Here is a 69,276-nt window from a genome sequence, read left to right as displayed (position 1 = left end):
AACTATGTAGCAACCTTTAAAGATGCTACCTCTCTTTATCTTCTTCGCCTTTTTTTTTTCGAATTTTTTTTTTTTCGAATTTTCTTTTCTTTTCTTTTCTTTTCCTTTCTTTTCTTTTCTTTTCTTTTCTTTTCCTTTCCTTTCTTTTCTTTTTTTCTAATTCAATCACAAACAGAAATACTCAATTGTAAAAATCAAGCAATTGAATTGAAGCATACAAGAATTGACAACGAAATGGAAGAGAATCAATGGAACGGCATTCCAAGCAATTGAAAAACTCAGATATGCATTAAACCCTAAAATTTTGAAACCCTAGGTGATGCAAATTTCAGCCAAACCCAAAACCCTTAGAATTTTGGCAGCCTACTTTTCGTTTCTGTAATTTTTTTTTCTTTTTTTTGGCAACTCTAGAACAATGTAGCCCTAGAATTAAATTTAAGGATGCAAGAAATTAAAAGATAGAATCAGACCTGATTGGAAACCTTGCTCTGAATACCAAATGATATGAACCCGCGGGAATGAAATCCCTTGAACCCACAATCAATTTAAAAACTCCCCAAGAAAGCCAAAAATCAAGTCAAGGATGGAGAATCTAGACCCGATGAGAACCCGTTTCAAGAACCTAGATTATATTAAAATCTAGACCCGTTGAAGAACCCGTCTCAAGAACCCAGATTACAAAGGAGGAACGCCACAAAGGTTGTGATTTACCTTTGATAAGTTCAAGAGTTCAATCAAGAATAAGAGGAGAAAACTCAACTCACAAATAAAATTCAATATTGTCTAATCTCTCAAATGAGGCTACAAAGAGTTTTTAAACCCAAACCTAATCAAAACCCTCGCCAAAATAAAGCCCCTTTTACCCAAAATTACCCTTGATGAACAGTACCGGCTACAATACCCGAGACTACAGTAACCCCTACAATAAATTGATGAAACCCTAGTTCCTAAAATGTAACTTTCCAAATAAGCCCTTGGCCAAAATACAAGGCCTTCCCAAAAACATAGTTCATAAGAAATAAGACATGTGAGCTAAGCATCTTCAAGCCCACTTATTTTAAACTAATAAAATAAATCATTTAACCAAATTAGAAACCTCCAATAACAATAGGCCGTATCTCTAAGTCATGTCTTGCACAGCTTGAATAAAGTGGATCAAAGCTGGTTCTCCTTCTTCAAGCCCATCTTGAGTGTTGGGCTCTTGCTAGCTTCATCCCAAGTGGATTGCACCAATCCGTGCATTGATTTCTTGATCTTCTTGGCCCTTGATCTTGTAATTGGCCCATCTGGAATTTGCAAATGATCTTTAAGACTAGGCCCACCTTGGTTCCCATCATCTTATGATAAGAACACTAACAAATGAGACTTCCACCACTCTTTCCAAAAGCTTACTTAGGATCAGAACGGTCAACACAAAAGGTTGCAACGTGGCTTAGGTTTGGGGCTATATGAAAAAAATGATAAAAATGATTTAAAAACTTCCAAGTATATGTAAAGGGAATCTTATTAAACATCTCAATAAACCACATTTCTCACTTGATGTACTCTTCAACCTTTCAAATCATCGAATAATACTTTTTTTTTTTTTTATAATTTGGTGAACAATTATGCCACCTTGGTATTTTGCTATTTCTACCCAGTCTTGATATTTTTACCTATGAAGCTCACTCACTTGAACACCTTGTAACTCATGTTCTTCCATTTTTTTCTCTTTTTATTTTTTATTTTTTTATTCCTTGCAAAAAAAAAAAAAAAAAGAATTCCACATCTAGTACACACTTGGAAGTAACATGGATAGGAAAAATCAGTGTATAGATTATACTCCAATGTGGAGAGTTATGGATAATGTAGGCATATGAAAAGAAAAAACTACATATGTTTATTGGCTCAGAGTTGGCTACTAGGGGTCTATGATGGAAATGGTTAGCTTGAAAGGCTCAAACATTGATCCTAAGTTGACATTCGTCATATCTCAAGTATATCCATCATCTTACCACAAACCATGTAATGGTATTCTCAAAAGAAGTACCCAACCATGTAATGATATCAATGAACACTTAAAACAATTTACTGCATTTGTAGGCTCTCAATTTTCTCCAAACTGCACATGAATACTTAAGCAAAAGAGTTCTCTAGTTACATGTGTCAAACCATCATCTTACCACAAAGCTTGGATGAGTGTATTAAGGGTTCTGTGAATGCTTTAACAAAAAAAAAAAAAAAAAGATTATGGTGGGTTTGGTGAATTCACGAAGATGGCTATGAATGAGAATGAGTACACATGTGAAAATGATGCACGTGTGATGCAAATAAAAAAAAATTGACACATGAAAATATGTCACAAAATTCCAACAAGCATTTTTAAATATTGAATTTGCACCACCACCCCCCAACTTAAATGAAACATTGTCCTAAATATTTAAGAATCAAATTTGAATGAGAAGTAACTAAAAAAGGTAGGATACACCTGATGATTGACGTGGGTAGCCTGCTAAGCACTAGAGATGGTAACCTAAAATGACAAAATGAAACTAAACTATAAACAAAAACAAAGAAAACAACAACAAACAAAAACGAAAAGAAAGAAAATAAGAGAAAACAAAAATAAAACAAAACAAATAAAGAAAAACATACATGCGTGGTGTGGTCAAGGTTGATAGACCGGATCCACAAGTGGAATGTCTTCCACTTCCAAAACTTGCTTATCCATTAATACTTTAAGGTGCTAATAATTTATTTTAAAGATTCGACTATCCTTAGGATCTTCTATTTCTACTACCCCATTTGTAAAAACTTTCTTTATTACAAGAGGGCTGGTCCACCTAAGCCGAAGTTTTCCTGGGTACTTATGGAGTCTAGAATCATATAAGAACACTTGATCATTAGACTTAAACATTTTTCTCAAAATATTTTTATCATAAAACATTTTCATTTTAGCCTTATAGATTCTAAAGTTTTCATAAGCATCATTTCTCAACTCCTCTAACTCGGTCAACTGAAATTTTCTAAGTTTACCAGCATTCAATTTTGAAGAAATACTAACAGAAAAAATGTCACATCGGCATAGAAATGCATGCTTAAGACCTAAGGGCAGTGGCTGCAATTCCAATTTGGGACTATCCACGCTTAAAGGAATCTACTTTTCACTTTTCTTAGACAGTTCCTCAAATTTCGATTGCCAAATATGTGGGCCATAATCCGGAGGTTTATAAAAAATAGCACAAACATCAATAACATCAGATGAATCATCCATAGTATCAAACTTAGAATTAACAAGAAAATATTCAAGGGAATCAGAACCATGAGTTGTTTGAACTCCCTTGTCTATGAGCCTGTCAATCATGTACGTTTGGTGGCACTCGTCATCCTGTATTGGCTGTTTTTCAATATGGAAAATATTTATTTCAAGAGTCATATTCCCAAAAGAGAGCTTTATTAGACCTGCAATTAATAAGAGCATTAAGTAGTAGTGAGAAAAGGTCAACCTAAAATTAAAAGGGATTTTAGAATTAGAGTCAACAACAAAACTAGTATCAAGGATTATGAAATCAACAGGGTAGTAAAACTTGTAAATTTAGATCAAAGCATCTTGAACTATTCTTCTCGATTTCTTAACTGAACGGTCAGCTAATTGAAACACAACAGAAGTGGGCTTAATTTCACTCAAACCAAGTTGCAAATAAATAGAATACGGCATCAAATTTACTCTAGCTCTTAAATCTAGCAACGCTTGCCCAAACTCATGATTCTCAATATTACATGCAATGGTTGGACAACCAGGATCCTTATACTTAGGAGGAATTCGCTACTCAATTAGAGCACTAACTTGCTCTGTCAAGAATGTTGTCTTCTTAACATGGTGCTTCCTCTTAACTGTACACAAATCTTTGAGAACTTTTGCATAAGTAGGAACTTGTTTAATAACATGCAAAAGAGGAAGATTGATCTTTATCTGCCTGAGGTTCTCTAGGATTTCATTGCTAGGATCTAGAGTTTGCTTGCTTAATTTTAAAGATTGAGGAAATGATACCTTAACATAACTCTTTGTCACCTTAGATTCCTTGGGCAGCTCGGCATTACTACTATCTTGATCCTTTTCACATCCTCTGATTTGTTCGTAGTTGGGATATGTAATGACTTACCACTTCTCGTCACAATGGCATTCACATCCTTCAAATTCTCTTATGCCATATGTTAACCATGGGGTGCGGACTGAGTTTGAGAAGGGAACTTACCTTTCTCATTCAAACTCAAAGAACTCATCAATTTGGACACTTGGCTCTTTATCTCCTTATTTTCTTCAACAACCTGCGTAATCAAATATTCAAAATTTTAGTTAGTCTTACCCCGTGCCTCAATAAAAGCATGTAAAGTGTCTTCTAAAGGACTCCTAGCAAATGAAGGTGCATGATATGGTGCAAGATATGATTTCGAGGATTGTGCAGACGACTGGTTTTTAGACTTCCAGCTAAAATTGGGGTGATTGTGCCACCTCGGATTATAGATATCAGAGTAAGGTGTAAAAAGCTTCTTGTATATACCTAAGGCATTACATTGTTCCTCATACATCCCCCTCATCTCAGCAAGTTTTGAACATTCTTGGGCAAGGTGATCTATCCAGCCACATACAAAACATGGTCCAAAAGACTCTGCATGATTAACCACGTGTGATGGTTTTAAGTCCTTAGTCTTTAACACATCTAGCTCTCTAGTGAGCATCTCAACCTTAGCCTTTAGGCTATCCTCTTCCTTGAGATGGTAAATTCCACCACTATTTGGGTTTCCTGCAGGTCGTGACCCATTTGTGCTCTCAATAGCACTAGGTCCAGTCCAAGTGTGAGCTTTTTCAGCAAGCTCATTGATGTATTCTATGGCCTCATCATGATCTTTTTGTAAGAACTCACCATTACACATCATCTCCACAAATTGTCGCTCTCTAAGTGTAAGTCTCTCATAAAAATAGCTCACTAAGCATCGATTCTCATACCCATGGTGAGGAAACATACTCAACAACTCATTAAATCTCTCCCAAGACTAATTCAAAGTCTCACTGTCCTTTTGTGCAAAGGTGGAGATTTGCCATTTTAAAACGTTGGTTTTATATTGGAGAAAATATTTATTAAAGAAGACCTAAGTTATCTCATTCAATGATCCAATAGATCGTGGTCTCAGCGAGTATAGCCAACTCTTAGCTCTATCCTTCAAAAAGAAAGGAAATAACTTAAGTCTCACAACATTATCTGTAGCATTATGACTATGGAAAGTTGCAACTACTTCCTTAAACTCCCTAATGTGCACATATGGATTTTCATTTTTTAATCCATGAAAAGTATGGAGTAACTGTATTATCCCTGTTTTAAAATCCAATTGGCGAGTATTAGCTGGAAACATGATGCATGATGGTGTGGCTGTGCGTGTAGGGCAGAGGTAATCCTGAAGAGTTCTAGTGGGTTGATCGTGTCTACTCATCTTTTCGGGATTAGATGGATTGCCAAATAAAAGATTTAAAAAATTTGATTCTGACTCTACCACAAGCCTACAAGCAAATCTACCTAAGGCGTCTCTATAACTGTGCATGCAAGGTAACAAAATATTATAAAATAAAAATAAAAATACTATAAAAAGAAAGAAGAAAAAAAATAATGTAATAAGCTAAAAGAAGGAACGAAGTTACCACCCTTTACAAATTGTTGAAAAGAAAAACTATCTAACAATTCTTCTACCATCTCCTCGGCAACTGTGCCAAAATTTGATTACGCCTAAAGAATAACGTGGTAATTGTAGCATAGCTTTGGGGTGTCGATTCCACAGAGAAACAAATTAAAAGAATATTAGAAGGAACAAAGAAATTAAAGAAAAATATTAAATGATTAATATAGGACAAAAATTAATTTTAAATACAAATTAAAGTAAAGCAAAGTGACTAACGGAAAAAGTATTCAAATTAAATTTGATGAACAGTAAAGCGTCGGGAATCCCAACACAAATATGGTATTTTAATTATTCTTAATTCATTGAATAACTCAATTGGGAACTCAATTCCCAAAATTTCCAATCGGAAGGTATAGATTTATAAACTAAGATTAAACCAAATGTAACCCTTTGAAAAATCATTTACCACTTTTAAAATAAGTAAATTATTATCATTATTGAGAAAATCTAATCACGATAATATATTCAAGAAGCTATATTGCAGTAAAAAATTAAATCATTATAGATAAATAATTGATCTAAACATAATCAAAGAGATAATAATCCATTTAATAGAAAAAGTATGACTAAATCTATAAACAGAATAAATTTTATGATTATTCGAAGAAGAAAACATCAAGAATGAATTGAGAATGATAAAATAAAAGAGTTTTAGTAATTAAAAATTAAATACATAAATTAAGAGTAACTAAAAATATCATTTACTGAGTAAGTTTATCCTTAACTCTATTTAAAAATTTAGTTACCTATAAATATAATATCCAATAAAAACCTCAAAAGAAAAATGAAACAAAAGTAACAATGGAAGAAATTCTGCTCTTTTTTTTTTTTTTTTCCTGTCCCCTCGCTGCCCACAAAAAAAAAAAAAAAAAAAAAAGCTTTCTTTCCCACGTCTAACAACCAAAACCCCACCCCCCCCCCCCCCCAAAAAAAAAAAAAAAAACCCAAACTCCCCCACGTGTTGCGTCTAAATTCAAATGTCACAGAGAGTCCGTGTTAATATAAATCTCTTTCCGTCTTGCTAGCCGCTCCTAAAGAATCCTCGCTGCTGCATGCCTTACGTCCAAGAGCCAAAGACTTGCTTCTCTTTTTTTTCTTTTTTTTTTTAATTGAAATTGGGTCCCACATGTGATGTGTGTCTCTCTTGGCCAAGCAAAAGACTTGCTTTTTGAATTGAAATTGGTTCCACGTGCATATGTGATTTTTTCTCTTGTTTTTATGCTTTTCATTTCTTGACCCTAAAATCAACAGCAAATGATGAAATTGGTTTGAGCATAAATTGAAAACTTTCAAAAATGTTAAGTGTAAAACCCAATTTCAAATTATCTCTCACCAACCAATAATGCAATATTTGAGATTTAAAATATCATAAAATTATGCTCAAATATATCTCAATGTGAATATATATTAAATTCAATAATATAAATTGTATCTAATTATTTCTACTCATAATTTAGTATTTTAATCTAATAGGGTATTTAGAATGTACTTTCTCGCACTCATCAATGTTGTACAATTACCGCGTTATTATTTGGGCATAATCATCGACCCTCAAAATGAGTTTTTCTTATTGGACATCAAAACTGTTCTCCCCATTGCTAGGAAAGGTCGGCCCAAGTATCAAATGGATCTCCTCATCCTCCTCCATATCAAATAAACGAAGTCGGCCGAGAAGATGAACTTATAAACTTTCACCAGTATGTCCTCAATGAGTCATCTCGGGTATTTAGTAGATTTGTCTGCCAATTGTAGAGAGATGGTGGTCGGCTTTACTTCTCCAAGACCTAATTTCCTAAAAACAAATATATGCATTAGATTAATACTTACCCCTAAGTCGCATAAAACTTTATCAAAATAGAAATTTCCTATAGTGCAAGGGATCGTGAAACTCCCTGGATCTTTCAACTTAGGCGGCATTTTTTTTTTTTTGTAAAATTGCACTGCTCTCCTCAATCAGCATCACAGTCTCATGCTCCTCTAACTTCATCTTGTTTGATAACATATCCTTAAACAATTTTGCATATTTAGGCATTTGCTCTAAAGCTTCAATGAGAGGAATATTAATATGCAGTTGCTTAAATATACTTAGAAATTTAGAGAACTGATTATCAATCTTATTTTCTTTAATCTTTGAGGAAAAGTGATTGGTGGATAATAAATTGAAGGAGAATAAGTTCAAAAGTAAACTCCTTTGATTTTTTGGATTTTGCAGCCCTTTTATTCTCTCTAGTTTTCTCAACTTGCTGGTCGGTTGCCTCCGATCGGTTTCTTTTACATCGTACTTGGTTTCCTTCTTTTCAGACTCCATATTTTCAGCAGTTTCTTCATCTCACTCGGTATTTACCAACTGTGACTGGTCATATGCTCGCCCACTTCTCAATGTTGGTTTTGACATGTTCCTTATAATTGGTCACAATGTTGCTCGGTAAAGTCTCTGCTATCCTCTCAGTAAGCATGTTTGAGAGCTGACCGATTTGTGCCTCAAGATTGAGATTGAAGCCAAGGTGTTTTGGTTCACCATATCATTCTTTTGCATGTATTACATAAACATATTCTCAGGTGTCGGTTTCTTCTCTTGTTGTGAAAACGGTTGAGGTGATCTAACCAGCAATTAGTTATTGCTCCATGAAAAGTTAAGGTGATTTCTTCATCCGAAATTGAACATGTTTGAATAAGGATTATTTTGACGTTGGGAATTGGACACGTAATAAGCTTGTTCATGACCCAGTTGGAAAAGAGGATTCACCACTTGGCAATCTATACGTGAATGATTTCTCGTGCAATAATCACAAACAACATTAGTTTGAATAACATTAACATTCATGTTACCTATTTGTTTGGATAGATTTGCCAATTGAGCCACAATTACGAACATAGAGTCATGCTCAACGATGCTGGCCGCCTTCTTTGGTATTGCTCTTTTTGCGGCTCACTGATAGTTGTTAGATGCCAACTCTTCCAGAAGTTCATATGCGACTTCAGGGGTCTTACTCATTAACGGTCCTCTTGCGGCTGCATCAACCATAGATCGATTTGTGGATCCCAAACCATTGTAAAACGTCTGTACTTGGAGCCAGGCTGGGAGGTCTTGATGTGAACATTTGTGCAATACATCCTTGTATCTCTCCTATGCCTTATATAATGATTCACCCTCAAATTGGGTGAAGGTAGTGATATTATTCCTTAACTTCATTGTCTTGGCCAGAGGAAAATATTTTGCTAAAAACTTTTGTGCCAACTGTTCCTAGGTGGTGATGATGCCAGGCGGCAAAGAATTCAGCCAAACTTTTGCTTTTTCCTAAGTGAAAAAGGAAAAAGTCTCGATCGAATTGCATCATCTGTCATTCTGTTGTGTTTAAAAGTATCACAAATTTTTAGAAAATTTGTAATATGGACGCTAGGATCCTCTTGCGACAGCCCCCAAACTGGATGGTTTGTTGGATCATTTGAATGATGGCTGGCTTGATCTTGAAGTTATTGGCTTGTATAGTTGGCTGCCTTTTACTAGACGTCACCCCATTGAACGATGGCATTGTATAGTCTCTTAACGCCTTGTGCTCCTGGTCGGCCATGTTAACTACTGAGGTGACGACCTCTTTCTTTTTCTCTTTATTGATTTGACGTAAGGTTCTTTTAATCTCAGGATCGAAAAGTGTATGTTCTAAGGATTTAGATCGGCGCATGCACTTCTAATTCTTAAAAAGAAAAAAAAATCAAACTGAGATCTAATTTTAAAAAATAAAATAAAATCTAAAGTAGTAAAAATCTAGCTAGTATCAATATCAATAACAAATAATTATTCTCCGGCGACGGCGCCAAAAACTTGTTTGCATAAAAATATATCTGCAAGTGTACAGAATCGTAACAAGTAGTAAAATGTTTTAAAGAAAATGATTATCGAACCCACATGAAATAATTATGCTATTGAATACTGAAATTAACTAAATTAATTACTATTTGAAAAACTAAAATTTGAAGAATAGTTTATCTAAATTAAACTGAAGAAAAGAAAATATAAAATTAAGATTTTGAAAATAATAAGAATAGATCTAGAGCGTTTGACTTCACCTAGCAAATCCCACATAATTTATTCTTCCTTATTATAGAATCCTAATTATCTCAAGTTGATGATAAAAATCCATTGACTATTCAATATTTTCTCTCGAACAATACCAAAAATATCTTCAACTAATAATTTCATATCTCTATGTGAATTTAACAAATTGGATACTCATTAAGTTTTTTGGATTTTTCTTAAAAATCACACTAGTCGTGGTAAAGCATCTATACTTTTGCTCAACTAATAGTGTTTAATCCTAGAACTTTAATCACAAATCACCTCTCCGTCTCAATCCAAAAGATTGAACGATAGTTAGCTAGAAAATTGTAAGCATTGAGAATAATGAATAAACACTTAATCATGAAAATATTGAAAATAAAATAACATGGAATATAAATTGTATGTTCAATGTTAGGCTACATCAAAACTCTAGGAAATGTAATTAGTTCATAATGAAATTAAAAAGAAAAAGAATAAAACTGGTGTTCTTCGTTGAAGTCAGTTGATGAAGCATGCGGCTCTCGCCTCTGCCCTCCAGTTCCGTCTTCTTGAAAGAACACTTAAAGAATAAATTTTGGAACTCTAAACTCAGACTCAGACTAAAACTAAAACTAAGACTAAGAACCAAGACTCCCTATTCATGCCACAAGACGGGATTAAATAGATGTCAAAACTCAAATCTGGAAACAAAATAAATGCGGCCACAATCTAGCCTAAAAATCTAAAAAATAGTTTCTAAAGATAGATGTTAACATAAAATGACATTATCCCAAGAATATCAAAATTATCTAAAATGGAAGATTAAGTGATATGCGGCTTGAATTGCTGAGTTTGGGAGGATTTGGTCGTCAATAGATTTATTGTAGAATTAGGAAGGGTCCCACCAGGTAGATGTCGTGTATGCTGAATATAACTGGCGGGAAAGTCACAAATGAATGGGCGTGAAGGTCACAAAGACCACACGGCCCTCTCCGATTAGAAAGACTCCTGACTAGGATGAAAGACTCCTCTCACCTTTTCTAGTTGTTGCCCACGATGTCATTTAGGTTGGTCGTTTAGACTAGTCGCCCAATCTAACTACCTAGAGTCTTGTCACTAAATCTTCACAGCTTCTGGTCACGTCTTCTAGTCACAAGTTTCCTCGCCTACCAAGAGGCAAGCCTTCTCGCCTTTGGGCGATAGAAATCTCTTTGTTGCCCATGAGACAAGGCTCCTCTCCGAAATCTCATCGGCTCTCTTTATATCTCATTGCCTCTCATTGGTCTGATTATGTAGTCTCTTCTTTTGTATCAAAATACTCTCCTTTTGCACTAAATCTTCTTATTTTTTCAAGTCCAAGAAAATAAATAAAAATATGTAAAAATAAAAAGAAAATCAATAGTATTAAAGGGGAAATGACACTTTTCATGAATGAAAGAGTGAATAAAAGTCACATAAAAATAATAGTTATCACCTGACTCTACAAACTTTGAGGCCCCGACGAACTGCCAAGAGGCTGTGGACTAGGAAGGGTTTGCCACAAGAGTGGCCTATACCCTTTGATGTACACCACCGGGTTGTGACTTCCCTTCTACCATCCAATCCGAGAGGTTTAAGACATCATTCTTCTTGCTCCAGTGCAACTTCTTCCCACCATGTTGAGGATTTTGATGTACTGCTACATCGTTTGGCCTACAATCTTGGAACCCCTCGGTGAGGTCTACCTAGACTGACCGCCACAGTGTGCTACATCTAGATGGCAACCTGTGCAGTTTTCTTTCCCGATCAAGGTATCAGGTTGCTCGCTTGGAGACCTGTTACTCTCGCATCAAGGATTGGTCCAAACGGTTTTGCTTCATGACAGGAAAAGGTTGGGAGTTTCCCATTGAGGAGGTTCGCTGCAAGTTCCCTGTCCGGGTCGTTTGGGGGCATTATACAGGATGACAAAGAGATCAACCTGGAGATGTCCGGGCATGAGGGGCCATGCCGAGGCCATAAGTCGGGAGGTTGGCAAGCTAAAGGTCTTCTCCTCCTCAGTAAGAAACTTACTTCATTGTCAATCTGTCACTTCTTATTTCTTATTCTTCACTTTATCCATGCTCTTTTGTCCTACTAGTGAGTTGATCAGCAGGTCGTGCTCATCGTGAACCTAAGGGGAGGTCTAGAGGCGAAGGTATGGGCATTTCAATCCCTTGTCAGGTTGGCTAGTTTCAAGCTTTGACAGGTGATTAGGGAGCGAGATGAAGCAGAGGTGGCCTTTGCCCAAGTGTATGCCAGCAGAGAGAAGAAGAAGAAGAAGAAGAAGAAGAAGAAGATCATTGAGCTGCGTCAGGAGATGGCCACCCTTCAGGGCGAGCTGGCCCAGTCCTGTGAAGAGTTTGGCCAATGTCGCCTCCAGGCCAAACTCGTGGAAGAGGAGCGGGACAGCTTGCACGAGTCGCTGGACCTCCGGGTGGTGGAGCTGAAGGAAATCTAGGACTCGTGTCGCCGCCTCGAGGTCGAGAGGGATAGGCTGTCCAGGCAACACAACTCGAACATGAGGTCATACAAATGGTTCAAATCTCAGAGGACTGTTTCCACGAGCTAGGGTACATTGAGAGGGATTCCGCGGGGGGTTCTCTCTCTACCTGCCTTCTTTGGGGACTCTCACTTTTTCAAGGTTGTTGGCTCCCCGGTTGTCTATCCTACCTTCTTCCTGCATGCTCAAGCTGGGTCGTGCATGTCGAGGGGCCTATCCCCTTGAGGTATAGGCTTTGTATCACCTCCTCTCTTGTTGACCTCCTTTGACTTTTTTTTAGGCTTTCATTCACTTTGTCACATTGCGCTTCCTACCTGCCTACTCCATTTCAATTTTTCTCGAGTCAGTCAACACCCGGAGAGTGTCCTTGACATTAATAAAGTCGTATGATTTGTCCATCATGAATGGGTTTCTCGCCAACTCCATTATGAACGGGTTTTGAGGCCACAGGCCACGGAGCAGTGCCGCCAGAGTTATATTTTCATCCTGGTCGTCTGTTATCATGTGTTCCTTGTTGAACCTGGCCAAGTAGGCCTTCAGGCTCTCGTCCTCCCATTGTTTGACGGTTAGGAGGTAGGCTGCCCAACATCTCCTCCATCTACTTTCCATGAACTATGTTAGGAACAGCCTAGCCAACTCGCCGAAGTTGTTGATCGAGCTGAGCTGTAGTAACTCGAACCAGCCTTTTGCAGCTCCCTTCAAGGTCAGGGGAAAAGCTCTAAAAGCTATCTCTCCGAGAAACCTGTGCAGGGTCATATGGGTCTTGATGGTCTCCAAGTGCAAGGTCATTTGTAATTTACCTCATCTTCTTATTTCCCCTTCACCCATTTCTTTTCTGAATTCTCCTTCCCTTTTCGAACTCAAGTCTCAGAAGGAAAAAAAAAAAAGATTTTGTGATGATTCGTATGAAATATAGAAATCTCAAAATAAGAAATGCAATTCTATATATCTTTAAGGCAATAGTGTCTGAGAAGTAGGTTTGAGAAACAACATCATTATATCTTGCTGCACTTGCTGGAAGCCTTTCATGATGTTGAGTTCCTCGGCTAATAAAGGCTAATAGGTGAATGATTTTCTCTCTCAGCTGCAAATCCATTTCTTTCATGGATTTAACCCATGAATTGCAATGTTTCGCTGCCACACACATTGGCATGATGGTGTGCTCTGTCTCCTGAAGAGCAGCAAAAAAAGCTTTTGTCATTTGAGCCCGAGGTCTTTTCTTGTTAGAATCATTAGATGGAAAGTTTGGTGCATTGAGATGATAAAATATCATATAAGCTTTCTCCGAGAAGAAGTAAGGTATCATCTTGTCCATAATATCAACACAAAAAAATTCATACGAATCTAAATAAATGTGATCAGTTGAATCTGGTTCATCATCAACATTATGAAGGAACCCTACTATATATATATATATATATATATATATTCAAGGTCAAAGTAATTATTAGCTATAAGCTGGATATATATATATATATATATATATACACAGTAGATATATAGCTAATATATATGTATATATGCATGTGATATGATAAATATTATCTATAAGCTAGAATCCATGCTCTATCTTTTAGTATATTATATATATATATATATAATATAATATATTATTTTGAAATATAGTTATATATAAATATATATACATATAGAATTTATTCATATAATGTCTAAATCGAAACGGTACACCGAAATGTACTAGTATGGAAATATTCCATTCTAGTGCCTTAACCGGAATAGAATTCAAAACTTTGGTCTCGACCGCGCTAAAGGGGTGAGGAGGGAAACACTCATTTGAGTTGTTTCCTCCTTTGTTTGCCAGGTGCGAGTGGAGACACTTGAATTTGTGTTAGGCGGGAGATGGTCTCAACTGTACTAAATGGGCGAGGAGGGAAACAAGCCTTTGAGTTGTTTCCTTCTTTGTTTGCCAAATGCGAGTGGAGACACTCGGCTCTGTATTAGGCTGGATATGGTCTTGACCGCGCTAAAGGGCGAGGAGGGAAACATCCTTTGAGTTGTTTCTTCCTTTGCTCACCAGGTTTAAGTGGAGACAGTCGACTTTGTGTCAGGCATTTCTTCCTTTGTTCTCTAGATGCAAAGCTAAAATATGGGAGCTAACAACCTTTTATTTTGTTAACACGATTACATGGGGAGTTATACAAAGTACTTCTTTAAATGTTCGGCATTTCATGGGTGAGGTAGCTCATTTCCTCGAGCATCTTTGAAGAGGTATGATCATGGCTTTTGGCTTGCCACTACTACGTAAGGGATTCCCACCGTGGACCAAGTTTGCCTTCCTCTGTAGTGGTGACGCTAGCTTCTTTTAATAGGCTTGTTTGAGGAGTGAGATGAGATGAGAATTTTGTGAATAGTAGTAAGATAGTTTGTGAATAGTAATGAGATAGTTTGAGTTGAGTATTTTTTAGGTTTTGAGAAATGAGAGAGAAAATTTTGAATAAAAATATTATAAAGTTAAAATATTGTAATAATATAGTTTTATAATATTATTTTTGTTTGGAGATTTGAAAAAGTTGGAATTATTTTTTATTTTTTATTTGAAAGTTTGAAAAATTTGTAATGATTAGTTTTAAAATTTTGTATTTGAATTATATTTGGGAATAAGATGAGATTAGATGAAATGACATTAGATGAGAATTTTTTGTCTTATCTAAGGCCCCAAACCTACCTAGTTTCTCCTGTTTTGAAGGACCTCGCTTTGACCCTTCTGTTGAAATATTGTTCTATCTTCCTTTTGTTGGTTGTTGCCCTGATCTCTGCCTCAACTCTTTTCTCTTCCAGCAAATTGAGATTTTCTTCTAGTACCTCGATGTTATGCCCTTCAATGAAGTGTTGGGTTCTGTGGCTTGGCATCCTCCCCACTTCTACAGGTATTAGTGCCTCGTTGCCATAGGTCAAGGTGAAAGAGGTTTTTCAGGTCGGGGGTTTGGCAGTTGTCCTATATGCCCAAAGTATTCTTGGGAGTTCTTCGGTCCAGACACCTTTTTTTCTCCTCCAGCCTCTTGTTTAGTATGCTCATTATCATTTTGTTTGTTGCTTCAACTTGCCCGTTGGCTTGGAGATGTCCAGGGAGCAGCCACTACTAACACAAATGCTAACATTTCCACTTTAGAGTATCGGGTCTCGGCTCCCCTTAAGGCCCATTTTATGTAGCACACTGGTCTTTGTATCTTTCTTTCGTCACGTATTAGGGCGGGGTATATAGCCTCTGGCGTGACCGACAAATATAGGAGCAAGGTCTCTCTTTACTTAGTTTGGCTTAAGAGTGGGGGGTGCGACAGGTATTCCTTGAGTTGTGTCAATGCGCTTTCGCACTCAGTGTCCCAATTTTGTACCTTCCACAAGACTCAAAAGAACGGTAGGCACTTGTTTGTTGACCTTGACACAAACCTGTTGAGCGTTGTTATTTTCTCTACCATCCTTTTTACCTCATTCAGGTTCCTTGGCAGCCCCATTTAGATAATTGCTTGGACCTTCTCCCAATTAGCTTCAACCCCTCTTTCTGACACCATGAAGCCCAGGAACTTGCCTAACTACACCTTGAATGCGCATTTTGTCAGGTTTAGTTTCATTTTGTATTGCTGTAACACAGTAAAAGCTTCCCTCAGGTCTTCAACGTGTCGTTCCGGCTCTTTACTATTGACTAGCAAATTATCAACATATACTTCCATATTCCACTCAATCTGTTCTTTAAACATTATGTTCACCAATTTTTGGTACATTGCTCCAACATTCTTTAAGCCAAAAGCCACTTTGTAGCAATATGGCCCCCAATTAGTTATGAATGTTGTTTTTTCCTGATCGACTTGGCTCATCCAGATTTGGTTATACCCAAAATAGATGTCTATAAAACTTAACATTCGATGTTTGCGGTGGACTGTACATTTAGGCCGATTTGGGATAATGAGAAGCTGTCCTTCGGGTAGGGGTGAAAAACAAAACTGGTGAACCGGTGAGTTCGGTCCGGTTTTAAATCAGATTGGTTCGGTACCGTTTCCATTTTTTTCAAAACCGGTAGAAATCAGTCTGGTTCCGGTTTTCCTTTTTCTAACACTGAACTGGACCGGTTCATATAAATATATATTTTTAATTTTTTATATTATATAAAATATTTTTTATATGATCATTTATATTATATATAATTTTGATATCTAATATATTTAATTATATATAAAATAATCTTGCATTATATGCTAAATTACAAATTAAAATAACATTAAAATTTAAAATCCTATATAAATAACTATATATTATCACTATAGTTTTTAGTATTAGTAGTTATACTAATACAATATCACTACACATTATAATATATCACTCTATTATATATTATAATATATCACTATAGTCTATAATACAATTATAATATATATTATAATATACTTCAATATATTATCACTATATTATTATATACTATAACATATATAACATATTATATATATATATATAATATACCAAAAAACTAGATCGAACCGGTTTAGAGGTGTAACCGTTACGGTATCGGTTCTTCAAATCTCAAAACTTCTGTATACTGGTTTGGTTCTAAAACATGTCCAAAATAGGACCAAACCGGACCGGTTACACCTCTATCCTTGGGCATGCCTTATTAAGATCGGTGAAATCAATGCACATTTGCCCTTTGCCATTGAATTTCCTCATGAGAACTACATTTGAAAGCCATTTTGGGTATTGGGTTTCTTTGAAAAATCCAGTTGCCAGAAGGTGATCAACTTCCTCTACGATGGCTTCATATTTCTCGTTACTAAAACTCAATTTTCTTTGTTTGACTGGCCGCACATCTAGATTAACACTCAATCGATGTTCTATAACTTTCTCAACAATCTTTGTAATGTCCTTGTGGCTCCAAGCGAAGACGTCCCGGTGTTCGATTAGGAGTTGTTGCAGTTCTCACCTTTCTTCGCCTTCTATTTTGGTCTCGATCCTTACCGTGGCCTCAAGGTGATTTAGGTTCAAGGTGATTAGCTCGAGAGGATCGTCGGGCTTGCCTTGATTCAAGGTCTCTTCATCTCAAGTTTCCGCTTCATGTACCATGATCTCGGGAGGAGGGGTGGAAATTGTTCGCCTACCACTGAGGATTTGACTATTCTAACATTTTTTTCTCTATCTCTGAGCTGTTGTACATATCATTCTCGTGCAAGTACTTGCTTGCCACAAACTTCCCAATGCCTGCTTCCATGGAAATTTGACTCTGAGAGCGTTCAAGGTTGGTTGGCCAATAATGGCATTGTAAGATGATTGGGTCTTCACTATAAGAAGTTTGTCATTATGGTGGCTGTATGGGGACAAGATCCTGCTAAAATTGGTAGGGCGATTGAGCCAACAAGCTGCACCGCTTATCCTGAGAACCCTTTCAATGGGGTAGGTGTTGGGCGTAGTCTGCTTTGGTTGATTTCCATCTTCATGAAAGCATCCCAAAATAGAATGTGAACCAAACTGCCATTGTCAATGAGTATCCTTCGTGTGGTGTAGCTGGCCACCAACATAGTCACTACCAATGCATCATTATAGATATATTACTCCCTTGCAATCGTCATCACTGAAGGATATTATAGCTATAGGCTACTTTTCCGATCCTCTAATACTGAAAACTTCTTCGTACTTGGATTTATGTGCATAAGATTTTTGTTTGGAGGAGGTGGGGCCGCCTCCAGCGAATCCTCTGACAATGGTGCGAATCTCCCCAATGGGAGGATCATTTTGGTCTTGACCTTGGCCAGGGGGTCAATCGTGGTGTTCCCTAGTGGTTTTTCTTCTTCTTGGGCTTTCACTTCTTTGGCGCCTTTGCTCTCGGTCTTTCCTCTTCTCGCCTGGTTGCCTAGGGGCGAAGAGTTTCGGGCGACTACACACTCGAGTTTTTCACTGTCTTGCATCTCTTTGATTTTTCTTTTCAAGGTGTGGTAGTCTTCTGTATGATGCCCCTACATTATGATAGGTGCAAAATCGTTGGGTTCTTTGAATATGGTTGTTGTCATGAATCGGCTCCCCGATCTTGTCTTGGACATTTATGTTGGAATATTGTACCCTATAATTCATCATTCGCGCCGGAATGCTTGTTTCCCGCCTTCTTTCATGTGGGTTCTTTTTGGTTCTTGGATCCTTTTCTTGGTCTCTTCCTGGGGTGCTCTTCTTTGTTTGGTCCTCCGATTGCTCCATCTCCAACTTTCTTGGTGCAGTCAGGGCCAAAGAGTATTTTTGGCGTAGACAAAGTCGTCTACTCTTTCAATGAATTCATGTAGAGTGGTTGGAGTTTCCTTGCCAATTCGGCCATAAATGAGTTTTTGGGCTAGATTCCTCCTAGCAGAGTTGTTAATGTGATCTTTTCATCTTGGTCGTCTGCCATCATGCACTCCTTGTTGAAACGGGAGAGTTAAGCCTTCAGATTTTCGTCCTCACTTTTGTTTCATGGTGAGAAGATATGCGACATGTCTCATTCTCCTTCTACTCTCCATAAACTGGGTTAAGTACTGCTTACCTAACTCCTCAAAGTTGTCTATAGAGTCGAGCTGTAGTTCTCCGAACCATCCATGGGCAGCTTCTTTCAAGGTTAAAGGAAATGCTCAACACTTGATCTCCCCGGGAAAACCATGGGGGTGTCAATTAGGCTTTGAATATTTCTAAATGTTCAATGGGATCTTTGGACTCGTCGTACATTTCGACCAGCAAGACCTTTAACTTTGGCGAGAGAGGTACAGACGAAAGAGCGCCTACAGATGAAGATGCGCCTATAGACGAAGGAGCTAATCTTTTCTCATCGTCATTGCTGAGGGTTTTTCTTGTACTTTACGACTCCGCCTCTTCCCTATCAATATAGCTTGGTGCAGCGACCTCTCCTAAGGCGATGTTCTTGCGATTCAGGGCCTCATTTTTGCACTGGAGAGACTCAATTTCCGTTGTTGCTCTTCTCAATTTCTCCTCCATTTCAACCAATCTTCCTTCCACATATCCATAAAAATAACTTCCTAGTGTCAGGTTGCTTGAGAGCTTATTGTTGCAGGCATGCGAAAAGCATGTTAGGATGCAATTTACCTATTACACAGACGACACCAACTTTTATGGACGTGTTTCTCACCACTGTGAACACCTTTAATGACCCTGCACCAGTTCACTCAGAGAAGGCTTGAAGGGTATGAAACGTCTCCGATGCCTAAGTCAGATAACCTGTGTAACATCTTTAGGAATCCCAGATTAGAAAGTCACTTACCTCGATTGTGGATCCCCTCTAATATATATAAGAAAGGGGAGATGGCTCATTTGGCTCATGTAACAATCTAATCCTTTTATTCAAATTGGGTCAGGGTTTGTTTTTATTTAAATCTTGCCTTTATCCAGGAGAGGATTTGAATTCCCTTTAATTGTTGGTAGTGTTGAAATGTTTAGGGCTTACACTGCATGGTTCGGGTTGGCTATCGGAGGCTAATTTTCATGGGCTCGCTCCATTGGGCCCACATACCTTTGTAGTGTGTAGGTAGGCGATCCCTCTAAGGGCTATAGCTAAAAAAACATATATACCTCAATCAAAGTATGCAATAGCTATTGATGCATTTTTCGATCTCGGCTGGAACCCAATGATACCATTGTACAACCCACGATAGTGGCTTGGGCTTTGATACTGTGTTCTTGAGTTCATCCATGAAAGTAGACAATAAATAAGATGTAAATGAAAGAAAGACACACAGATTTACGTGGTTCAGCTTAAAGTCTACATCCATAAGGGATTTTGAGGCAAATGCACTATGCTTGGTGATTTGTATAGTCTCTCATAGCCTCACGTATCTTTCAGTACAATAGAGGTAGCACAATGGAAGTTGAAGTTCCTCTTGCCTAGAGGAAGAAGATGATGTCTTTAAAGCCCCCAAGAGGAAGGTAGAAGAAGGCCTCGAGAAGTCTCTAGTGTCTTGTAGGGAAATACCCTTTTTATTGGGCCTCCTGAGAATAGTTGATCTCTTGTCAGCTTTATATCATTGTCGCATTTTCCCCTTTGCGTGTCTCACTTGACTTTCTTTACTTTCACTTCTTTCAACTTGTCTTTTCTTTCTCTTCCTTTTGCCTTTAATGATGGTCATACAGTGAGCTAAGCCTAATTTATTTTGTATCTAACACTATAGCATAGAGGGTGTTTGGTCAAAATTTTATTTTCTTTATTTAATTAAATTTGCGGGCCACTTTATGGAAAAATATATTATGTGTAAAAAGAAGAGAATTTTAAAGGAATAGAACAATTAAAAAAAAAAAAAACCTTGAAGGTTCGTTGGGGGCTTGAAAACCCTTCTCCTGCCAAATATTTCATTAGGTAGCTCTGCCCTAGGGTATCCAAACACTGTGAGATGGCAAAGTGGGGATGACGAGCCCCTCTGCCTTGTGTTGGTTCAAGTAGGGAGAACTTGACCATCCGCAGGCGAAAAAAGTGTTAGTTGGTGATCTATCCATCGAGACTGGATCACGTTTCAATTAAATAACGTCAAATAATTCATTATTATTAAAAGGTGTATAAAGAAATTTGGGTATAATATGATTCATCAATTGCCTATTGCACTATAACAAATAGTGGATTTATATTTCTTAGAGATTCCTTCAGAACCCAAGATCTAAAATGAGAGATAGAGAGATCTAAAATGAGAGATAGAGATACGATGTGAATCTTATAACATTTATTGAATATTTAATACCATTCAAGAAATTCACTTAGAGAACTATAAATGTTGTAAAATTCATTTATGGTTTGAATTGAGAAATACTCTCAACCCATCTTATCTCATCATTACAATTTTCATAAATCTTCTCATAAAATACAATAAACAATTCAACTTTTTCAAATCACAAAACAATAATAATATTAAAAAATAATATTCTAATAATATTTTATTCAACTTTTAACTTTCATTTCAACTCAACTCATCTCATCTCATTTCAACTTAACTCAACTCACTATCCAAACCTAACAGTGTAACTATTCGAACTTTGGGAGATCTAAATCTCCAAATAGTTTAGTATCTTTTCAGGGTTCTATTTCTATTTTACTATAAAACTAAAATGAATAACTTCTTCCATTTCCAGTGATGGCTATTCAGAGACTATAGAAACACTAATGAAGATTTGAAAGGTGAAAACTGCAATTATTTGACCCAACTGCAATTGCCTTGTTTCAGACCTGTCCAGAGAAACCTTCGGTTCCATCGCCTATTTCTTTTTATAAATAAATAAATACTCAAAAATGTGCCATAGTTTCTATCTTAACCATGAAAACCGTAGAACCAGGAATTCAATCCATAAAGACAAGCTGCCACCGTGATCTTCAAACCACCACCAAACTGCGCATTCTAATCAATCTGCAAAACGTTCCAGCTTGAGGAGTCTTGAGCATCCAACTCTTCGGATCTACAATTGCATGTTTAAACAGATTTCAAACAACTAATGAACTTAGACCCACAAAATGAATTCATAATAGTAAAAACCCCACTTCACTGATATGTACGCACCATGAAGACGACATAACCCCCGAGTTTTACAAAGAATAACTTGGTCAATCATAATGTTAAAGTTCCCATTGCTAAAGAGATCAAGCTAATAAGATCATGTTGAACCAATATGCAACTAATATGGACTCCATTCTTTCCTTATTTTATCAACACGGTACATTTATCAACATGGCATTTTTGCTGCAGCATATAATTTATAAATCAGTTGGTCATAAATTTGCATAAAGCCAAACTCTAATGGTGGGAAGCACATCGTTGGCAGCAATCGGCGGCCTTGTTAAGAAATCCCAAAGCAGCTGCCCAGGAACCACGGCATATTAGTCCCAACAATACGAAACTGCAAACCTTCAGCTCTGACATCATGTCAAAAAGAGGCTGAACTTGTTCTTCGGAGCTGGTATTTTGTTTCAGGTGATGATTCACGAGGCAACATGTTATCAAATTCCTATAGGACCAATAGGAAAAAAAATCTATATTGGATTAAACATTAAAAAGAGGTAGAATGACAAGTTTGAAAAAAAAAAAATTGTATAGAAACATCTACCAAGGACAGCTTATATGTAATAATATATATCTAAGGGTCGCTTCTGTCATATCATGGTAAGTAACTAGTGTATCTCAGGAAGCCATTGGAATAATAGAATGAAAACATTAAATCTTAAGTCCGAGAGCATTTGGCAACTAAATATCATATGGGTAAGTACAGGAAATTGTATAGCAGAATATCTATTCAATATGTTTGGGGGGATTGCATCAAATAACTAAATACTACCCACTACAGAATTTTTATAGTGCGACATGCCAAGATTGTATCATGGAAAAATGAGTTTCTACCATCTCCAAAAACAGTAGTAATTTTAAGTCTTCTTCCTACGTGAAGATTGGAAAGGGGATGGAGGTCATAACAATTTTATGAAAACAAAAAAGCTGGTGGCATGATCCAATCTGTTACTCTGGTTTAACATCACCCAAATTGTAAAAATGCATGACTAACTAAAAATTCCAAATTGCGACAGTGATTGGTCCAGCCAATCATCATTTTTTTTTTTATATTTATCCATAAAGGGTATTAGCAAATCATCAATTATTAATTACTAGTCCATGTAAGCAGAATTTATTTCTAAATGATGAGACAAAAAGAAACATATTGCTTGGCAGTAATAATGGTCAGGCTCTGAATAAGGTTTTGGAGCCATACGAAAGGGAAAACCATGTGCAATGAACGATGGAAGCACAAGGTTGACCCCCCAAAATTTAAAAGGACTAGAAGGACTAGTATTACAATACAATCTCCCTAATTACCATCTCTTGAAGGGGAGAATGGTATGAGCTACTTTATAGGAAAGACCTCCCACCATTCTCAGGCCATTTCACAAGGACCATCCAACAATCATCATCAAGGCCTAGTTCCGGGTGAGGCCAGGGTTAGGTTCTAGTTGGACCCGACTAAAGGGAGCACTTGCAAATCTACTGCATTCTTGGCACCGTCCAAACACCTGTTAGGTGCCCCAGAGGGTAGGCTGCTACTAAGCTTATGCACAAGTAGGGAGTAACAATCTCCAGTCACTCTCTTCAATCCTATTTTACAGAGGGGAAAACGAGGCCTACTTTCCTAATCAAAGCAAGTCCCCCACAAGTATATCATCCTCCAAACCAAATCAGGTATGTCCTAGACTTCATGTATCATTTAATTCATGTTTAGTCCTTTGCCTTTTACTCCTTTGCGAGGTTGCTAGAGCCTTGAGGAATGGATTATTTAGATGAGTTGGGTTGGCTTGGGCTATGCCCAGATGGTTTCAATAATTCCTTGCAAACCTGGAGAGGATTATATGGCAGCACACAAATTGCAGCAGTGTGGAAGATGATCCCTCTCTTGTCTAGTATGATGCATTTGGAGGGAAAGAAATAATGGAAACTTTTAAAGACCAAGAGCAGACGATGGAATGATTTAAAACTTAATTTTTCAATACTTTGTTTATATGGACAGCCACAGTAGACTTTAACGAGCTGATCTTTCATGATTTCCTTGCAAGTTGTATCTCTCTCTCTCTCTCTCTCTCTCTCTCTCTCTCTTTCCTTAATTTTAAGGGTTTCTCCAGTACTCATCTTGCGTACTTGGGCAATTCCTTTCAAGCTTTTCAATAAAACTCTTGATTACTTATGGAAAAATAATAATTTTATTCATGCTGAGGATGAAGTTAGTTGCTGCATGCGTTACTAACTTACTATTGTGTATTTGGTCCCTGATTTAAGACTATACTCTTGATTAGTGTGGTTCTTCCCCCTTTTGACAAGTACAACCTTTTCCTTCCTGCCAATCTTATCTCCATCTTCTCCACTACCCCATCCCAAATAGCCTTAACCTTGGAAGAGGCCCCAAGAGGAAGACCTAGATATTTCATAGGCAATGAAGCTACCTTAGGACCGAAAATACTTGCTAAACTTCTAATGTTCCTGAGTTTGCCCATCGGCACCATCTCGGACTTCCCTAAGTTCACCTTTAGGCCAGAGACAGCTACAAAACAAATCAAAAAAGTCTTCATCGCCAAAAATGACTCGGATCTGTATCACAAAAAAGTAGTGTGTCATCTACAAAAAGATGAGAAACATTAATAAAACCATTGTTAGTACTCCAAAGAGAAATCCCGCATCAACCACAACCTCCAACATCCTAACTAAACGCATCAATAATAATCACATAAATAGGGGCACCAAGTCCCCCCTTGTCTCAAACCACATGAGCAATTAAAAGAAACCAAAGGGTACCGTTTACCAAGACAGAGAGCTGAAAAGTGGCAAACACAATGCTTAATCCAATACACCGCCTCTCTCCAAAACCACACCTCTCAAGCAAGTAAAAGAGAAAAGCCTAGTTCACATGGTCATAAGCCTTTTCCATACCTAGCTCACATAGAATGGCCGGCACTCCACTTCTCAATCCACTCTCCAAACATTCATTTGCTATAAGCACTGAGTCAAGAATTTGTCTCCCTTAACAAAGACTTTTGAGATTTTTGAAATTATCTTCTCCATATCCGTGCTTATATGATTAGCTAGTACCTTGGATATTATCTTATACACCCCATTCACAAGACTAATGGGACGAAAGTCCTTCACAACCAAAGTCCCGCCCTCTTTGGAAATAGTGCAATGAATGTCGTATCAAGGCGTTTCTCGAACTTCCTAAAAGAAAAGAATTCATGGAAAACACTCATAACATCCTCCTTCACGATGTTCCAACACTCCTAAAAAGATTCCATGGAGAAGTCATCTGGACCAGGGACTTTTATCTTTGGCCATCCTTCTCACCACACAATGCACCTCACCCTTGTCAAACAGTCTTTCTAATTGATTAGCACTCAGAATATCAATAGTCTCAAAAGCCAAAATATCAAGTTTTGGCCTCCACGTAGGGGTGTAACCGGTTCGGTCCCGAACCAATATACACCAGTTTTGAGTTTTGAAGAACCGATACCGCAACTATTACACCTCTAAACCAGTACTTCCGATTTTACTGGTTCGGGTCCAGTTTTTCGGTTTTAATCATCTACCACTAAAAAAAAATCTGCCATAAATCAGAAGTTCATTAAAGTTTTTACAATATGAAATTATGCACATATTGATACCCATTGACAAAAATTACACACAAAAAGAAGGAAGGAAGGATCAACCTAAACTAACTTTTTTTTATAAGTGTTCAATAGACACCAGATAAATTGATATAAGGAATCTCAAGTACAGGAATTGTAACCACAAGCCAAAAGGGCAAAGTACCCTGTTTCTCGTTACACAGCACAAGAGAAAAAGCTTTTGGGTTCCTTATATCAATACACACAAAATAAAGATTAATAGAGAATACACAGAATTTGCAATAGAGAATACATAGAATACAAAAATACACAGAATAATGAATATCATAAAAAAAAAGATTTAAAATTAAAGAAATGAAATCCATAAAGCAGTAGAGAAATCAAAGGACTATATTCATGACTTCTGCAAAGATTACAAATTTACAAGTAAATTGAGATGTAACACATGCTAAATTTGTAACCCTAAATCAAGTAAATTGAGATGTAATCCATCCTAAATCTGCAAATTCAATAAATATTAAAAACCCTAAATGAAATGAAGCAAATTGCAATGAATTGTCGCAATGAAAGTGTTCACATACCGATTACCGAGAGGCAAGAGGGTGTTGACAACGAGTGGTTGTTGACGGCGTGAGAGAGGGGTGGTGTGAGAGAGTTCTGACTGAAAGTGAGAGTGAATGGGAGAGACTGAGAATAGTGAGAATTGAGAAGTGAGGGGGTCACGAGAGGGTAGGGTAACTGTAACCCCCTAAAAACGACGCCGTTTCATGGGTCCATATATATAAACGACGCCGTTGGGACTATATATGGTATCTATATATATTATATAGTATATATAAAATATATATAGCATATATATACTATATATAGTATATATTACATATATATATATATATATACTAATACTATATATTATACTATTTTTTTTTGTAAGTACTATACAATAGATAATATATAGTTATTTATATAGTTATAGTGATTTATATAGTTATTTATATATATATATATAATACTAATACTAATACTATAATATATTTATCTCCATTTATATGGTGGATTACTAATAGTGATATACTAATACTAATAGCTACTTAACTACACATACGTTAGTGTCTAACTTATTTATAATTTATGTATGTTAGTGATAAAATGCTAGTGATAATATATTAGTGTCAATTTATTTATATATTTGATTATATATGTTAGTGATAATAATTAATATGCTCGTGGTTACATATATGCTAGTAATATATTATATGATAGTTATATACACTTTTTATATAAGTGTATATGATCAAATGATTCAAATGTATAGAAATGTATTTATGAAAAAGAATATATATTATAATTTCTTATCCCATAAAATGTATTTATCCTTTATATATATATATAGTTTATATTTATATTAATAATATATATGATCAAACACATGTTCATGTTTAAGATTAAAATTTTATGTTATATTAATTTTATGTTATTTGATTATTATGAGTAATAAGATTTTAAAATTTAGTCTTATATTAATTAGCAATTTAGCATATAATATAAAATTATTTTATATATAAGTATATGTATTATATATAAAAATCATATATAATAAAAAAATCATATAAAAACTAAATAAATATATATATATATACAAACCGGTCCGGTCTGGTGCAAAAAAAAGGGAAACCGGAATTGGACCAATTCTGGCCGATTTTTCAAAAGATGAAACCGGTACCAGACCGAACCGGTTTGGAACCAAACTGAATCAACCGGCTTGGGCCGGTGCAACGGTTTACCGGTTTTTATTTTCACCCCTACCTCCACATATACCATTTCGTATGGAGTCTCTCATAAATTATAATGGTGAACAACATGGTCCTTGATCTCAGAATGGTCATTGAGAACATGACCTTGAGAATGGAGCATCTCAATGGCATTATTGTTCCTACGATGAAAATTGGCCACCTAGTGAAAAAACTTTGTACATCTATATCCTTTCAACCAAAGAGACCGAGATTTTTGCCTCCACGAGATCTCCCCCATCAAAATCAGCTTTTCAAGTTTGGTAGCCATGAAACTCCTCCTTGACTCCTCCAACAAAATCAGCTTTTCAAGTTTGGTAGCCATGAAACTTTTCCTCCTTGACTCCTCCAACAAAGCCCTTATTATGGGTGTAAGACTATCGGTCCAAACTGGAAAAACCAACCGAACCGAATGGTTTGGTCTGGACTGGACCGGACCGATAGTCTTATTGGTTGGTCTCGAGGTGTGGTTTTTATTGACCAGACTAAACCGAGACCGACCAAATGTATATATATATTTTTAAATATTATATATATATAATATATTATTTTATGTAGTATTTGTATAAATTAATTTTGTAATTTTCATCCAATGGATTACCATTAACTAAATATACAATGAAGTTATTTAATATTCATTGACCATATATAAAATGTTAAAAAGATCACTTAATTTTAATTTTATTAATTTAATTAGTTTTTTGTATTAATTTTTGTCAAAAAAAGAAAAAAGAGGAAAAAAATGTTCATGGACCAAATCAGACTGAATGGACCAACCGGACCAGTAGCTAACGGTCTGGTCCGACAAAAATGATGGATTGCCTTACCCTCCAAACTTTGCATTTCTTTGAAAAGGGACTTCCTTTGACTAGCAACATACCCAAAAACATCCACATTCCACTTCTTCAAATCATTCTTTGAGGCTTTAAGCTTGCATGCCAATATAAAAAACTCAGAGTACCAAAAACTGATAAGAGGACCACCATTGTCTCACCATATCCACAAAACCATCAACTTTTAACTACATTTTCAAACTTGAAGTACTTGTGCCCCCATGAATACCCCCCACAATTCAACATAATGGGAAAATGATCAGACCATACCCAAGGCAATCTCTTCTAACAATACTCTGCAAATGGGCCTCCCAAGGAGATACAGGAAATTTGTCCAACTTTGACCATGCCCGGTTGTTAGCCCGTGTGAAAGCACCCCCAACCATGTGATTTGCCACCAAGCCTTATCATCCTCCCACTCAATTGTCTAGTCCACCGTCACTACTCTCCACAGACTCTTCCGACAGGTTTGGTGCAAGGATTAGAGCTTGTAATATAATTGCTATTCCATTTGTTTGGAAACTCTATTATTTCTAAGGATAGCTATACATAATATCTATATTGAGTATAGAATCATGGTGAATGGGATTTCACACTACCTAGGAAGGAGAACTTTTTGCAATTTATCATGATTCCAAGAGATTCAAATTGTAATATTGATCAATCTTTCTAAATACAAACCTAGATGTGGCTTAGCTTTCCTTGGATTGTTACACCACTCCATTCAAATAACTTTCTCGACGGAAATGGCACACTGATCAATATTCACATAAAAGCATTCTCATCACTAACCATTAAGTTGGCTCTCACTCCTACTACCATCAACGACGTAGAATTTCTTCCAACCTCTTCAATGTATTGGATTACACACCCCCCTTCTCTTGTACACACCACCCCCATTTCCTCTTGCAAAGCTTTTTCCTAGTTTTTGACTCGAGCATAAGGCATTTTCAACTATCAAACTCTCTCCATTTTGAAACCCCAAGGGTGCCATAGTGGCCTTGGGGTAAACAGTATAAGCCGAACATCCTACGTTAGAAACTTCACATTCACACTCTTGGGGCTATCAGACTAAGGGAATGTTCTCTTGAATTATGCAAGATGCACTTGTGGAAAACTCCTTGTTGAGGGCATGTACACCTCCCTGGGATTAATCAGGACTTCATCCTGGATGCTAGTGCCAATAAAAAAGTCTCTCCATTTTGTTCAAGGTTGTTGATCCTAAATGAAGTTGATGCGTACCTCAAACTCTCTCTTTGATTCCACTTTCATGCTTTAATCCCTACTTTAGTTCTAAAAAATAGTTCTTAATCTAAAAAGAATTGTGAAATTCAGCTAAATTTGTCATATTTTTTTCATATTACTTTGTTTCCATTATATCAATCATCCTAATTTCAAATACCCACGTCACAAATTTTTTATGAAGTCGTTTACCACTGACTAGTCAACATTGATATAATTTTTAAGATGGTTTTCTAAGTTATGCCTCCATATGCAATCAAGGGAGTAAAGTTGAAGTTCCAGTCCTTATTTTCACTTGATCCTATTTTATGAACAATCATATGGACAGAGAAATATTGAGCTATCACAATTAAATATTACAGAATGTCAAGTGTCAAAGATGTTGTATCCAACAGTGAAATATATAATCCGGGTTTTCCAGTATTACAACCAAACTAGTGAATAAAAATACCTATTCCAATCAATTCCCTTACATTTTTACTAATAACTATTACCTTTCCCAATGGTTTATTCATTGTACACGCCATGCATGCCCTTACTTGACAACAGTTAATACCCCACTATCGGATCGAAGCATGGCATCATTTGCCCTGCTCTGCCATTAGATCAATCAAAGGCATGCCCAAGTCACTATTTGGGATATTGTTTTTTGATAAGTAACTCTTTGGGATATCACTCTACCATTCCAACTACAAGTGTTATTCGCAACTTGTAAGGAGAGTGAGGAGGTGTTCAATACGGTCTTATGAGTTAAAAGTTTGGTGGATTTGTTGGGTGAGGGGACATGGACGAGTCCAAGGATGAAGGAGTACGCAGTGGCAATGATGTTGAATCTAGTAAGGCTTGGAGGAGAAAGGAAAGGGAGGGAGGTGAGGGAAATGGTGCTCCTAGTGTTGGAGAAAGCGCTAGGCGCACTTGAATGCAAATGCAATCTAGAGTCTAGGCGCAAAGTGCAGAGTGAAAAGTGGCACAAAGTGCAGAATGCAAAGCGGCACAAAGTGCAGAGTGCAAAGTGGCGCAAGTCTACTTGAAATAAGCACACATTTTAAAAAATGATGTAACAAAAAAATCCTTCAACTAAAAAAAAAGGCTTAATAAGATGATAATACATTTAGCATACTAACCCATTTAATTTTAATATTATGAAGAATGATAATCAAGTAATCAACAAACTACATATAATAAAATGTTAAAGGGCATGGTAGTAATAAGTGTAACTTGTGAGGGTATAACCGTCAATTGTATGCAGTATATATATTGTTGTAAACCAATGAATGAAAAAAGGGATTCTCTCCATGAATATCTACATAGTATCAGAGCAATGAGTAGTCGGCTGGTGGTAAGTGGTGTACAGTGGTTCAGCAAGGAGCAACCGAAATCAAGCTCACTGTTGCCTGAGCTCACATGTGTTTTTCGGTGTCCTATCTGATTTTTGTCGCCGGATTTGAGCTCACAAGTGTTTTCTGCTACCAGATCTGAGTTTATCATCATCCGCTGTGCATCCTAGTGACTTCTCTCTTCATTGTCGTTGGCCGAAAGGAGTTTCAAGTGATCTCTCGTGAGTTTCCGACGTCGTCTCCGATACTGGGCACCAGGGTTGAACTCGTTGTCATCTTCTATGCATCCCGGCGAGTTTCCGATTGTCATCAACCGCTGGAAGGGCTCTCCGTCGCCAACAACGTCAAAGCTTTGGAGTGTTTGGTTGTAGGTATAACCCAAACTACTTATTCTCATTTAGGATAACCTAAACCGTGTTTAAGGACAGCAACTGGCTGATATGGTTCAGGCCCGATACTGACTGATTTGGACTTGATACCGTCCAATACAGGCCGATACAAAACTGCTACCGGGAGATACAGGCCCGATACAGGCCAGTTCCGAGCTTATACGTGACTGTTTCGGCCGATATAGATTGATTTCGACCGATACAGAGCCGAAATTTAGTTTTTCAAGTTGATTTTTCAGTTGAATTGTGACTTTTTCTTGTGTCCATGGCAACTAAATTTGATCCACAATCACCTGAAGTCACTCGACGTGGGGGAAGTATGCCAAAGGTAATTGCACTCGAGGTTGACAATCTCGTAAGTGCACCCATTGTAGCCGCACTAACCACTTGGTGGACTATTGTTGGATCTACATGGTAGACCATCCAGGTCCGCTAATCAGGCCATTTGCCAAGATGTTATATCACAGTCACCGAGCTACAACCCAACTCCAGATATGATTAACATATCAAAGGATGAGTATGATCAACTTTTGGGTCGCACAGGCTTCATCTTCCACAGTTACTCTTGCCCACTCAGGTACAGCGTCCACATGTATTGTCTCATCCACCCAAGATCCATGGATCATTGATGCAGGAACTAATGAACATCTGACCAGATGTCCTCTATCTTATCTAAGTTAGATATTGTGACATCTCCAAAAAGTGTTACTCTTGCTAATGACTCCCTTGCTAAAGTTATAGGCATTGGATCCACTAAGCTCACTGACTCTATATCCATGTCATTTGTTCTATATGCTCTCAGTTTTCCCTTTAGTTTGATGTTTATTAGTAAGATTACTCAAAGTCTTCAATGTTCAGTGACCTTTTATCCCTCTTCATATATCTTTTAGGATCTCAATACGGGGAACAAGATTGGTACGGGGCATGAAGCTGGTGGTCTGTATTATCTTGATGTTAACCAACCACCAACTCGAGCCCTTACATCCTCCACATCATCTTCTAATGAATGGCATTGTCGCCTTGGTCATCCCCTCTCTTTCGTCTCTCTTTCCTTGTGAAGCTTGTCAACTTAGTAAACATCATCGTGTCTTTTGTACCTCGAGTTGATAAACGAGCATCAAGTCCTTTTGAATTGGTCCACTCTAATATATGGGGACCAATCAATATTGAATCAAACAAATTTTAGTATTTGGTCACATTTGTTGATGACTTCTCTCATGTGACATGGGTGTTTTTGATGAACGCAAGATCTGAACTTTTTTCCATATTCAAAGTGTTTTGGAAAGAAATTAAAACCCAGTTTAACAAAAAAGTTCAAGTATTGCGTTCTGATAATGCTAGCGAATATCAATCTAGTGTCTTTGCTACTTGCTTAAGTAATAAAGGAATTGTTGTTCATCAACTTCATGTTCCTATACACCCCAATAGAATGGGGTGGCTGAATGCAAAAATCATCATTTTTTAGATATAACCCGACCTCTTTTATTGCACATGCATGTTCCAAAACGTTTTTGGAGTGGTGGTGTTCTTACTGCTTGTCACCTTAATAACCGTATGCCTTCATCAGTTCTTGATAGTTCCTCTCCCTTCTTCATTTTGTTCCCTTCATCTCCGCCATTTTCTCTCCCTCCAAAAATCTTTGGGCATGTTTGTTATGTTCATAACCTTGACCTAGGCTTTGATAAGCTTGATCCACATTCTACCAAGTGTTTTTTTGTTGGTTATTCCCGGATTCAAAAAGGATATCGCTGCTATAGTCCTATTCATAGACGCTATTTCACAAGTGTTGATGTTACCTTCTTTGAGTCCATACCCTATTTCTTGGACACATTTTCGAGTGTTGAGTGTGATTCTATACCATTACCTACTCTTACACTTTCTCCTTCATACTCACTCAATCTTACGCAACCCTCCTTAGTGACTTTCCCAGTTCCTTTACAGGTTTACTCACGTCGCTTGCAGCCGCCGGCTCCCATGCCTCCACCAACCGTGTCTCCATCTTCAAATTCTGAGTTATCTAGTACTTCAGACTTTCCACCTATTGCTATCCGCAAAGGTACTCTCGGCAAAGGTACTCGTTCTTGTGTTACTCAACATATGATTAACCAATTTGTCTCATATCATGCCTTATCTCCTTCATTCTCATGTTTTAGTTCTCAACTTTCAAAACTTTCTACTCCTAAGACAGTTCAGGATGCTTTATCTGCTGATCTGGGATGGAGGACAGCTATGAAAAATGAAATGGATGATTTTCACTATAATGGGACATGGGATCTTGTTCACTACCACCTGGTAAACAACCTGTTAGCTGTAAATGGGTATTTACAATCAAATTTCATCCTGATGGTTCTGTGGAACATCTGAAAGCCCACTTGGTTGTTAGGGGTTTCACAAACATATGGCAATGATTACGAGGAGACTTTCTTCCCAGTTGCCAAAATCTCCTCTGTTCGAGTGTTGATCTCTCTTGCTGCTAATTTAGACTGGCCCTTATTTCAGCTGGATGTTAAAAATGCATTTCTGCATAGCGACTTGCGTGAAGAAATTTATATGGAGCAACCACCTGGGTTTTTTGCTCAGGGGGAGTATCAGGGTACTGTATGCAAGTTAAAAAATGCATTATATGGTTTGAAACAATCTCCTTGAGCATGGTTTGGGAGGTTTCCTGATGTTGTACTGGCATTTGGTCTTCATAGATGCCAAACAGACCATTTGGTATTTCACCTACATAGTGATACAGGTCACATTTTGTTGGTTGTATATGTGGGTGACATTGTAATTACTGGGAGTGACTCTGCTCGAATTGATAGTCAGAAACAATTTTTACATGATCAGTTTCAGACAAAATACTTGGGTAAACTTAGATATTTTCTTGAAATTGAAATTAGTAGATCTAAAAAGGGTATAAACATATCTCAGAGGAAATATGCACTTGATCTTATGGAAGAAACTAGTGTTGGGGTGTATGTGGAGACTGGTTTTGGAGCTGAAAAAGTGTTTGCTGAAAGTTGGCTCGACAGTTGGCTCGAGCCAAGTTCGCTCGACAGACCGCTGGAGCAAAGGCAAGTCAGAGAAGTTCGCTTGAGTCGCGCTCGACACTCTGCTCGAGCGAGACGCAAACCCTAGTGTTCGCTTGACCATTGCCCGACACTCCGCTCGAGCCAATGTTCATTTGGCTGTTCGCTCGAGTCGAGCTCGACACTCCGCTCGAGCGAAGTACGCAGATTTTGCCAGATTAGGTTTTCAGCGCCACTCACTATATATTCATCATATTAGACTTGTGTTGGACGGTCTTAAGCATATTTTGAGAGAGCACAATTGTCTAGTAAGTGCATATTGTGTGAGAAAGCAAAAAGCCCTAGAGAGTGTGAGTTGAGATTGAGTGATTGTAATCTCCTCTGGTTAATAAGATTTCTGCAGCTCCTGTGGACGTAGACAATTTTCCGAACCACGTATATTGTGTGTCGTGTTCTTGATTGTGTTGCTTTACTTTATTTGCCATCTTTGGTGTGTGTGCTTTGTATAGTATTTCACAACAACTAGCATGTTGGGTGCACGACCTATTGACACTCCTATATATGGACCCAAATCGTAAATTCTTTAAAGAGGAAGGAGAGTTGTTTGGAGATCCAGGCAAGTATCAAAGACTTGTTGGGAAATTGAATTATCTCACTATCACCAGACCAGACATCTCTTATGCAGTTAGTGTACTGAGTCAATTTTTACAAATGTCCAGGGTCTCACATTGGGATGTTGTAATTCATATTCTTCGTTATCTTAAGCGAGCTCTTGGCCTTGAATTGTTGTATCGATCAAATGGAAATCTTAGGGTTGAAGCCTTTTCAGATGTTAACTAGGCAGGATGGCCTTCAGATAGAAAATTTACTACTGGATATTGTACCTTTGTGGGAGGTAACTTGGTTATATAGAAGAGTAAGCAACAAGCAGTAGTAGCTCAGTCTAGTACAAAAGCTTAATACAGGGCAATGGCTCACACTACTAGTGAGCTGACATAGTTGCAACACTTCTTCAAGAAATTGGGTTTCTGGCTCCTGTCCCTCTTTAATTATTTTGTGATAATTAAGCTGCAGTGCATATTGCCTCTAATCCTGTGTTTCATGAGAGGACTAAACACATAGAAATTGATTGTACTTCATTCGAGATAAGATAGTAAGTGGTGACATTTCTACACCTTTTTGAAGTCTGCAGATCAACTCGTAGATATGTTTACTAAGTCATTGTATTGTAGTCGGTTAAAACTTATTTGTTTCAAGCTGGGTTTATATGATATACATGCCACAGCTTGAGGGGAAGTGTTAAAGGACATGGTTGTAATAAGTGTAACTTGTGAGGGTATAACCGTCAATTGTATGTAGTATATATATTGTTGTAAATCAATTAATGAAAAAAAGGGATTTCCTTAATGAATGTCTACATAAAACATAGCAATTTATATAATTGACATGCTTTATGCAATACCCATATTGGCATATGAGGGAATATGGTGTATGGGATCCCACATTGCTTGGGAGGGAGAAATTCTTGCTCTTTATAATGATTTTAATGGGTTGCAATTGTATCATTGACTAGTCCATTTAAAGTAGGCCCAAATGTGGCTTGGACCTCCATTGGGACGCCATAAATGGTATCAAAGCCTATCACAACTAAACATATGAGACTTGAGCTATGCCATCTATAATGGAATAGCTCGACGAGGACGTCGAGAACTTAAGTGGGAAGTTTGTTGTACCCCATACTGACTGATGAGCGTAGGTAGTGTATGAGATCCTAAATTGCTTGGAAGGGAGAAGTCCGTGCTCTTTATAATGATTTCAATAGGGCTCCAATTGTAGTATTGACTAGTCCTTTTGGAGTAGGGACTAGATGTAGTTTAGGCCTTTCCTTAAGGCGTTAGAAAAGATATCAAATTCTATCACAACCATAAGTGTGGGACTTAAGCCATATCACCTACGATGGAATGGCCTCACAAGGTTGTCAAGAATTCAATGGGAGAAAATTGTGATACCCCATATTGACTGATGAGTGTAGGTAGTATATTGGATCTTACATTGCTTGGAAATGATTAGTTCTTGCTCTTTAAAATGATTAATAGGGTTCTAATTGTACCATTGACTAGTCATTTTGGAGTAGGGCTCCAATTGTACCAAATGAGTGGCATGTCATCCATAGCCTTGGCCTTGGGAGGAGGAAGAAGCTAGCTTGAGATGCTTGGCTTGGTGGTGGTTTTCACTGGGCCAAAGATGGGCCTAATCGAGTGAGCTTCAATTTGGGGTACAGAAAGGGTTTCATTTAGGGTTTCGGTTGGATCAAGTCCAAATCAAAATTTTCTTGGCTCAAAGTAATTAGCACGATGTAAGAAAGTGGTTAGGAGTGTATGAGTGTATAATTGAGTGGTTAATAATATGAGTAAGTGATTTATCAAGTGATTAAGTGAATCGACCACTTTAGGGTTTGGAAACCAAGTCTAGGGTTTCAGCCAACACATAGGATTTAGGGTTTTTGTTGGTTTTCAATGGTTTAGGGTTGCACTAGGGTCGAAACCCTTTTTTGGTTGACCAAATAGTGTTTTGGTTGGTCAGAATAATGTTTGGCAAAAGAGGCATGATCACATGGCTTTAGTTACCCTCCATTCCACCACACTTCATTCTCCATGTGACAAGTGTCCTATTACTATTCAAATGAATAGTTAGGATCGTGCCATGTGTCCAACCAAAAAGTAATCCTACTGATTCTAAGTGGAATTGTACATTCTACATGGTGATTTGACAATTGCTCGAACTGGTTGCCATGTGGCACTATCCTAGGTATTACTATTCACCTGAAAAATAAATAAATAAAAAAGCACTCTCGACTACTATTCATCCAAAAAGCAGGAAACATATTATTGCACTGTAAAATCCTAAATATTCATCTGAGACTAATGGTGCAATTCGTTTCGCCAGCTTGTGCTCCTAAGTGCCTTAAATAAATAAAAAGGCAACCCCATCACCATAGTGGGTCAGGATTTAACTATGCTGACAGACTAAAACCAAATCAGTCGCTCTATTCATGAAATCTTTTCGGGATTTCATGACGTTGTCTAAGGTTTAAAGAAACTCATCCATTTCTTTTGGGTCGTTATAATTTGTGTCAAAATAATCCCACAAATTAAAGGCCAAAACCAAACCTGGTGAAAAGAACTTTCCTAACTTCCAAATTGATCTACTAAGGCTACGTTTGGTTGCAAGACTCAGCTGAGCTCAGTCTAATTTTAAGTTGAGTCTAACATTCAAACACCCAACTCTCAAATTACTAAACTTATCTCAACTCAAAACCTCATTACAAGTGAGATCCACAACCTTTTTCAACTTAACACATCTCTATAAGTGGGATCCATAACCTTTTTCAACTTCCCATAAAAAGTACAAAACTCATCTTAACATACAAACACACTTTAAACTCAGTTTAGATGAGCTCCACATAACTCCTTCCACTATTCAATTCACTATTATTCATAAAGAACTGAGTTCAGCTCAACATCCAAACGCAGCCTAAATAGTGAGATATATCCCCAATATTGCTCCTACTTCATTTTAATCCTCCAAAGCAATGAAACATGGGGCTAACAAAGCATTTATATTATATCAAATAATTATTTCGTCTACCTAGCCAACCAGTTCCATTGAGAACAATATAACACACTGACCACGATCAACATAGAAAATTCCAGATATATTATATTCAGTGCCACAATGAACAGCTTTTGCCAATAACTACTGGCGAGTGGCATTTCGCACAATGCAATAGTGACATAAACTCATCAACAACAATAACAATCAAACTCATTATAATCTATCTATAATGATCTTCGAACTGTTACCCACTATCATATTTTCAAACTTTGTAGGAGTCCTATTTTAAACTTACTTTCCCCAACTCCATTTTCTTACTGTTAATTATGATCAACACTGTCAAATATCAGTAGATGATGGAAAGCTATATTTGGCATAAAAATTATGATAGTTTCTTATTCTTTACAATTGGCCGCTCCTATTCATCTAAAGAGTGAGTAGAATCAACCAATTACATCTTTGTAAAGAACTTCCTTCTTTTCTTTGTTCCATATCTGAAAAGTCTCTTGTCTCAATGAACTGACATGATGCATATGCTGCTCAATAGGTCTTGAACTCACGAAGCATCTTCCACCTGGTTCTTTTTTTTAATAGGTAAAATAAAAACCAACTGGGTCTTGTAGGGAGAAGAGGGATTATTTAATGCAGAATCATATACATAATCTTGTGTGGCAACAACTGACTATCTTTATCAAGACGAAATTCATCACATAAGAAGTCACTCTAGTCTTTTCTTTTTATAAGTAAAGAAGTCACTCTAGTTATGACATGATAAACTTATCTCTACGATGGAATGCTTCTGCCTTATCAACTTTAGACAGCACTAGAAATTAATATTCTATATTTTTAGTAGCAATATACTATATAACAGTAACAACTAAAAAGACACCACAAAAAGTTTAAAAGTATTTATAGAAGAAACATAGCAAAAAATAGATAAAATAAATAAAGCATCTTTTTGATAAGTAAATAAAACATGAGACACTGATTCTTACCTTCTCTTTCTTGAGCTTTATATTCTCCTCTTCTAGATGTGAGACTTTGCTCACTAGCTCGTTATGGTAAGCCTGTGCGGTCCCAAATGGTTCATCAATGAACAAGGGTAGCATAAACCAACATAAGTAATTTCGAAAAGGAAACAAGCACATAAGCCTACCTGTTTTCTAGCTCGTGAGCGTGCAGCCGATTCCCTGTTCTTGATTTTTCTCTTAAGCCTCCTGTCCAAAGCCTTCTCGAATGTATCTGAGGCAGTCCTTTTCCATCCAGGCGTTGTTGTATCGGATAACGTGCATGTTGAAGGGGATGATGACAAACCCATCTTTTGTGGAAAACTTTGAGGGGTCACTGCCTCAACAATATCCAACCCCATGGTAGGACCTACAAAAGCTTGGGCAAAAAGCCCTGCTTGTACAAGGAAGTCCTCCAAAGTCGTTTCCCCAAGTTTCATATTGCTATCCTGACCCTTTGGGCCTTCACCATACCTCTTGTTCCGCCCTTGTTGAATCTCTGTCCACACTTGATCAACCGTCTTCCCACTCAATGCCTGAGCCAATGTTGCACTAGTAGCCTCACGTTGGAAGGAAGATGCTGAAGAGGAGTTGTCATTGTCCATTCCCATGGATTGATTTGCTTCAGCGGCCCACACTTTCTGCAGAAGCTCATCAAGGTTCATGCTACCCACTGGTTTCCCCATGTCCCCCAATTGGTTTTTTACTTCATTAAGGGTGAGGTTATACCATGAGCTCTGCCTTGCCAGTGGGGATGGTTGTAAATGAGGCTGTTGACCATTGCCTTGAGACCCCATTGTTTGAATCCCCATTAAACAAACTTCGAACAAGAGAAGCCTACTACTGCAACAGACATTAATATTTCTCAAAATTAGTAATGAGCATAAACTAGAAACCCTAGGGCAGTATTTGGGTGGCATTTTATTTCTCCCAAGTTTGTTTTACAGCTTAAAGAGCAAAAAGAAAATCTAGAAAAGGTACTTTGAAGATGAACAACAATTTACGTCCAAATTGCGCAAACACACATATACCAATCAAACGGATTCTAACAACCCCCTCATGCTTCATCTGGTGAATTGGTTAGCAAGCAAATTCACCAAATGTATTAGTCCAGCGTTTTTGAGCTAATTACAAACGGGAAAAAAAGATAGCAACAAATTTTCCCACCATTTTGCAATACAAATACAAGTAGAACCAAAATTCCTCAGGAAGATAAAAGAAATGAAAGAGGTGGACAAAAAAGATCTACCAGGAGGATTGGGGTTAAGTCCGCAAACCAGTCGTGAAAGGATTTTCCACCTTTTACATGAGGAATCCCCGCCTGGTATCTGTATTCCTCTATAACCTCTATGACTCTATGTACGTACGCGTACGTACGTATGTGTGCAACGCAACACAGCACAACTGAGGAAGAGGAAGAGGGGAAGGAAGAAGGGGAAGAGAATGGAGGATTAAAAAAAAAAAAAAAAAAAGCAGAAGAAACGCCACGAAAATTGTTGGCTTTTCTTCGATCGGTTTCTGTGAATACCGTTTACGGTGGTTGCCTCGTTGCGGCCGGAGGCGCTCGCTGCTCCATTTTATATGGCATGTGCCTAATTTCCTAGCTGGGCCTGGGCCATGCTTTGACAATTAGTAGATACGAGCCTATCACCCGCGCATCGTATTTATATTGAATTTTATAATTTTAAATAATTTTTTATATATAATCACTTTTACAATTATTAAAAAAATATATATCAAATATATATAAAATAAAATATATATCTATAAAAGAGTTCATTTTATCAATAAATATTTCATAATCAATTTATAATATTAAAAATGTAATATATATATATATTAAATAATGTAAAATAGATTATAGTAGTATGATACAGAGAAAGTTGGAAGGAAATCTAAATAAAAGAAATTCTACACAACTAGAAACTTAAAAGATCAAATTTCTGAAAATCAAACTCTGAATAAAATCAGAAGAACCCAAAATCGATCTGAAAGGAAAATTATTAAAAATAAGAAGGAAATAGAGGAAACATTTACCTAATCATGGCCAAAATTGGTGTCCATGTGGAAAATGTATTGTGTTAAGCACCTTGTACTCTGATTGAATGAGAACGACATCGTCTCTCTTAGACACTTAGACACTCTGATTGAATGGCAAGCACCTTCCACACACTTCGATTCACTTCCACACACTTAGGTACTCTTCCACAGCAGAGGTTTCCGTGCTAGTACGAAGATGGGTTCTACGCATCGAGATTCATTGACGAAATGGACAGCCGCGATCTACCTGCCAATACTGATCTTGGGTGTTGTTTCCTTGCCGAAGGGAATCTAGCCCACCACGTGGCGATTAGGGCTGGCGAGTACGAATTCAAGCGGGTGAATCTCCTCGAGCTCATTGTCATACAACCATTTTTTGGAGGGAAAGAGTGGGTGGGATAAAAGATGGAATTTTCCCAGGGTCTAGTTTTGTCATTAGAGTTGATGAACTGGTTTCAATTCTCTTTGTGAATTCTGAAGCCTTTTGATCGTTGAGTTTATATATAGATTTTTGTATACAAACGCGCATTGCAAACAACGCCCTTCGGGAGACTTTGAAGTCGGGCTAACATTTTTTCCTAGAAAGACTAAGCATTCGTAGAAAACAAAGACGGTTTTCTTCAAGACCGATTACAAAATAGAGCCTTGCATATCTCGGTGAACGCCTCCACAATGATCTTATGATGATGGTACGATTTCAGAGACAGGAAACATTGCAAGAGTTACTCCAAATCTTTGGTCGCAAACATCTGCTTCTCAACGATCATTTCCACCAATGATGTCCTGAAATCGTTGTATGGATCGCTAGACCTCTTCACCACAGATCGTGGGGGACTTTCAAGTCAGAGATGAAATGGTAGAGAAATGGTCGGTCAAGTCACTAGAGAAATGGATGGAGAATGAGACTTTGTTGGTGGCGTCGATGCATGTGCTTTGCGTGTTGTCTTGCGATGAATATGCGTAGGTTTCCGAGAGATTTTAAGCATTATATAAAGGGAGAAGAGTTCGAAAGTGCAAAAAATTTAAAAGCCGTTTCGGACGGAAGCCATCATGATGATTGGTGAAATGGTTTAAAACCGAAAAGTGCATGTTCTAAAACCGAAGGGCACGAAATGAATGACACGTTGGAAAACCCGAACTTGGCTTTTTTATATAGTAATAGATACGTGTTGTGATCAGAAGCACTATATTAAACACTGCACATGCTTGATATGAATTTAGTATTTTATATAAGAGTTATTCGATGTGTGGTGTAGGGTTGAAATTTTTTTTTGATATAATCAGACATGCCATAGGATGCAATGCGATGGGTATTAATAAAAGGGAAATGATATTTGTAATTCTAAAGTATGCAGCTTTTGTGCATTTATTTTTATAAAAGTGGATAAAATTGAGACCTACATAATTTTTTTTTTTTAATGATGAATCTTACTTTTTTTTTTTAAAGAGCGTGTGAGACTTACACATCCAAGAACTGTATGCAGCATTACTCTTAATACAATACGGATAAATCTCATAATGGAGTGGATTACGTTGGTATCTTATTCAATTATGATTAATGGTGAGCTCAACTAGTACTTAAACCTATCTGGAATTTTATTTAGGAAATCTTGATCTCTTTATTTATTTATGAGTAACGACATACGTACAATCTTTTTTTACAATTTTTTATATAATTATGTTTTAAATTAAAGATATTTCTGTAAAACGATGTTACTTTATAAGTTATTTTACAAAAATGTCCCCTATTTAAAACAAGATTGTGTGAAGGGTTGTGAAAATGGTTGTATATGTATTATTTTCCTTTGTTTATACCATACTCGGAAGTGTTAAGTTGTCTATTGTCAAATTGCTAAATATATGATTGGATTTACACATATATTATTTGTTGATTGGAAAATGATACTCAACCGCCCAACTTATATCGTTGGATTTGACCGCTCGGTTATTTTTTTACTTAATGGTTAAGAAAGTGACTATTAATGAAGTTGTGTATTTTTTTCTTAATAGTTAAAGATGTAAAAAATATATTTTAAAAAAATTCCAAATACACTAGGCAAGCTGGGTGGCCTAGCATTATCCTTTGCTGATTTCATCAAGACATACTCTCTTGAGTGGAGTCAATTGCAAGATATATGATGGATGCTTTCTCAAGTAATTAGGTAGTTGAGAAAGGGCATTCAAAGTTGGGGGAGTGCCTTCTCTTCTCTAGTGAGAAAGAGTAAGGTTCCAGTGCCTTTGAGCTTTCAAAGGTTTAAGTCTCACGGTTTGTGAGCTTTGGTTTTGTGTTAGTTACTTTCTCTCTCGGTGCTAAATGAAAATGGAGGCTGAGGAACTAGCCAACCGTTGGGAGAGACTACATCTGGCAACAGAAGAAAATTCTTTTTTCCATGTCAAATAGGAGAGTTTCAAAGAGGAAGACAGGCATGGCAAACGCTACATCATCGAGAGGATCCTGTCTGAGAAGATCGTTAATGGTGAAGCATTCCACACCACCATGTCTCAAGTATGGAGATTGGAATGATGGATTTGTTTTAAGGAACTAGGGAATCAATGCTTTCTTATTGAATTCCAGAATATGGCAGATAAAGAGAAGGTACTAAGTGGGCGCCCTTGGTTCTTTGATAGAAGCCTTCTCACCCTACTCGAAGTGGATGAGACAGTTTCCATCAATGCATTACAATTTGGGTTTGAACCCTTTTGGGTCCAGCTCCACAACTTACCACTAGCTACCATGACAGAAGAGGTGGGGGGACAGTTCACAGAGTCCATTGGCCATGTGATAAGGGTGGAAGCTGAGGCAAATGGATGTGCATGGGGGAGATACCTTAGGGTGAGGGCCACGATTGATATCCATAAACCTCTGCTGAGAGGAAAATGGCTGATGCTTGAAAACAAACATCACTGGACCTCTTTCAAATATGAAAGACTGCAAAATTTCTGCTTTCAATATGGGGTGCTTTACCACAAAGGCAAGAATTGCACTCGGCAAAGTGATGGAAGCCTCATTCTCACTCAAGTGTTTGTGGCGTGTTGGGTGATTGAATCTAGAGTTACTTTAAGGCAACATAATTGATTGGTTGGTGAAAATTAAGACTAACTCAAGCTAGCACTCAATTTCTGAAAGTTGGAAGAGAAAATTTTCATTCATTCAAAATAGCATAATCAATTACAATGCAAAAACCGAAATAAATAGTGCTAGGGTTCGACTAGCCTTTCCCCACTTATTCCTTCTAACAACTTCTTTTGAAATTTGAAATCACAATCAAGTCAAACTTCTAAATTTAAGGAAACAACACAACAACTCCGAAAATAAAGGAAACAACCCAGCAACTCCTAAAATAAAGGAAATAAACTAGGAAATATTTTAAACAAATGATAATAGATAAATCCCTAAATTAAAGGACATATGATCGGTGCCCACATCCCTAAAATTAAGAGATTTGTCATCTTGTCATCCAATCCCTAAAATCAAGGAATCGGCCAACACTTGAGACTCCTCTAGTTGCATGAAACCCAACTCAACCCTCCTAGCCTCGGCATGCCTAGCCCGCCTAGTGGCGTTGCGGATGGCTCGTCTTGCATCTCCATCAATCCTCCCCCTTCAAGACGGACCTTGTCCTCAAGGTCTAAATCTGGAAATTGTTTCTTGAGAACCCGAACACTCTCCCATGTAGCATCCTCGGTTGAAAATCCCTTCCATTGAACCAAGGCTTCGGTTCTTACTTGGCCACCCTTCCTCCTTAGCCATGAGACATAAATATGATGAATGTGAACCCCAACCGGTAGGTCTAGCTTGTACGCAAGCTATCCACACTTATGCAATACTTGATATAGGCCAAAATACTTAGCCCTCAACTTGCTTAATGTTGCTTTGGATAATGCTTTGTGCTCTCTTGGTAGGTACTTGAGAAATACCCACTCACATGGTTCAAAAGACTCCATTTTCCTCCCTTTGTCAAAGTGTTTCTTCATTTGGTCTTGAGCACTTGCTAAATTCTTCTTGAATTCCTTCAAGACTTCATCCCTCTCTCTAAGCTCCATATCCACCAAATCATTTGGTGAACTCCACTTCATAGGCTACAAGCACCGATGGTGGTCTCCCATAAAGTGCCTCAAGTGGTGTCATCTTGATAGACCGGTAGTATGATGTGTTGTATCAAAATTCAGCTCATGCCAAATGCTCTTCTCACTTATTCGGGTATTGGTGCACAAAGCACCTAAGATATTGCTCAAGAGTCTGATTGGTACCTCAGTTTGGCCATCGGTTTGGGGGTAATATGTTGAACTCCGGGCCAACTCCGTCCCATGCATTTTGAAGTACTCCCTCCAAAAGTTGCTCATTAAGACACAGTCTCTATCAGTCACTATGCTTCTTGGCATCCCATGAAGCTTCATCACTTGATCCACATAAAGTTTAGCAATAGTCTTGGCCATGTATGGATGTACCATTGCAATAAAGTGTGCATACTTGGTCAAGCGGTCCACCACCACAAGCACCCCATCACAACCGTTTGAGAGTGGCAACCTCTCCACAAAATCCATAGTAACATCCTCCCAAGTGTGAGTAGGGATCAGTAAGGGTTGCATTAACCCCTTGGGCTTGCTACTCTCACTCTTCACTGTTTGGCAAGTGTCACACCTCCTCACATACTCCCTCATCTTTCCTTTCATGTCATCCCAATAAAACAAATTAGCCACCCTTACCCAAGTACGGTACACCCCCGAATGTCCCACTTCCTTGGAATCATGAAAGTGGCTCAAGATCTTCCTTCTAAGCTCACCCACACTCGGCACCACAACTCTCCCCTTGTATTTTAAAGGCCCATCATTCATCTCATAATTTTCTACTCCCTTAGCATCCACACCTAGCTTTTCCATCACCTCCTTGCAACTTGGATCATTTTTTACTCCCTCTCTAATCTCATCCCAAACCCCCCATGAAGGACCTGAGAGGGCCTCCAATACCTCATCATCCTCCCTCCTTGATAGGGAATCGGCCACCTGATTCTCCCTACCCAATCTATACAGCAATTCAAATTCAAAACCAAGGAGTTTGGATACCCACCTTTGTTGATCCAGAGTAGTGATCCTTTGCTCCAAAAGATGCTTCAAAGGTTGTTGATCCGTGACTATCAAGAACTTTCTTCCCAACAAATAAGGCCTCCACACCCTCACGGCCTCCATGATGTCAAGCATCTCTCGTGCATACACACTCCACCCTTTCTTTTGAACACCTAAGGCCTTGCTAATGAAGGCTAGTGGCCTTACTTCTTGTGTCAAGACAGTCCATACTCCCACATTACTTGCATTCGTGTGTAGCTCAAATGCCTTTTCAAAATTAGGCATAGTAAGGATGGGTGTAGTTGTCATGGCTTTCTTCAAAGCTTCAAATGCCTTATCCCTCGCTTCACTCCACACAAAATTGTTCTTCTTGAGCATGTTGGTGAGTGGTCTTGCAATAGAAGCATAATCTTTGACAAACTTCCAATAGTAACCTGTAAGCCCTAAAAAGCCTCTCAACTCAGTGATAGTCTTCGGTTTGGGCCAAGCCACCATAGCTTCAAACTTTCTTGCATCCACCTTGACCCCCTCATATGAGATCATATGCCCCAAGTACTCAATCTCCCTTTGGCCGAATGCACACTTGGACAACTTAATATAGAAAAAGTTGTCAAGTAGCACCCCAAAAACAACCTCCAAGTGCCCCAAGTGATTCTCCCATGTCTTGGAATAAACAAGAATGTCATAAAAAAACACCAATACATACCTCCTCAAATACTGTTTAAGGATTTGGTTCATGCATGCTTGAAAAGTTGAAGGAGCATTGCATAGACCAAACGGCATCACCAAGTACTCAAAGTGGCTATTGCGAGTTCAGAAAGCCATCTTGTGAATGTCCCCTTCATGCACCCTTATTTGATGGTATCCGACCCTTAGATCTAGTTTGGAGAAGAACATAGAACCTCCAAGCTCATCTAACATGTCATCAATGGTCGGAATTGAAAATCGATCCTTGATAGTAGCCTCATTAAAGGCTCGATAGTCGGTGCAAAACCTCCATGTGCCATCCTTCTTTTTCACCAAGAGAACCGGACTTGATAATGGGCTAGTGCTTGGCCGGATGAGCCCATTAGCCAACATCTCATTTACTTGCTTCTCGATATCGGTCTTTTGGTCGTAAGCATACCGGTAGGGAGCAACATTAACTAACTTGGCTTCCTCCTTCAAGGGAATGCAATGATCAAATGCCCTTGAGGGTAGAAGTGTCTTCAGGTCCTCCATCACTCTAGAAAACTGCCCCAACAACTCCCTCAAATCACTAGGCACCTCGGCACGTAACTCCCTCTCCAAGCCTTCATCTTCCACTTTACACCCCTCACTCAAGCCCCTCGGTTGGGAGGCCAATGTGATAGAAAAACATTGCCCCCATGCCTCAAGATTTTTTCCATTTCATTAGGCCCCAGGCCTTGCACCCTCCTCTTCCATTCATTCTCATGGTCACTCATTTACCCCCGATCATAAACTCCATACTCCTTTTTTGTAATCCGACACTATCTTCCTTAGCTCTTCTAACCATTGCACACCCAACACAACATCCAACCCAACAATAGGTAAAGAATACAAGTCTATCACAACCTCAAGATCTTGTGTTTTCAAACATACATTTTTATATACTTCTCTACACATCAATTTCTCCCCACTAGCTACTTTGATCTCAAATGGAGTGATAGAAGTCATAGGCAACCCCAAGCTCTCGGTCACTTTAGAATTGATGAAGTTTAGAGACAAACCATTGTCCACAAGAACCGTTACCTCCATCTTGCCAATGTGTGCTTGTGTTCTCATTGTTCTAGGCCCAGCAACACCCGCCAAGGCATGAATAGAAATATGAGGGTCTCCCCCTCGGCCTCTCCTTGCTCTTACTGCTCTTGCCCTTGCTCTTCCTCCCCTTGTCCTTCCTCTTCTTCCAACTCCACCTCTATGAAAAAGATTTGCTTGGTTTTGTATTTGTGGCCCATAGTGAACCTCTCATTGCAATTGAAACAAAACCCATTTTCTCTTCTTTGTTGCATCTCTTCCCAAGATAGCCTCTTTACACTCGCGAGCAAGGTTTTGATTCCGCTTGTTGCTCCTCCACTAGGACCTCCCGGCGAGAAGTCATTGCCAAAGGTCTTGTTTGTACTAAACTTGGAAACCATTGGGAGTGGTTTCCTCACTTCAAAACGGCTATTATTATTTAAATCTTGAAGTTGATCTTTCTTGATCCATGCAACCTCCAAAGCTTGCATCAAAGCCTTCGACTTCTTAAGCTTCACCTCCGCCGCCAACTCACTCTTCAAGCCGCCCACAAAGGTCCCAATGAGGGCCTTCTTCGACCACCCATGTGCTCTAGTGGACAAGTATTTGAACTCCTTTTGATAATCCATTAAAGATCCGGTTTGTTTGATCTTTGAGAAAGTCTCATCGTAGTCCATATACTCGGTTGGCCCAAACCTCCTCAAAAGCTCTTTGAAAAACTTCCTCCATTTCAACTCCCTCATTTGAGCCCCATAGGTCTTCCTTATCCATTGCCACCATTGGTTGGCCTCCCCCTCAAGGAAGTAGGCGGCATAGGACACTTTTGCATGGCCCTCCATGTGATTGTGCTCAAAGTATTGCTCGGGTCATCACCATTGAACTTTGGAAAGTCCATCTTTGGCTTGAGAACTTCCCCCCTACGTGCTCCTCTCCTTTCATCACGATTCCCTCCTTCATCACTTTCCCCGGTTGATTCCTTATGAGTGCTTAAGGAATCTTGAGAAGATGAATCTGAGTCATCCACCCTCTCTAGTCGTTATTCTAGATCCAACGGAACCCTCCGGACTATGGGCTCTTCTCCTATGGTGTCTCCTCTCTCCATTCCTCCTTTGATCCACCAATTGGTGGAGCACTTCCTCTAACCTTCCAAGTCATTTATTGGTGGCGGTGTGTTGTGCCTCCAAAGTGGCTTCAAGGTTCTCAATCTGCTCCCTATGAATTGGTTGTCGATCGGCCATGGCTTCCTCTCCTTGGGTTGGACACTCTCAATGAAAGCACCAATGATGGAAGCCTCACTCTCACTCAAGTGTTTTTGGCATGTTGGGTGATTGAATTTAGGATTACCTCAAGGTAACACAAAAATCCTAATGGATTGGTTGATGAAAATTAAGACTAACTCAAGCTAGCACTCAATTTCTGAAAGTTGGAAGAGAAAATTCTCATTCATTCAAAATAGCATAATCAATTACAATGCAAAAACTGAAATAAATAGTGCTAGGGTTCAGCTAGCCTTCCCCCACTTATTCCCTCTAACAACTTCTTTTGTTGAAATCACAATCTCAAAACAAGTCAAACTTCTAATATTAAGTAAACAACCCAACAACTCCTAAAATAAAGGAAACAACCCAACAACTCCTAAAATAAAGGAAATAAACTAAGAAATATTTTAAACAAATGATAATAGATAAATCCCTAAATTAAAGGACATATGACCGACGCTCACTTCCTTAAAATTAAGGGATTTGTCATCTTGTCATCCAAGCCCTAAAAGTAAGGGATTGGCCAACACTTGAGACTCCTCTAGTTGCACTTGTCTTGGACGCCCATCACCTCACCACCCGAGCCATGCATGCAACCCTCCTAGCCTTGGCATGCTTAGCCCACCTAGTGGCATTGCAAATGGCTTGTCTTGCATCTCAATCACATAGCTATGACCACCAAGGTGAAGAACAGACACCACAACAATTCGGCTCCTGGCTTAGAGGCCAACCAAGAAATATAAACATCTTTCATAGGCGAAAATATGGTGGTTCCAGGGGTGGCAGGCATCAACACGGCAGCTAGAAAGGAGCTCGAGAAAGCCAGGACAGGGAGGGATTCAGGCCAAGTGAGGATGTGGCCACTCAGGAGTATCTAGCAGGGTTTCAGAATGAGGTTGCTGCAAAAAAATAGAATATATCCAATCGAGGTGGTCAAGAACAAGTTGCAACAAAAGAGGCCTTGGACAAAGCTAACTTTACTGGTTGGTGTAATGGGACTCCCACTAACTCACAAGTGGAAACCCCACCACCAGACAAAAAGCAACCGGTGCAGATGGATGAGGTACCCCCATTAGAAGTTGTCCTTGGGATCCAAGTTTTTTTGGAGGCTAACACGAATATGGAACTTGACACCACTAAAGAAGCACAAGTACATGCTGCTCAATAGTCATCTCAGATTCCACTCGAAATCATTCATGAGGGATTGGACACTAATAAGTTCAGACCTTCTGCTCCTAGCCATCCAAAACCAAAGAGCCATACTACTTCAGTGTCGTTCTATAGAACACCTAGGCAAGGAAATGATAGTGCAGTTGGTAAAAGTGAATTGGAGACCAATAATAGAAAGTGGAAAAGACAAGCTCAAGCAAAGACCTCTAAGACAAGATGAAAAGAAGATGAGATCCTTGATGACATCTCAAACAACTATCTAAGGACCAAGTTTGTGAGGGGGTAAAAGAAATTATAGTGAAAATGTACATGATACTAAGAGGTTCAAATGTAACAATGGGAACAAGGAGAACCACCAACCAATAGCAGCGGCTGGATCTCAGCCCTGCCAGAAACAATGAGTCTGTTAGTGTGGAATTACCGAGGGCTTGGGAACCTTGGTCAGTTAGAATCCTTAGGAACTTAACTAAGGAAGAGGACAATAGAAATACTTGGCAATTCACAAGCTTCTATAGTCATTCGGAAACTACAAAGAGGAATAGTAGCTAACAATTACTTAGACAACTAAAACCTTCCAACTCCATGGCTTGGTTGTGTCCAGGTGATTTCAACGAGATCCTCCACCAAAAGGAAAAAGTAGGTGCAACAACCAAACCTTACAAGCAAATAGAGGCCTTCAGGCAGGTTGTGGTCTCAATGACATACACTCACAGGGACAAAAATTCACATGGTCAAACAATAGAAGTGGTAGTGAGTTCACTAAAGAAAGAATCGATCAAGCCATGACAAATAAGGAATGGAATACAATTTTTAGATCTGCCTCATGTACTGCCCTTACAGGTATTAAGTCTGATCACTCCCTGCTTCACATTACCAAGCAGGTATCAGCATTTAGGAGGAGAAGAAGAGGAACATGTTTCAGATATGAGGTGGCTTGGGAAACAAGAGAAGATTGTAAGTGAGCAGTGGCTAAGGCACGGAAGAATGACAATATACTAATCTGTGAAGCCAAGTCAATGAGGCAAAAACTCGAAGGTTGTCTAAAGGGACTGATGGTTTGGAAGCAGAAAAACAAACATACTAATCACATGGCACTAACTCAAAGGCTTGCTAGAATTAGTCACCTCCAAAATACTGGTATAGGGGGATCACTTAATAACCATGCAAAAGATACAAAAAGAAGTAGAAACTTCACTCCTAGCAAATGATCTGAGGTGGCGCTAGAGGGCAAAACAACACTGGTTTAAACATGGAGATAAAAATACCAAGTTTTTTCACCTACAAGCAAGCCAAAGAAGGAAGACTAATGCTATTAAGAGTGTTAAGGATCAACAGGGTAGAAATGTCACTGACCAGGCAGAAATTGGTGAGGTTTTCATTGGTTTTTTCTCCTTCCTCTTTACTACTTCTCTACCCACCAACATGGATGATTGCCTATCAGCACTGGATACCACATTGGTAATGAAAATGAAAATCTGGCTCATGAACCCTTTCACCCAAGAGGAAATTAAGGTTGTTGTCTTCCAAATGAACCCCTTAGATTCATCTGGACCTGATGGATTCCCAGCTCATTTCTACCAGAAGCATTGGGAGATGGTGGGAGAGGAAGTATGCAAATAAGTTATCCAAGTCCTCAACCAAGGTGGCTCATTAACTGAGGTAAATAATACTTACAACCCCCTCATCCCCAAAGTGAAAAACCCAAAGAAAGTAGCTGAATACAGACCAATTAGTCTATGCAATGTAGTGTACAAGATTGTTTCTAAAACCATTGCAAATAGGCTGAAAGTCATCCTGCCCAAGCTTATCTCATTAAACTAGAGTGCCTTTGTTCCTGGAAGGCTCATTACAGATAATACACTAGTTGCATACGAGGTCCTTCACTGCATGAACTCTATAATGAAAGGGAAAAAAGGATTCATGGCCTTGAAACTTGATATGAAGAAGGCCTATGATAGATTAGAATGGAGTTTTGTGGAAGCAGTTATGACTAAGATGGAATTTCCTCCTCTACGGATCAATTTGATCCAAGCTTGCCTTACCTCAATCTCATACTCAATCCTTGTTAATGGTGAGCCCCAAAAGAAGTTTGTGCCTTCTAGAGGTCTTAGACAATGGGATATCATATCTCCTTATCTGTTTATACTTTGTGCTGAAGTCCTTTCATCATTACTGAACCACGTTGAAAGACATGATGCCTTAACACCTGCCAAAATAGGAAGGGGCCCAATCACAGTGAATCATCTCTTCTTCGCAGATGATAGTATACTTTTTTGTCAAGCTTCTACTGAGCAACCCCTTTGTGCATTCAACATTCTTGCCTTGTATGAGAAGGCCTTGGGACAAGCACTGAATAAAGAAAAAATACACAGCAAGCAACTCAACAACAGATCCTGGAGTTGGCAGGAGTTAAATCATCTGGCACCTTTGAGAGATACTTGGGACTCCCTACTTTGGTGGGCAGAGGCAAAATAGAAGCATTCCATTCTCTACTGGGCAGGACTTGGGCTCGAGTGATCAATTGGAAGACTAAGTACCTATCTGCTGCAAGAAAGGAAATTCTACTCAAAACAGTTCTTCAAGCTATACCTATTTATGCAATGGGAATGTTTCTATTGCCTGTTTCAATTACAAGGAAGCTTAATCAAATGCTCAGGAAATTCTGGTGGGGCTATAATGAGGATAACTTGAAGGTACAATGGGTCAATTGGAAACAACTTAGTTATAGCAAGGACTCGGGAGGACTTGGTTTCAGAGATTTTAGAAGTTTTAATATAACTTTGCTCTCAAAGCAAAGCTGGAGGATACAACAGAACCCAAACACTCTAGTGTCCATGATCCTTAAACAAAAATACTTCATAAAAAGAGGTCTCTTGTGGAGGGTAGGGAATGGTCACAAAGTGGATATATAGAAAGATAAATGGATCCTAGCATATCCATCACACAAAGTCCAGACACCTCGAGCTAATGATTGCTAGTATGAAAAAGTGAGTGACCTTATTGACCCACACCTGAAAACATGGAAAGAGCCAATTCTTAAAGACCTTTTCTCTCAATAGGAATGTGAAGCAATCCAAGCTATTCAAATTAGCCTGAGTGGAAGAGAAGACATGATGATTTGGCAATTTACTAATAATGGCATGTATACTGTGAAGAGTGGATACCACCTCAACATAGAAATAGAAAGGAACATGAAAGGTGAGACATCAAGCAAAGCCAAGGAAAAGAAAATTTGGAAACACATATGGAAAATGGAAGCAACTCTTGCTACTAGGATGTTTATATGGAGAGCATGTAGCGAGGCTCTCCCTACCTTGGCAAATCTCAGAAGGAGGAAAATAGCTGAAGATAGCACATGCTTAATCTGTAGACAATGCCCTAAAATGTTTGGTCATGCCTTATGGGGATGCCCTGCTGCACAAGATGTCTGGAACCAATGTGTAAAAAGGGTGCAAAAAATGTCTGTTCATAGTGACCTTTTCATTGACATCTGGGTAGAGCTTGTACATCATCTAGAGCCTATAGAACTGGCAGAGGTGGCAGCCATCCTAAAAGGTATCTGGACTAGGAGGAATAAATTTATCTACCAAAAAATTTTCAAACATTCTACATAATTGTGTCAACTAGCAAGAATAGAATTTGAATCTCACCAGGAGGCAATCCAAGAAACACGGGCAACCAGGGTAGAGCATCAAGCAGTACCTCACAAGTGGTCCAAACCAGAGCAAAACTACTTTAAGGTCAATTGGGACGTGGCTGTAAAACTTAGGGAGAGAAAAATTGGGATAGGAGTCATTGTCAGGAACCACTTTGGCCAAGTATTGGGTACCTGCGTGCTACCAGATATTTCAAGGGTAGCCCTTTTGATGCTGAAGCATATGGGTTGTTAATAGCAACTTTTTTTGCAAAGAGCTTGGCTTGAACTATATCTATTTAGAAGGGGACTCGAAACAAGTGGTGGATCTTCTACAAAGGTTGGTCTCGAATTGGAGTTTGGGAGGCTAGGAGATGCCCGACAGATCTTGGAATCCTTTACAAGCTGGACAGTAATGCATGCATATAGAAAGGCAAACATGGTAGCTCATCAACTAGCCAAAGCTACCTTTGATTGTGCAGAGGATGTATATGACATTGGAAACGTGTCCTACATGTGCTTTGTCTATTGTAGCAAAACAAATGGTGTAATATCCTAGCTCTAAGTTGCATGTGACTTATTGAGACTTTGTAATCTTTTGTTCTCTGATTAATGAAATCAGTTTTCTTCAAGTTTTCTTCAAAAAAAAACTATTTATGACGAGCCCTCTAGACAGTGATCGATTGAGTAGAGGTAAAATATCTCTCTATTTTAGTAGAAACACTAACATGAAGTTGCAAGCATTGATACTAAAATAGGAAAAAGTGAAATGAACCGGAGACTTTAGGTCTACCTCCAATGATTGGTAGAGCTTGAGTCATGACTTTTAAAAGATCAATTATAACATCGAGATTTGTTACTCATCATTTTCACAAATCATATATCATATTTATTTTAATTTTTTAAAATTATTTTTTATTTTATTCTTCATAAACTAATTGATTTCTTCTACTCATTATCTATATATCACACATTTGGTTAAAAAAAAATAAAAAAATAATGTGTGGTATGTGGTGTGAAAATGATGAGCAAAACTTTTCTTATAAGATTAGATGGATGGTAAGCAATTGGAGGTCCAAGTTATCATCTCAGGCAGGTCAAGAAGTTCTTCTAAGGCTCAGTTTGGATTGAGAAATACTCTTAATCCATCTCATCTCATCATTATAACTTTCACAAATTTTCATATAAAATACAATAAATAATTCAACTTTTTCAAATCACAAAACAATAATAATATTAAAAAATAATATTATAACATTATTTTATTCAACTTTCATCTCAATTCATTATCTAAATCTAACCTAAAGGTTGTTGACAGTTATCTAGACAATTCCACTTAAATGTATGGGTGGGTATTTTGAGACTGCCAAAGGCTCTATGCGGCCAAATTATCAAATGATGCAACATTTCTTTTTGGGCCAGCAAGAAAATGAGGATAAAACCCATTGGAAAAAGTAGAAGAAACTCAATCGAGTAAAGCAGTCTGGTGGACTTGGTGAACCTGGCACTTCTTTCTTATGTTTTTATTTTGGAATAGTAAAAATTGTTTGGATCATAAAATTATAGAAATTCTTAATAATTTTGAGTCACATGAAGCAAGATTAATAGATAGTCTTAAAAAAATTGATAAAAAGGTAAAGAATATAACTAATAGAATAAACAAACAATTTAGCAAAACTGATTAGCATTTAGAACATGTAAATACTATTTATAATTTATTTTTCACATCTAGTGTTAGTTTATTTAGATGTAAACAACAAAGTTTAATTTTTTTTAAGCAAGAAGCCATTAGTTTATTTAGAATTGAAAAATGTTATCTATACTTACAATTTTACTTACATAATCATACATGATGATATGTCAATTACTGAAAATTGTAAAAGCTTTAAAATTTAGAATTTGAAATTCAAATTTAAAAAGAAAACGCTGATCAAATGAGACTTTTCACACTTAGAACGTATAATATTATGCATAAAATTGTGAGTGCATGCTACTCTTTAGAATTCGGTTAGAGCTCTATAAATAATCATTCATTCTCCAAAACCTCATATAACTACAATTATATATTTGATTTAATTAAAATATGTAAAAATAAATCTACCTATCCATCAACATTTAATTTAAAAAGAGTAATCTAGATTAAAAACACAATTTTTTTATAGTTAATTTTATTAAATAATGTTAAAATTTGATGCAAAGTCATCCACTAGGTTAAAGCTAGAATCTACATAGGTCCATTATCTTGGACTTGTACTACACTAATATGTATGATCGGGCTCATGTTTAGAGGTTGTATTTGATTAAGAGTTGTTCGACTCGTCATTCCTATACTATACACCTGTTATGGAAAAAAAAATATAGAAAGTAAAAGTATGTGTGTGGTATAGGAATGATGAGTATAATCTTTCTTTCATTAAAGCTGGATTTTTAATAATTCCAAGAATTCTTTTTTCTATTAATTAAAAATAAATAACTAAGCTTTAGGACTTGTTTGGGAGTGAGATGATCTTATCTCATCTCATATCAAAATTTCTCATAATTTCATTCACAAATATTATTTAAGCATATATACTTTTAATTTTTAAATTTTCAACTTTTTCACCTAATCATCACCAAATTATTACAACTTTTTCAAACTTTTAAATAACATACAAAAAACAATAATATTTTTTCAAATTTCAAATTACATTATATTCTAACATTTTAACTTTATAATATTTGAAAAATGCTAGACCAAGGCATGATTCAGGCCTGGCCGCAGACGACTTCCTACGTGAACTCAAAACGCACCGTTTTATTGTAATAAAACGGTGCGTTTTGAGTCCACTGATATACCTGCCTTCGACCCAAAACGCACCGTTTTACACTTTTTTTCAATTTTGGTTCTCCCTCCCAAGAGAGCTCTCTGCTCCTTCGTTTCTCCCCGATTCACTCGATCTGCAGGTTCGTTTCTCTTCCTTTCTCTTGATTTCTCGATCTTTCTTCCCCTTTCTTCTTCTTTGTTTCTCTTCATTTCTCCTTCCAGGAATCTCTCCCTGCCCGATCTCTCTCCCAAACCTAAACCTAACCCTAACGCAGTTGTGCGACGCCGAGGAAGATTCGCACTCCAGCTATCCCCCAAGTGGCGCCATCCTAGGTAACTTTCCCAACCCTATAACCCAATAGACATTCCTTAATTTTTAAGAACCTAGAAAATGACATATATATTAAATGGCATTCACATATGTCTTGGATATGTTTTCAAAAATCAAAGCCATCGATATATTTTCTTATATCTAATATATATATATATATATATAATATATATATATATATATATATATATATCCAGGATATATATGTCATTGCCATTCTGGTTTAAGAATCAAGATGCAGAAAATTTTCTTATAAGAAGGTTGTGGATATGTTTTAAAAAGCAAAGCCATTCTGGTTCTTTATATACCTGAAGAAAGGAACAAAGTTATCTTTTGGATACCTTTCATTTGAAGTCAAGAATTAATCCCAGATCTTTCATAGTATTGTTTAGATCCTTTCCAATTCCATAGAATATATTGTTGGAGGTGCTGTTGTACTTAGAATATATTGTTGGATGTGCTATGTAACAACCTTATATGTATCTTTCTTAGAAAACAAAGTGCCTTTTATGTATCTTGCTATGTTGGAGAGGATTTTATGGATGTTCTGGAGGGATGATCTAATAGAGCTACATATAGGCTACCATATATATATATATATATATCTGAATAGGTACTATATATTAATTATGTCATAAGTTTATGCCTTTATAGCTTTTAAGTTAAATTAAGTTTCATCCCAACTTAGGGTGCATGCGATTGTCCTTACGGAAAAAAGAACCTAAGGGACAATAACATGATGTCGTGAGTTCTATTATTAGGTGTTCAACATATTAAAGATAGCAGAGATAGGTTATCAAGAAGATGGAGGTAAGGTCCTCTATAAAATCCCGTGAATTTATTGTTTATCCTCTAGAATTCCACAATAAGTACTACTGATCTAGACCCATGAATCCAAATTATTTATTGTCAGATCCAAGCCCTAGATATATATAAATCCAAAATAACTTGTTTGGATTTCTTAATTGAAATTATAGCTTTCCCAGCTTACACATTCATGTAATGTGCATTTATTAAGTTTATAATCTATCCTTTTATGATCACGAATCTTCACCAGTTGTCGATCTATTGAGTCCTGTTTGATTTTAAAGTATCTAAACTACTCTTGTTGATATGAACTCACGGGGATGGAATCCCTTGAACCCACAATCAATTTGAAAACTCACCCAAGAAAGCCAAAATCAAGTCCATAGATGGAGAATCTAGACCCGATGAGAACTCGTTTCAAGAACCTAGATTATATTAAAATCTAGACCCGTTGAAGAACCCGTATCAAGAACCCAAATTACAAAGGAGGAACGTCACAAAGGTTGTGATTTACCTTTGATAAGTTCAAAAGTTCAATTAAGAATAAGAGGAGTAAAACTTAACTCACAATGAATAAATTCATCAAATTTCATAAACTTCTTAAAATGAGGCAACAAAGAGTATTTAAACCAAAACCTAATTAAAACCCTACCCAAAATAGAGCCCCAACTTCAAAAAATACCCCTGATGAACAGTGTATCGGCTATAGTAACGCGCTACAGTTCTCGTTACAATAAAACCCTAACCCTAGTTCAATAAAATAATAATTTTCCCAACATGTCCTTGCATAGACCTCCCTTAAGTCATTCCCATAATAAACTCAATTATTCTAAACTAATAAAATAAGTCCTTTAAATGAATTAAACAAGTTGAAAGCTTTCAAGTGCCAAAAGCCTTTAAGTCATGTTGTTGCCCTCTTCTATAACTTATCAAATGAATCAAAACTTGATTTTCATCCTTGAAGCTCATCTTGAATGTTGGGCTCTTGCTAAACTTGTTCCAAGTGGATTGCATCAATCCTTGCATTGCCTCATTGATTTTCTTGGCTCTTGACCTTATAATTAGCCCATCTGGAAGTTGTAAATGATCTTTAAGAATTGGCCCTCCTTGGTTCCCCATCATTCTCCATCTCCTCAAAAGGATTCGACCTCGAATCTCCACCTGAATCAAATGGGAAAATATTAGTAACATTAAAAATAGCATAAACATGATACTTACTTGCAAGATCCACTTGATATGCATTATCATTAAATTGTTCAAGAATTTGGAATTGTCCATCCAAGATAATGTTGTCATCAACTGGTAAAGGCATTAAATCTAGATAAATAAATAGATTAAGTCTATAAACAATTTCAAAAGTTGAATATTGAATTGTAGCATAAACACTCCAATTATATATACTCAATGAATGTCAAACAATACTTCCACAAATGTTCATGAAACATATCTAAAGTCTTCCTTACACCAAAATGACCACTCCAATAATATGCAAATTCAATAAAACGCAAATAATGCTCCCGCAAACGTTCATGCAACAAGTCAATGTATGGCAAATGATACTCTCACAAACGTTCATGAAACACACCTAAAGCTTTCCTTACATGAAAATGATCACTCTAATTATATGCAAACTCAATGAATGACAAACAATACTCCCACAAACGTTCATGCAACACGTTAATCAATGACAAATGATACTTCTACAAACGTTCATGCAACACGCCAATAAATGGCAAATGATACTCCCACAAAGGTTCATGCAACACATCAATGAATGACAAATGATACTTCCACAAACGTTCATGCAACATGTCATTGAATGGCAAATGATATTCTCATAAACGTTCATGCAACATAACAAAAGTCTTCCGTACACCAAAGTTACCCAACAAACCACCATGTCTATCACACACAAGCAACTTACGCATAAAACTAGTAGGCATACAAAATCTATTATCTCTAAACAAGTACCAATCTAGTTGAAAAGATGGCAAGAATATGTCTACATATTGTCCCTTGCATCTCAAACAACCCACAAACACACTTCGCCTCACACTCAGTTTCATTAAAGTAAAGAGTATACGTGATCTCCTTGATGAAATCTTCAGCCTTAACTTGATCATCGACAGAATAAGTTGCGATTATTCCATCCATTTTCTCGAAACAACAATGACAATATATCATTCCCATTATCTCTTGTTGAATCTCCCTAAATTTTAAATTTGTGTATACATCTTGAAACTTCTTCTCAAGAGCCAAGTGTGATATGCAAGGAATGGTGAAGTTAAATGAATTGAAGTCAGCTTGGTTTTCATTCTTAATTTCTTTCTTCAATGCATTGTCGAACTGATCAACAAACTCTTTAAAGTTTGTCTTGGCATCACGTAGCCATCGAAGAAAGCATTCATACTCTCACTGCGTTGAATTGTACTCATTCCAGCCCAAAACGAGTTCTTTAAATATACCGGCACCCAAAACTCTCTTTCCGCATATAAGCTTTGCAACCATGCATTTTCACGTAAGTTGAAAGTATCATTGAGGCTGTTCCAAGAATTCTCAAACTCCTCGATTGTAAGAGAGTCATAAACACAAGATAACAACTTACTTTTCAGGCCACATTTGTATTGAGCATGGGAACCAAGCTTCTCAGACACCTTTCGCAATATGTGCCACAAGCAATGTAACAGCCCTGGTGGAATTTCTATTAACTTTAGGAACCTCGTGAAAACTCCATAAGTTTTTACAAATCGATCAATCACGCAGGTTTTAGTTTGTCAACATAGTCAGTGTTATCACTCACTATGATACTAAAAATATGAGTTTAATTATTTGAGGTAGTTAGAAGTGTCAGAATGTGTTTTGATCTACGCCATTAGACATAGTTGATTATTTAAGATTTTATGGCACAATAGCCAATTTTCATAATTTCAGATGAAACGGTTATTCGAAATTGTGAAATTATTTTTAGGGGCACTTCGGGGTTGAATTTCGGTAAACGATTTTCACTACAGGTTAATATGAATATTTAGAATTTTTCAATACTAAGCTTATTATGCATTTCTTCGGAGTGAATAGTAACCTCAATAAGCGCACCTAGTGCAGTGTTTTCAAAATCACAGTGTGAAATATCCAAACTAGGTTAGAGAAGTTTTATTTAGACACTTGGCAAGATCTTAGCCACACATAGTGAATAGTATTAGACACTTGACACCATGATGAACTATTAGATAGATTTATGAAGGAAGTCAAGGTGTGAGATCATGCCACCTAAGCAAAACTTTGTTTCATCTGATCAACCAAATTGTGACAGACCAAAGAGGGTTTCAACCCTAAAAAAATCCTAAATAGTTGGAATCCAATTGAAACCCCAAAAGTTTGATTGAAACCAAAACCCTAAACGGTTTCCCCAAACCCTAAAGTTGGCCTCCAAACCCTTTTTAATCCGACTTCTAGTATTGTGTTTAATCACTTGATTAAATCACTTTCACATGCTATTAATTAATCAAATCCTTGTTATGACATCATTATCCAACCTTTTAAACCTTGAAAATTTGATTGGGCCAAAAAAATTGGTTTTGGACTTGATAGCATCTCAAACCCTAACCAAACCACCTTTAAACCCCAAATTGAAGCCCACTTGGTTGGGGCCCACCAAGGCCCACGAATTTGGCCACCTTGGCAAACCTTCTTGAAGAAGTTTCCTCCCCACATGGAAGACCATCCATTGCCATTGACTGCAACCCATTAGTGCCTTAATGTGAAGAGAAGTCCACTCCATCAACCTCCATCTCTCACAGCTACTGCAGGCAGTCCTTTGCCCTAATTACTCTCCACTTTATGTCACATAGCCAACTCCAATCAAGGGACTTTAACGCCCATAACTTCCACCTCTAGGAGTCTAAAGTCGTGCAAGACACACTTTTTTCCATTTTATCACTTCTTCCCCCAGTTCTTAGAGAGACACCTAAAATAGCTCTCTCGGGTAGATTTATGGGTATTTTTACGGGTCTATTTCTGACCCTTTATATGTATTTTTTCATGATTATTCCTCATAAAAGTTGTTCATCCTTGAGTCTAGTTTCCATGAATATCTTATTAGTCTCATTCCATGCTCATTTGGTTGGTCAAAAGTATTTTTAACCATAGAAATGTCATTTTGGGCGTGAAACTCGAGAGTATGATATGTTTTGGAATTTTTGACCAAGCTAGTGGACATATCTTGGTTCAAAAATTTTATGGAGTGTTGTTAGCATGTGTTTATGAATGTTCATTAAGGTTTTGTTGCATGAATAAAACATTTGATGATAGATTTCCTTAGATTTAGAAACTTGAAAACTGGAAATGGAAAAGCAGTTTTTGTTTTGTGAAAGTTAGAATATTTCGTGGTTTGATCTTATTTCAAAGGCTTTGATATTTTTATACAATGATCCTAAGCCTCTTATATACATGTTAGAATATTATTTTGAAAATATTTAGTATTAGTTTTAAAGGTATGATTTTTCTATGCAATAGGATTTCGGTTAGGCCTAAGATTTGATTTTTTGGGTTAGATCCATGTTTTATTGAGTTTTAACCATGTGATTTTAAGTTTGATTGTTGTGTATTCTTTAGGACACATTTTTAAACTATGATATGTTTTAGTTTGAAGATCACACGTGTTTAAGTTATGGATCAAGAGATTGATCAAAGTTAGTGGAGAGAAAAGTTTCTGTTTTGGACTAAGTTTAAAACTAACAACTTCAAGTGTTGTTTTGTGATTTTTGGTAGCTTTTGTTTGATGATTTAAAGCATGGTTGATCTTAGGATGATGTTATGAATGTGTTAGAAGTATTTTTTAGAATTTTTGGAAATGTTTTTATTAAGGCCAAAACTTATGATTTAAGTGTTTACTTTTTGTTAAAAAGTTTGGATCTTTTATGTGTTGATGATTAACTTCTCTTAATGGATATTTTAAGTATATTTTTAAACTTAGGATAGGAAGATCCTTATTACAAAAATTTTGGTTTAATCATGAATTTTGAAGATGGAAGAAATTACAACAAAAATCAAGAGAAATGGCCTATGAATATTTCGGCCATTGTGGATTTTCCATAGTTGTGAATGGTTTTTAATTTTTTTGAGTTGATATTTGAGTCTAGGACAAAATTTACATAAGGAATGTAAAATTATAAAATTTACAAAATGGTCATTTTTCCACATGTAGAGTGTAAAATGGTAATTTTTCTCTAAGTTGTCTCTTTTCACATTCCTAATTGTTAATAATTAAAATTCTAACTTTTAGAATACCCTCTTATAGTTCTTCGTGTTTCGCACTTTAATATCGTAGAACGCGAGGATCGAAGTAAGTTAGCTCTTAACTTACTATCAATTTACTGTGTATGTGTGATGGGTAAGAAAACTACAGTTTATGTTCGTATGTTGTTATATATGTCATGTCATGCCATGTCATCACATGTTTATTTATTACACAAATTATTCTATCACAAAATACTTATCTGTTACACAATATATTATGTCTCATGTGACTATCTATTGCAAGTATGTCCCATTACGTATGCCATTATGTTACATGTATGTCATGTCACATAATATTTACTGTCACATGTCATGCCATGTTACAAAATATTGTCTGTTATATGTTATGCCATGTTACGGAATATTGTCTGTTACATATATGACATGTTATAAAATATTGTCTGTTACATTTATGTCTCAAAGTATGTCATGTATGTCATCTTACGTTCATGTCACGTTACGCTACGCCAGGACTTCTGTCTTTTATGTCACGTTCATGTCATGTCACTTTACGAGATGTCATGTATGCCAGTTAAATTATTCATGTCAATCACGACCCTAAGCACTAGGATTGGGTAATATCTTAGTATAACTCCTTTATTCACGCTGGAATATCTAAATAGATGTGAAATTCCCTAGATTGACGAAGTACAGTCAACAGGTTGCGAATGAAGCCTAACTAGCTGGTCACCGGAGCGCGCCAGGCACTAACGTCGATGGAGCCACACTTTATGTTACGTGTGTCCTCAGCAAGTGTAGCACAAACAATTCATGGGGCCACAACAACTGTAGAGCATACACTACGTGAACCACAACAATTGTGACACGTAGAATACGTGGGGTCACAACAACTGTGGAGTACGTATTAACGCACTCACAGCTGGTATAGACATTTGTGTTGTGATACTGTAATCGACAGGGACACACGGCTCAAGGGAACCCGTGTAGCACCCGTATGGTCACTTTTATTAATTAAGTCTACTGAATAAGATTCCAAGTTCATGTATTTCATGTTCAAGTCATGTTTCACATTATGTTATATTCAAGTTTACGTTCATGTCAAGTTTCAAGTTCATGTTTATGTCATGTTATGTTCTGTTCATGTTATGTTCAAGTTCACGTTCATGTTATGTTATATTCATGTTCACGTTATGTTTCAAGTTCACGTTTATGTTATGTTGTGCTCAGGTTCATGTTATGTTCAAGTTCATGTTCAAATTATGTATGTCTACGTTCATGCCATGTTTCAAGTTGACGTTCAACTATGTTGCTAGTCCATGTTATGTTTTAAGTTCACGTACATGCCATGTCACGTCAAGCTAAGTTTCAGTTTCAGTTCAAGTTATGTCATTTATGCCATGCTATATGTCAAGTTATGTTATGCTTACTTATGACTTTAATTATGCATTCATGATTTTACTGCCATGCATACATTATTAACTTGTATAGAAATTTCCTGTTAACTTGGTGAGATTTGCAAATCTCATCGTGGTAGTCCCAACTACCATTCCCCCATAATGGTAAGGGATGTGTTAGGATCAGAGTAGGGAGCAGACACTAGCAGTCTGGAGGAGGTTGACTAGACGTCGTAGACGCAACACGGAGCTTCCAGCCTCCATAGTTAGGTCTTTGGATAGTATTCCGGCATCGTTAGTTGAGTTACACGAGTTACTCAACAAACTAGCCCAATAGTGTATTTTGACAATGTATTTATGGAGCTAGGTCTCTGTTGTTTTGAGATTACAGTCTTTTGAGACCCGTGCTGTAATCATGAATGTTTTAAGTATGCATGATTTATGTTTTAACTATTTGGGATATTATAAGTTTGGTGCATAGTATTGCTAAAAAAAAAATTATCCGCTGTGAATATTGCATAATGTTAGATATATGTTAGGAATATTGCATCTTATATGTCATGAATGGGGGCAAGTAACATTGTGTTGCATGTCCCGACGCTTCAAATATATGTCCGATCCCAAGCAGAATCTGGGGGCGTCACAAGCAATATCTATGCCGCATGTTAGGAAAGACAACAGCGATCACATTTTTCATTGCGCAATCTTGATCTGTAATGATAGTATTCGGCACTTTTCCATCCATGCAATAAGCCAAGTTTTAAATAACTAAACAACGATTCTGTATCCTCACTTAAAATAAGGTCTATATCCAAAATGATTGACTATCCATGATGATTTACACCCATAAAATGTGCAAATGGCATTCCATACCTATTTGTTAGGTATGTGATATCGAATATTACCACATCTCCAAAGTAGTTGTAGGCCCCTCTACTACGGGCGTCCGCCCAAAACACACTTTTCAGTCTATCATCATCATCCAATTCCATGAGATAGAAAAAGCCATCATTCTTGTATTCCATCTTTCTAAAATACTCAAACAGCGCTTGAGCACCACTTTTACTAAAGTGCAGGTGTCGTGCCTTGTCAATATAGTTACAACAATCTTTTTTTCTAAATGATACGTTCTCAAACCCACTCGCCTTAGTCATAAGAGCATGGAAACTCTTATTCATTCGTATGTCAGCCTCATCATTAGTATCCAACATCCTCCTAACAGACTCATTAACTTCTCTGTTACATATGAAAAACCTAGATTTTCTTGGACTGAGCCCATGATTGTGTGTGTTAAATACGGATGTGACACACTTCTCATCCTTTAACATAACATTCATCATTGCCTTGCAGTATGTCTTCTTGTTGGCCGAGGCTTGGAGACGTTTGATGCCCTATTTCGTGCCTTGCCACCCTGAGCACATCCCACAGTGACATATTTCACAGTTCCATCTTTCTCCTTTTTACTCATTTATTTCATTATCCCAAAACCACATTGTTTTCAGTAATGTTTATAGTAATTCATCAACTCATTCTCTGACTCAAAGCTCATCCCTGGCTTTGGCTCCTCAGTGGTATCACCCCATCAGTGCTAGCCTCCTTGGTATCAACCGTATTACCCAAAGATGCAGTAGATTGCGCTTCAACTTCTATTAAGTCTGATGTAGCCTCACTAATTTCTTAAACAGAGTTACTTTGCTGCACTTTATTTTCCTGTAAATTAGGAGAAAAAAGTATGGCATAAAAAAATATGTTCTAGATAATGTAAAAGACACTACATGTGGAGAATCCAAGATATCACCTCACTGCTACATGGATATGAGTTGGTAGAAGTTGGAGGAACAAATGCTAGTAAAGCTGAACAAGAGCTAGCAGCGACGCTAGCACTGGTTTGTACATTAGAATTGGTAGCTACGCTAGAGTTGACACTATTTGCGGAACTAGACATGGGAGCGGAAGTAGAGATCTATGGGTGTTGTTGTAGTTTTCCAAAAAAAATGTAAACATAAATAGTTAGACCAAATATTCAAGTACAACATTAACTACAAAGGCATACTCTAAAAACTAATCACCTAGTTGCTCCATGGATATAGGTACATAGTTGGAGGAGGTCCCATCATTGGTATGGCGAAACTATACAAGGCAGCAGAACTACTCAAGGTAGCAGTACTTGATGCGGCACCAAAACTACTCAAGGCAGTACTACTTGATGCTGCAGCTTGGCTACTCAAGGCAGTAATACTTGACGTGACATCAGAGGTAGAGTTCCATGGGTGCTGCAGTTTTCCATAAAAAATTTAAACATAAATAATTAGACAAAATATTCAAGTTCAGAAAATTAAAGCACACTAACTACAATAAATATTCCAAGAAATAATCACCTGGTTGCTCCATGGATATGGGTAGCCGCTTGGAGGAGGTTCCATCATTGGTATGGTGAAACTATACAAGGTAGCGGTACTACTTAAGGCAGTAGTACTTGACGTGGCAGCGGCAGCAGAGCTCTGTGGGTGTTGCTGCAGTTCTCCAACAAAAATTAAAAATAAATAATTAGATCAAATATTCAAGTTTATAAAATAAAGCACATAAACTATTTTACCATCCAACGATCACCTGGTTGCTCTATGGATATGGGCTGGTACTTGGAGGATGCACAAAAGGTGGTAACCACGCATAAGATACTGGACCATAGTAACTTGGCATGTAATTTGAAAAAGTTGGATACAGTGGTATTGATATATTGTCCTAACATATAGCAACATAATGTTAATCAACCTAAGTGGACAAGGACTACACATAAAATAAACACACGCCAACTGTTAAAAGAGGTTTACAATACCTAGGTTGATAGATTGGTGATGGGAACTGTTATGCTGGATGCATCTTCTTTCTCTTTCCCCATCTATCTCAACAATGAAATCAAGATGCACACACCTACAATATTATATTGAAATGACTTTCAATATGACAAAAACATTTTTTTTTTCTATTACACATATATGGCAACCAAGATATCCCTTTAGGACTTAGCTTAATATCATAATTTATTCTATACTTTTGAAATTAAAATTTTATTCTATACGAGAAGTCAATCTTTACAAATATATAAGTAAAATGAAAAATCTTTACATAAATACTTGAATAAGAAAAAATAACTTAGTTGGGCATTTTTATTTATATACAATTTTTTACTATATTTTTCGCTCAGCATTTTTTAACACAAAAAAATTACAATCAAGGTGGGAACTTTTTCAAACTGAATGCAAATGTTCATCTCGAACAAAAATCTCCCTTTCAAATGCAAGATGCAGGACAATGCTAACCATTTCCTATTAAAACGTATCAACAATAAAAAATAGACTAAAAAAGAGAAAGATCTAAACAAAATAAGTTTATTTTTTCCATTTTTTCCAAACAACAAGTAACTTGATGGAAATGGGTTGCAGCAACTGGATATGTATATTACCAGTTTCAAATGGATATGGGTTGCAGCAACTGGGTGTTTTCCCCTTCTGGAGACGGCAGATGGTCACTTACGGCGGAGACTCACGGCAGATGGTCACAACTAGGCATTTTCCCCTTCCGCTCGAACTGGCGTTGACAGCTTACAAGAAATGTTTCTCTTGACGAAATGTTTCTCACTTTCTCCCGCTTGTTTACGTTTTCAGCTTTTGGCTTGGTTTTTTTTTTTTAATATGTAATTGCTGACGTGGCAAAATGCCACGTCAGTGGCGTCCGTGGGCAGGCACGCTCATAATATTTTTATTCAATTTTTTACTCATAATATTTTTATTCAATATTTTCTCTCACATTTTTCAAAACCGAATAAAACTTCTTAACTCAAACTATTTTACTAATATTCAAAAACCATTTCACTGTTATTCATAGAATTTTCATTTCATCTCACTTTACAAATGAGCCCTTAATGACTTTGACCTTTTAAGGGATTAAGGGAACAAGTTCAAAAGTCTAATATCATTTCAAGTGAAAGTGAAAGTGTTTTACCTCATCTCATTTCATCATTACAACTTTTTCAAATTTTCATACAAAATACAATTCAATTTTTTCAAATCCCAAAACAATAATAGTATTAAAAAATAATATTCTAACAATATTTTATTCAACTTTCAACTTTTATTTCAACTTATCTCTTCTCAACTCACTATCAAAACTACACCAAATTCAATTTTTAATTTTTTAAGATAAACGCTTTATTTTGTTTCATATTATTATTAAGAGAATTGATATTTGCAGTCTTAATATGTGCAAGTCTCGCATATCCCTTTTGAAAAAAGTATGTAAATCTGAAACTCACATAAAAAAATTATTTTTTTAATAGTGAACCCTACTTTTTTTTTTTTAAATAAGTGTGTGAGACCTGCACACCTTAAAACTAAATCTACCCTTACTCTATTATTAATTAAGCATTTCCATTACGTCAAAACTTTCCTTAAGCTTAGCAATTGCGTGACCGTAGAGGAATGAGTCAACATTTGTTTGGCCTTAGCTATATCTCATGATGGCAATAAATTGAGGATTTCTACAAACATAATTGCATTTGTTGAGGAAGAATCTTGTCTAGTCTATTATCTTTAAGGTTACTAATGACCACTATTATATAGTAAAACCAACTTTTGCTTGGCCTTAGCTATATGTCATAAGTTGCTATAAATTTCGATCAAGAGTAATATGTTGCCCAGTTATTTTGTATGCCTCGGAAGTTAAGTTCGTAATTTTGTAAACACAACAAAAAGTAGGCAAGTACGGACCCACATGAAAAAAATTTACTTTTTAATGGTATGCTCCAATATTTTTTTTTTTTTTCAAAATGAGTGCATAGAACTTACTCATTCTAAAACTGTATCATTATTATATTTTAAAAGGGAAGAAAGTTTTGTTACATTTTATGGCATATCTATTTTAGCAGCACATAAAAAATATAAATATTACAGTCTTCACTTGATATTCTAAATTTGAGTCTAGTGTAACATCCTACCTAAAAAGCCTGTTAAGACTCAACCATTAGCTCTCTTAATCTTAGTTAGCGAGAGATTGTTATATTATTGTTGGGGAAATTATTTTTAGCATGAGAATGTTGTTTTTTTATTTTTTTTTTATTTTAGTTAGAATTATTGGAATGGTTCTAGCATTATATTTTAGATTAATTGCCAAGAAACCAA

The 69,276-nt window shown here is 37.2% G+C and overlaps 1 protein-coding gene and 1 non-coding gene across 5 annotated transcripts; one reads left to right on the top strand and one right to left on the bottom strand.

The window, feature by feature from the left end:
• Positions 1-8,795: 8,795 nt before the first annotated feature.
• On the top strand, positions 8,796-8,902 carry LOC121241737. Its single transcript, XR_005935767.1, has one exon. It is a non-coding gene; the product is annotated as a small nucleolar RNA R71 (small nucleolar RNA).
• A 12,432-nt stretch (positions 8,903-21,334) lies between these two features.
• On the bottom strand, positions 21,335-40,238 carry LOC121241315 (ABSCISIC ACID-INSENSITIVE 5-like protein 2). 4 transcript variants are annotated; one of them, XM_041139040.1, is made up of 4 exons: positions 39,854-40,238; positions 38,754-39,447; positions 38,593-38,664; positions 21,335-22,229 (listed from the first exon to the last, which is right to left on the bottom strand). In XM_041139040.1, exons 2-4 carry the CDS (start codon positions 39,414-39,416, stop codon positions 22,149-22,151), a joined length of 816 nt encoding a protein of 271 aa, XP_040994974.1. In that variant the 5' UTR covers positions 39,417-39,447; positions 39,854-40,238; the 3' UTR covers positions 21,335-22,148. The 4 variants fall into 4 exon arrangements, with proteins under 4 accessions (XP_040994974.1, XP_040994975.1, XP_040994972.1 ...); XM_041139041.1 differs by having other exon boundaries at positions 21,335-21,683; positions 39,854-40,204; XM_041139038.1 differs by having other exon boundaries at positions 38,754-39,444; positions 39,854-40,202.
• Between the last annotated feature and the right edge of the window lie 29,038 nt (positions 40,239-69,276).

This window comes from Juglans microcarpa x Juglans regia, chromosome 7S, assembly GCF_004785595.1.
Source record: "Juglans microcarpa x Juglans regia isolate MS1-56 chromosome 7S, Jm3101_v1.0, whole genome shotgun sequence".
Lineage (NCBI taxonomy): Eukaryota > Viridiplantae > Streptophyta > Magnoliopsida > Fagales > Juglandaceae > Juglans > Juglans microcarpa x Juglans regia.
The sequence above is the reverse complement of the archived record's forward strand: the minus strand, read 5'-3'. Positions and strand labels throughout refer to the sequence as shown.

Excerpts from the sequence above, each read along its gene's own strand:
- LOC121241315 (XM_041139040.1), bottom strand. The coding sequence starts at position 39,416 with ATGGGGATTCAAACAATGGGGTCTCAAGGCAATGGTCAACAGCCTCAT. Across the intron at positions 38,665-38,753 it reads GCTCACGAGCTAGAAAACAG|GCTTACCATAACGAGCTAGT; the intron begins GTAGGCTTATGT and ends GGGACCGCACAG. Across the intron at positions 22,230-38,592 it reads TAAAGCTCAAGAAAGAGAAG|GAATTTGATAACATGTTGCC; the intron begins GTAAGAATCAGT and ends TTGGTCCTATAG.